Genomic DNA, 63589 nt, shown 5'->3' with positions numbered 1-63589 from the left:
TAAGTGCTGAGAAGCTTCTTACACCTCTCGATTGGAATCTTTGCCCATTCTTCACATGCAAAAGCCTCTAACTCAGTGATGTTTGACGGCTTCCATGCTGCAACTGCCTTCTTCAAATCCCACCAAAGATTTTCAATTGGATTTAAATCTGGTGACTGAAAAGGCCACTAGAGGACACTCCAGCATCTTTTCCCCAACCAAGCTTTGGTTGATTTGGAGGTGTGCTTGGGCTCATTGTCTTGTTGGAAGATCCAATGATTACCAAGGTTTAGTTTGTCAACAGAAGGCATCACGTTCTTCTTCAAAATGACCTGGTATTTCTGGGAATCCATGATGCCAGGTACACAATCAAGATTGCCAGTTCCTGCCGCAGAAAAACAGACCCACATCATTATTGACCCACCTTCGTGCTTGACCGTGGGGATGGTATTCTTCTGGTCATAAGCCTGACCTTAGAACTGTTTCCCAGAACTTTGTAGTTTTATCCAAATTCCTCCTGGCATATTCTAGTCGACTCCTGATGTTCCTTGAGGTCAAGAGTGAAGTGCAACTTGGGGTCCGGCCATGAAGTCCCTGATTATTCATTGCACGTCTTATAGTTGCCACTGAAGCACCAGCCTTCATCATGTCATCCTGTAGCTGTCTTGCAGTCACACAGGGTTTTTTCTTAGCTGTCCTGACTAAGTTGCTAAGAGCCCTTGATGAAATTGTGAGCTTTCTTCCACAACCAGGCAGGTTTGCAGCTGTTCCATAGGTTTTAAACTTCCTTATAATGCTCCCAATGGTGTCTCTTGGAATGTTAAATCTTTTGGTAATCTTCTTATACCCAAGGCCCTTCAGATAATCTCCTCTCTCAGCTTTTGTGGAAGCTCCTTTGTCTTTCCCATGATTGCAACTCACCTTGAACACCTTCATGGTCAGGGTTTATATATGCATCACAGCTGAAGCAAATGAATGATCGTTATAGAGTTCCCAAAGGATTATTAATGTTTCAGCTCCACTTCAGGCCATAAAAACTGTCAGAAAGCTTTAAAAACAACAATATTATATAGGGGTTGAATAATTGTGACATAGAGATCTTAACAAAATATACTGTTACACACAAATACATCCTACATTTTCTGTGTTGATTTTATGTATCACTAAACTCATTAAGAAGCCATCCAGCGCAGAATCCTGCACTTTGAAAATATTTTTATTTATAAATCCTTCAAACTCTTTAGGGTTGAATATTTCTGATTGCAAGTATATATATATATATATATATATATATATATATATATATATATATATATATATATATATATATATATACACACACACACACCTTTGTGTCTAGATTTACTACATGTAATATATATATATATATATATATATATATATATATATATATATATATATATATATTAGATGAAATAAATCTAGTAAATCTTCTTAATAGTACTTCCTGCTACCATCCCTTCTTTCTCCTCTTTTTTTCCACTCTATACGTTATTTTATTTAATCAGGCACCAATACAGTAAAATCTGAAAAATTGATACCTTGAGTTTGTGTGTGTGCTCCTGAGCAGTGGCGCCCTCAAGTGTTGCTTCCTGCAGTACAAATGCCTTCTGACACTGTGATCTTGAAATACATCATGGTCTCTGTGACTCAACTATTCAAACTGTTCTGAGAACATGAGGAAGATCTTACAATGTGGATCCATTGTAACTGTTATTACAGAAACAAAAATGGGAGGAAAAAAAACAGATAAATTAAATATTTTAGATGAGGTTCCTGATCAGGTCATGAGCCTTATGAATGATGATGATGATGATGATGATGATGATGGATCAGAAAGTTGTCAGGTTATACACAAAAGCCAAAATATTGACCCCCTGATTCCTGTGGTGATGAATCAGTTTTGATTAAACACTGATGCACCTGTACACATGGATTCCTCAACACTACAAGGTCACGGAATCTCGACAACATTCTCTAATTTTGCTGCAACAAATCAACAGGATCACACAGAACAACCACACATCATACAATCATGTGGACGTTAAGGTATGTGATGTGTATCTACAATAAACTTCTTCACCAGTATACTGCTTTAGAACAGATATGAACAACATTAAACTTACTAAGTAATTTTAGCAATTCATGTAAATGCAAAGGAAATATTTACCAAAGTGTAAAAACATGATGTAAACGTTGTGACTCACAGACAGCGTTTTTCTTTTCATAATTATTTACATTTTTTTGCTCGGTCTCAAATGAGATGACGTCTTCAACAGGCTACATTACATCAACATTCAAATATTCACAGAGTTCACTCTAATGGGTTTGAGTGCAAAGACTAAAAAAAGCCCAGAAATGTGAATTTCCAGTGCAGGTATGTGTGTGTGTGTGTTTGTTTGTTTGCTGATTCATGAAAGAAGGCTTCATTTGGTAAATATCCATCGTAGCATGACTTTTTCCCCACATACTCCAGCATGTTCAGAAATTGAGGTCAGAACACAGGGCCTGACAAAATACACCACAGAGGTCAGCAGGTCTCGAGAAATTTCATTCGTATAAATGAGTGGAACACCACTGGTGCATTGGCGAGGCCAAATGGCATGATCCAGTACTCATAGTGGAATGCTTACCAAGTTCTAGGCACTTTCCAGTTTTGTAAAATAATGTGCCTCCCAGATCTGTTCGAGGGGGAAGGTACCAAGTGGAGTGCCAGGAGGTCCAACTTGTTCCCAAAGATTGGGACATTTAGAGCAAATAGAGAATTACAAGTAGGATTAAAAAAATATTTAAGAACCTTACGAATGGAAACTGACTACGCCACCCTGGGGCCAATTACCAGGATCACCCTTTATAAAGAAATATTTACGGCACCCAGGTTCGACTACAGCTGAGTCAGGACATGAGACAGAAGTTAAACGACAACACTTTATTAATAACTATTAAAAGCACATAAAATCAACATATACCAACACCCAAGCTTGCTCGAACTCCAGGGCTGGGGACCTCACTCTACTGATCTCCTATCCAAAATCACAGTATTGTCAAGCTAATTTACCTGCAACAAATCAACAGGATCACACAGAACAACCACACATCATACAATCATGTGGACGTTAAGGTATGTGATGTGTATCTACAATAAACTTCTTCACCAGTATACTGCTTTAGAACAGATATGAACAACATTAAACTTACTAAGTAATTTTAGCAATTCATGTAAATGCAAAGGAAATATTTACCAAAGTGTAAAAACATGATGTAAACGTTGTGACTCACAGACAGCGTTTTTCTTTTCATAATTATTTACATTTTTTTGCTCGGTCTCAAATGAGATGACGTCTTCAACAGGCTACATTACATCAACATTCAAATATTCACAGAGTTCACTCTAATGGGTTTGAGTGCAAAGACTAAAAAAAGCCCAGAAATGTGAATTTCCAGTGCAGGTATGTGTGTGTGTGTTTGTTTGTTTGCTGATTCATGAAAGAAGGCTTCATTTGGTAAATATCCATCGTAGCATGACTTTTTCCCCACATACTCCAGCATGTTCAGAAATTGAGGTCAGAACACAGGGCCTGACAAAATACACCACAGAGGTCAGCAGGTCTCGAGAAATTTCATTCGTAAATGAGTGGAACACCACTGGTGCATTGGCGAGGCCAAATGGCATGATCCAGTACTCATAGTGGAATGCTTACCAAGTTCTAGGCACTTTCCAGTTTTGTAAAATAATGTGCCTCCCAGATCTGTTCGAGGGGGAAGGTACCAAGTGGAGTGCCAGGAGGTCCAACTTGTTCCCAAAGATTGGGACATTTAGAGCAAATAGAGAATTACAAGTAGGATTAAAAAAATATTTAAGAACCTTACGAATGGAAACTGACTACGCCACCCCTGGGGCCAATTACCAGGGATCACCCTTTATAAAGAAATATTTACGGCACCCAGGTTCGACTACAGCTGAGTCAGGACATGAGACAGAAGTTAAACGACAACACTTTATTAATAACTATTAAAAGCACATAAAATCAACATATACCAACACCCAAGCTTGCTCGAACTCCAGGGCTGGGGACCTCACTCTACTGATCTCCTATCCAAAATCACAGTATTGTCAAGCTAATTTACCTGTTTACACACACACACACACACACACACACACACACACACACACACAATAAACAAAACCACAACAAGAGAAAACAAAAATACAAGCGCACAATGATGGCTGGGAAAGCACAACAAAAGAAAATACAAACAAAATAATAAAAACGATCAGTCCCATTTAATACACCTCACATAGAAACACATGACCTTTTAGCACTCTTTTGACTGTTGAGTAATCATCTGGATCTTGCAACCCCTCCGAAAAGCGAAAATATATGGCAGCAGTTTATCAGGCCACCTACCAGCTAATTATCAGAGTGTCGAACACTGAAAGAGACACACTAACGGAAATATATAATGCGTGTAGTCCGTTAAAATGCTAGCATTCGGCTCCTTAGCTAATCCGGTAATCTGTTAGCTACAGCACTGTATGGCCTAGACATGCGTCCCAAGCAAATAAAAGAAATAGAAGAAAAATGCCTGTACAAAAATGCAACACCGCCAGCACTTAGGGGACTCACAGACAACGCATTACAACCGCTCTCAGTTCTCAGTTCCTCACTTCCTAATTATGAAAAAATAAACATAGTTAAACATAGTTACTATTTTTAGCATAAAATGAACAATACCCGACAGTTGACCAACTTACCGGTTTAAACAGTTCACAGTGTGCCAAAAAACTCAAAACAAGGAAGTGGGCTAGTTTTAACCTGATAATGGCTGGATTCCTCAGTCCACACTAAAAAAACCCACACCCTTAAAACCCAATCTACACAATCAGGATACAAATCAGGCATGGGTAAGGGGTCAAGGGGTCACCAGGTATCCGGTGATGTCACCAGTAATCATGGAAAACGCACTTCAAAAAGACACCTATGACTTCCTTTATAGACCCAGTAATTCAGTAAAGTGAAACGCCCATCATTCCGATTGCTCCGCCCAACTATGTGACTGCCACCACTACCACATACGGATATTGGACTGTAATAGAGTTTAAACAGCATCTCAGCCCACCGTCTTTCCTTTGCACAAAGAAAAAATCATTCCACAGTGGGTGATGTTGAGGCACAAATAAAACCCACCGCCTCCCCGATGAATTCAGCCATGGCCTTGATTTCTGGTGCTGATTGGAGTATACCTGACACTGAGGGGGCACCATATTCGAAAGCCATTTGATGCTGGTGGTAGCCTCATGTTCCTTTCTTTACTCTCCCTCAGGTCATCATATTGTTTAGGACCATGAACTGATGCTTCGACTCGGGACTTTCAATGTAGGTAGAGTGACAGGGCACAATAACCAGATTCTAGACCAGATATAGTTTTTTATGCAGTCTGAGGACCACTGACATAATTCTTTCTGGTGCCACAATATCACTGGATCCTGTGCCTGGAGACACAGAAATTCTATGATGATAGGTTTGGTAGGGAAAGAGACGATAAACAATAGAAGTGTTTTCATATGAAAAAGTCGCACTCGTAATGTTACTGGAACAGTTTGATGAGTGATGTGGCCATCACCTATTGGGAGATTATCCATTGCGGTCATTTTTAATGGCATGGCAAAGGGAACGAGAGGGATCTTGAAGTCCTCCACTACCCAGCAGTGGACTCGGTTGACTGCAGACCCTGAATCTATGAGGGGTGAGAAACAGCCATTTGGTCAGAACATTGAAGTTGTGGTAAGTAAAAGATTGGAAAGGGCACTGGCTCAGGCCCAACTTAGTGTTATGAGAATTTGGTTTTATGGGGCAGGTGGTGGAACAATGACCTTCTTGACCGCAGTAAAAGCATAGGTGGAGCCAGAGGCATTTATGACATTCCGTTGATGGTATCAGTGTTTTTCCCAGATTTTCCCAGAGTATTGTGATTACATATTGTGAGTACCTGCTTGTCGCTATTCCATACTGCTGAGGTGCAGTCTAACAGCTTGCTGCAAGTCTCTGATTGGTGCCCAAAGTACATGTCACACTGGTCTGTTAATGATTGTCCAGTCAATATAACTTTAATTTTGAGTCTCAGCACCAAGATGTTGCTGTATAAATTTATCAGAACGAGCACATTAATTCAGTATAAACCTGCACTACAGTCAGAGCTGCTGTTCTACAGAATTAATCAACACCTGGCAACCAATCAGGAAATACATTGTGGTTTTTGTGGCTTAGCTATTCAGGCTCTGCTGAGAACATGAGGATGTTCTTACAATAAGGATTTGTTTAAAATCCCCACTGAAATGTTATTATAGAAACAATAATGTTTTAGAAGTTTAAAAACTAAATATTTAAGCATTATATAAACCTGTGAACCCCCTTCAGCTAGTGCCATCAGCCTCTTGCAGAAGATTGGCTTCATGGGCCTCCTAGTCAGCTGTGTTTGGAAGGCAGCCTAACTGGACTCAAACTGAAGCACTGCACGGTTGGTCAGTTTATGACCCTGAATTAGAAGTCTTTGTGATCACTCTTCACACATCACTCTTGAGGGATCTATTCAGGGAAGGTTGACCTCAGGTATGGTCTTGAGGAGGCCTCCTTTTTGGCCTCAGGCATAAACAGGTCATGTGAGGCCCAATGGTCAGCCTTAGGTATGATCTTGGCTCGGTAGGTTGTCATGTCATCCATAGGCTGGGGATCTTTGTAAGAGCCAAAATTTTGACCCCCTGATTCCATAGCTTTCCTGCTTTCCATAGCTGTTATTGTCAATCATTTTATAATTTACTATCATGTTTTTGGGATTGATCTCTGATTTAAGGATGCCACCAGCACACACTCACAGGCAGATTATCTCTTCGGTTCTCCGTGGTCTTTCCCTGAAAAATTCCTAACTCTCTTGGTACTTTAGCCAAATGTAAGTTCTAAAGATGACACTTATCTAGAGTGTAAAACATGACGTAACGGGTGAACGTTGTCACTCAGTCTCACAGGCAGAGTTTTATATCTGCATAATTATTTAAACTTTTTTGCTTAAGCACAAATGAGATGACATCAGCTTGCTCCATTAGATACATAATGACATATCAGAAGATACAAATTTAGTACAAGTGTTTGTGTAGGAGGTGCAAACGACAGCTTAGGACCAAATAAGGTCGCTTTCCAAGACCTGGTCTTGACCCTCCCACAACACCCCACCCCCACCCGGGGAATTCCCCTCAACGATTTCCTACTCGAGCAAACATGAGTTGAAACTCTTAGAAAGTAAATCTTATTAATGAAGAAAGTAATTGATGGTCAGCAAATACAGACAAACATTGTTCTCTCCTACCCTTTTATTGCTATTTTTAGAGACAAGCAGTATCGACGGATGCAGGACACTCACATAAAAGAGGTGGTTGATGATCCCAAAGAACTACAGAAAATTGTTGTGTCTGGCTGACTGTAATCTGATTACATGGAATTTGGTTGATAAAATAAACACTAGACCCCCGAACATCTCATTTCTAAAGGTGCAGGCTATTTGTTGGTACCTCAAATAATGAAGACTACAGCAGGGGGCAGATGTTTCTCTTATAAACCCCACAGTTATGGAACAACCTTCCAATTAGTGTTCGGGACTCAGACACAGTCTCAGTGTTCAAGTCGAGGCTGAACACATATTTATTTAGTGGAGTCTTTAGTCAGTAGGTGTTTGTGAGGTAAAGGAGCAGATCTGGAGGGATCATGGATATGGAGTGTTTGGTGAACTGGGATATTTGTATGCTTTCGTCTCCTCACTCTCAAATGTTCACTCAGGTTTGTTGATGGTGGTGTGGTGCAGCTCTTATTCCAAAGATTTCTCAAGTCTGTGTTTCCTTCTGGTTCTCCAGAGTAACACAGGAGCTTTAAGGATGGATTTGAACTTCAGTTAATGTCAAAAGTCACCATCACAGCACCTCAACATCATTTATCTGTAATAAATAGACATTGGCAGTGGTGTGTGTAGATGTTGTGTGAGATCATTTTGATTAAACTTTCAGGTCTTTCTAATTTTAGATGAAACCTGCAGATGAGTTTCCTGTGATATATTTGATCTCTTACTCAAAGTGGAACTTTCTATCACACACACACACACACACACACACACACACACACACACACACACACACTCACTCACACACACACACACTCACTCACTCACTCACTCACTCACTCACTCACTCACACACACACACACACACACACACACACACACACACACACACCCTCCTGAAACAGCTATATAAACTGAACGGGATGTTCATTAATATCATTCTGCTCACATCGTGACCATCATCATTATCATCATCATCATCATCACCATCATCAGGCATGATCTCTCGTGGTCTCCTGCTGGTTCTGCTGGTTCTCACCTGCCTTCAGTCTTTTACAACGGCCCAGAGTAAGAAAACTTGACTTTTGTAATTATTATTATTATTAATAATAGTATTTGCTGTAGTAATAATAGCAGCAGTAACAGGTTATAAAAATATTCAGTGTTTACAGTAAAATACTGAGTGATGAAGCAGTGTGATGAAGACAAGTTACTGTTACAGTCTGAAGATGATTATTTTCCCAAGACTTTTTTATTTTATCGAAACCACAGCATTTTTTTAGATTTTTTAATATTTGACATTCTCTTCCATTTACAACCCCCCCCAAAATAAACAAACAAAACAAAAAAACAGTATTGATACTGGTGACTTCTTCCATCCTTTTTACATAAAAATCTCTTTAGTGAAAACGTCACCATATCAACAATTACACGTTTGTTATTTATAAACATGAACTACAGCAACAGATACATCAGACCTGCATTTTATACTGAATATAAAAGTGTTTCATATCTTATTATTGAACATTTAATCACAGAACTGAATGTGAAAATGTTTTCTTACAGGTGTAAATGAACCAGCAACATGCTGTTTCAGTTACCATAGAAGTCCAATCCCTATAGGAAACATTACAGAGTATAAAGTAACAGACCGTCACTGTACAAAACCTGGAGTCATGTAAGTTTTCACCTCCTCATTGTTCTTTTAATTCATTGTAATGAATAATAAAAAAAGTGATCATTTTCATGTGCATTATTATTGTATAATTGTGTGTAATATAATATAACTGTATATAATGGTGGAGGTTTGGAGTGTGTGAGTGTGAGATTTTCTGAGATTTTTCTCTCTGTTCTGCAGCTTTACCCTGAAGAAGAGCAGCCGTCAGGTGTGTGTAGATCCTGAACTCAAGTGGGTGCAGAGACACATGGAAAGACTTTACCAGATCCTGAATGAAAGACTGAACAAACCTTAATAAAGTGTTTAAATCCTGATTTGAGTTTTCTAATCAGACACGATACAGTAAAAGACTTCAATAAATAATGACTGAAATATAAGATGTTATTGTGTATTGTTTATTTCTGTGTATTAATGTAGACACAGTAAAGGTTGTGTAAGTGGACGTCTATATAATATATATAAAATAAATCACACATATAAAGTCACATGTGGTGTTTTGGGGAGATTCATTCAAGCTTAATTTGAGAGTCAATAAAATAATAAATAATGTCCATCTGAAACACAGATCAGTTCCCCACTATACTCCCTTACAACCAGGAAGTAGTTACTCAGTGGTTGGACTTTTGTTCAAAAGGATTTGAGTTCAAATCCCAGCCCCACCAATCAGCAATTGCTGGCCCACATTTACTCAATTGTATAAATGAGAGATAAGTGACTCTTAAATAAGTGAATTTTAGAAAGAATCAAACAGAAGTGTGTGAAATCATAATGTAGAATAAGAGTTTATAAAACAGCCACAGAAAAATGGGATAAAAAATTAATTGGGATCTAAAATAATCTACAAATTAGTGATCTGCATGAGTCATATTTACTGTTTCACTACAAACAGACTGAATTTACATCACCTAAAGTTCCCCTCTCAGGAACTACAGCTGCATCAAAGCGCTTTGGAAATGCCTCCGCATTGTTCATGCTCTGAATCATGTGTAAAATCTGGCCAATATGCAGTTGTAACGTCATTGGTGGGCTACATCGTGCAAACCAGGAAGCTACAAAATGGGAGCGCGATTGGAGCGACATCAGCTTTTGTTGTTCCGGTAAGCGCTTTGTGTGTAATTCTGTGCAACATGGCTAAAGCAAGCTTCCGAATGTGTGTTGCTTCTTGCCCCTGTTTCATTATGAGGAGACATGCAAGAACTGAGTGTAGTTTGCTTGGAAGTGGAGCATGCCCAGTAAGTTCTGTAGCCGCATAGCTATTCACACAATCTGCTCCTGGAGATCACTCTTCGAGGAGAGTGATCTTCAACACGCCTCAGGTCCGGCTCTCGTTGAGGCGAAGCAGCGCCGAAGGTCATGGGGCTCGGATGAGTCCTTTACAGCCTCCTCTGCTGGGCCGATCCCCTGTACACCGGGGTGGAGCTCCCGCTGAGGCGGGCCTTTCTTCTGTTGTGCGTGACGCGGTGCTCTGAATCTCTTTCTCTGAGGAGGGAGATTTGTCGGATGCTAGGCCAGACTGTTAGCTCTTCAACAGTGTGCAGTCCCCCTCCACAGGGTGCTCCTCCCGTCCCCACTGGGGAAGGGGGGACCCGGGCCTGCTTGGGAAGCAAATACAGCTGCAGGGGATCTCCCTAGCTGTTCTGAAAGGGTCAGTAGCCAGCCTAGGTGGGCTGGCTCCATGATCAGACTTCCTGGGCAGAGGAGGAGACCAGGCTTCCCTCCCACAGGCTCCCTCCATTCATGTGGAAATTTCACTGGAAATTCACCACGGATGGAGGAGATCTGCTGCCTCTCAGGAGGCTCCAATGGCTGCCAGGCACTGCTCCAGCCGCTCTGGGAGGGTTGGTCAGAGGCCAGCCTCGAAAGGCTGGTTCCGCTAAGAGATTTCCTGGCAGCTTGGGAAGGCCTGCTAGACGTATCTTGTGGGTCCTGCACATAGAGAGATGCTACTCGATTCAGTTCGGGTCGTGTCCCGCCATGCTTCTGGAACAGGCTCTGGTCCTGTAACAGGAAGTGCGCACCCTCCTAAGGAAAGGGACCATCAGGGTGCTTCCTTCCTTATTCAGAGAGTCAGGCTGCTACAGCCAGTAATTCGTTGTTCCTATAACTTATAATCTTTTTGAGCAATATCAACTTTGAATAATAGACAATGAAGCTCAAAGTGTCTTCTTTTTAAATATATTTAAATTGTGTATGTAGCCCAGGAACTGTTTATCAGGAACTGTTAACATTTAAATTTAGGTAGAGCAAATTAGCTGTAAGTCCCAGAATTTGTGCCGAAGGCTAAGAGGTTAAGTTCAGAGCTCTGATAGTACTACATGTTTATTCAAGGTTTTTACAAACTACTGAACTATTTATTAAGTGTGTGTGCAAATTCTTTACTGCCCCTGTGGTGGTGGTCAGCATGTTCTGCTGCAGTTTGTTCTCTGCACCAGTGCACTCGAGCTGTACATGCTGTAGGTGAAAGACACATATGAGTTTCCTGTGTGATAAAACTATTTCCTCTTGACCACTTGTATCCTCAACAGCCCTCATCCTTTCATTTACTTTTCCACCATTACCATCAGCTATGTTCCCCAACAGTCATTTGGTTCTGCTGGTTCTACTGGTGCTTTTATTCCAGAACAACGGCCAAAGGTAAGTGTTACAAAATCTGCTCACTTTGTCCAGTTTTAACACAGAGACTGAAGTGATTTTCGATTGAAAAAGTTTTTTTTCCCTTTTTTCTATCACAGATGAACTCATGAATCAGTTTTGTCTAAACACGGATGCACCTGAACACATGGATTCCTCAACAGTACAAGGTCACGGAATCTCGACTTTTACTGATTTTGCTGCAACAAAACAACAGAATCACCCAGAACAAACACACATCATAAAATCATGTGAATATTCAGGTATGTGAAACTTCTTCACCAGCTTACTGCTTTAGAACATATATAAACAACCTTAAACTTACTAAGTAATTTTAGCACTTGTTGTAAATGCAAAGGAAACATTTACCAGAGTGTAAAAACATGATGTAATGTGTAAACGTTGTGACTCACAGACAGGTTTTTTCTTTTTATAATTATTTTTTATTTTTTGCTTGAACAAAAATGAGATTACATCTTCAGCAGGCTCCATTGGATCAGAATTCAAATGTTCAAAAAGACTAAAAATAAATCCAGAAACATCAATTTCCATTGGGGGTATGTGTGTGTGTTTGCTGAGTCATTATAGAAGGCTTTATTTGTCAAATATCCAGCATGAAATTACTTTTTTCACATGTATATATATATATATATATATATATATATATATATATATATATATATATATATATATATATATATATATATATAGTACATGTGTGTGTGTAGGAGGTGTAAAAGGCAGCTCAAGACCAATAAGGTTGCTTTCCAAGACCTGTTCTTGACCCCCAAAACACCCCACCTCTATCCGCCCATGCAAGGGAATTCCCCTCAATGATTTCCTACTTAAACAGACATGAGATGAAACCCTCTGTAACATTTTAGACCTTCTTCTTCTTCTTTCGGCTGCTACCATTAGGGGTCGCCACAGCGGATCATCTGTCTCCATACCACCCTGTCCTCTACATCTGCCTCTTTCACACCAACTACCTGCATGTCTTCCCTCACCACATCCATGAACCTCCTCCTTGGCCTTCCTCTTTTCCTCCTACCTGGTGGCTCCATCTTCAGCATTCTTCTACCAATATAATTCATGTCCCTCCTCTGCACATGTCCAAACCATCTCAATCTCGCCTCCCTCACCTTGTCACCAAAACATCCTACATGCGCTGTCCCTCTAATAAACTCATTTCTAATCTTGTCCATCCTCGTCACTCCCAACGAAAACCTTAACATCTTCAGCTCTGCTACCTCCAGCTCCACCTCCTGTCTTTTACTCAATGCCACTGTCTCTAATCCATACAACATTGCTAAACTTTCCCTTTCATTCTTGCAGATACCCTACTATCACAAATCACTCCTGTCACTCTTCTCCACCCACTCCACCCTGCCTGCACTCTTTTCTTTACTTCTAACACACTCTCCATTACTTTGCACTGTTGACCCCAGGTACCTGAACCTCCACCTTCTCCACCTCTTCTCCCTGCAACCGCATCACCCACTGCCCTCCCTCTCATTCACACACATGTACTCTGTCTTACTCCTACTGACTTTCATTCCCCTTCTCTCCAGCGCATATCTCCACTCCTCCCGGCTCTTCTCAACCTGCTCTCTACTCTCACCACAAATCACAATATCATCTGCAAACATCATAGTCCAGGGAGACTCCTGTCTGACCTCGTCCGTCAACCTGTCCATCACCACTGCAAACAGGAAAGGGCTCAGGGCCGATCCTTGATGCAGTCCAACCTTCACCCTGAACCAGTCTGTCGTACCTACTGCACACTTCACTGCCGTCACACTGTACTCATACATGTCCTGCACCACCCTCACATACTTCTCTGACACACCTGACTTCCTCATACAATACCACAACTCCTCTCTTGGCACTCTGTCGACGCTTTCTAAATCCACAAATACACAATGCAATTCCTTCTGTCCTTCTCTATACTTCTCCATCAAAATCCTCAAAGCAAATAAGGCATCTGTGGTGCTCTTCCTCGGCATGAAACCATACTGTTGCTCAGAGATGGTCATCTCTTCTCTCAGCCTGGCTTCCACTACTCTTTCCCATAACTTCATGGTGTGACTGATCAACTTAATTCCCCTGTAGTTACTACAGGTCTGCACATCTCCTTTATGCTTAAAGATCGGTACCAACACTCTCCTTCTCCATTCCTCAGGCATCCTCTCCCCTTCCAGAATCCTGTTAAACAATCTGGTTAAAAACTCCACTGCCATCTCTCCTAAACATCTCCACGCTTCTCCCGGTATGTCATCTGGTCCAAGCGACTTTCCATTCTTCATCCTCTTAATCGCTGCTCTCACTTCCTCCTTACTAATCCTATCTACATCCTGCTTCACCAACTCCACATCCTCCAACCTTCTCTCTGTGATTTTCCTCATTCATCAGCTGCTCAAAATACTCCTCCACCTTCTCAACACACTCTCCTCACTAGTCAACACATTTCCTCTCCATCCTTTATTGCTCTAACTTGCAGGACATCCTTCCCAGCTCGGTCCCTCTGCCTGGACAATCGGTATAAATCCTTTTCTCCTTCCTTAGTGTCCAACCTTTTATACAGCTCCTCATATGCCTTTTCCTTGGCTTTCGCCACATCCCTTTTACCTGCTGCCGCATCTCCTTGTACTCCTGCCTACTTTTCTCATCACTCTGTCGATCTCACTTCTGTTTTGCCAAACTCTTTCCCCTAATGCTCTCCTGCACTTTCTCATTCCACCACCACATCTCCTTGTCTTGCTTTCTATTTCCAGATGTCACACCAAGTACTTTTCTAGCTGCCTCCCTCATCACTCCTGCAGTAGTTGCCCAATCATCCGGCACCTCTTCACCACCACCAAGCCCCTGTCTGACCTCTTCCCTGAACCTCACACTACACTCTTCCTCCTTCAGTTTCCACCATCTTATTCTTCTTTCAGTCCTTACTTTCCTCCTCTTCTTCTTCGCCTCCAAAACCATCCTACAGACCACCATCCGATGCTGTCTAGCTACACTGTCCCCGCCAACACCTTACAGTCTCCAATCTCCTTCAGGTTGCATCTCCTGCATAGCACATAGTCCACCTGTGTGCACCTTCCTCCACTCTTATCGTCACCCTATGATCCTCCTTCTTCTTAAAATACGTGTTCACCACTGCCATTTCCATCCTTTTAGCAAAATCTACCACCATCTGCCCTTCCACATTCCTCTCCTTAAAACCATACCTACCCATCACCTCCTCATCACCTCTGTTCCTTCACCTACATGCCCATTAAAGTCTGCCCCAATCACCAATCGTTCTTTCTTAGGTACACCATCTACCACTTCATCTAATTTACTCCAGAATCTTTCCTTTTCCTCCATCTCACAGCCAACTTGTGGAGCATAAGCACTGATGACATTTATCATCATCCCTTCAACTTCCACCTTCACGTTCATCACCCTATCAGAAACTCTCTTCACCTCTACTACACTCTTACTGTACTCTTCCTTTAGAATCACCCCTACACCATTTCTCTTCCCATCCACACCATGATAAAACAGTTTAAACCCACCTCCAATGTTCCTGGCCTTACTCCCTTTCCACTTGGTCTCCTGAACACACAGCATATCTACCTTTCTCCTCTCCATCATATCAGCTACTTCTCTCCCTTTACCCGTCATAGTACCGACATTTAAAGTACCAACCCGAACCTCTACTCTCCTACACTCCTCCTTTTCCTGCTGTCTCTGTAGACGTCTTCCTCCTCTCCTTCTCCTCCTTCGGCCAACAGTAGCCCAATTTCCACCGGTACCCTGTCGGCTAATGATACCTGTGGCGGTCGTTGTTAACCCGGGCCTGGACCGATCCGGTATGACATTCTCATTTGTGATCCGCATATTTGATTTGGCACATGTTTTACGCTGGATGCCCTTCCTAACGCAACCCTCCCCATTTACCCAGGCTTGGGGCCGGCACTAAGAGTGCACTGGCTTGTGCCCCCCTAATGACTGGGTTCTGTAACATTTTAGACCAAGACCCCTTTATTGGTATTTTTAGAGACAACAGTATCGAGGGATGCACGACACTCACACAAAAGAGGAGACGACCCAGTCAATGGTCCCAAAGAACTACAGGACATTGTTGTGTCCAGTTCAACATATAAATAAACACCAGACCCCCTAAAATCCTGTTTCTAAAGGTGCAGGCTATTTGTTCGTACCTCAAATAATGAAGACTACAGCAGGGGGCAGATATTTCTTGTATAAAGACCACAGTTATGGAACAACATTCCAATCAGTGATCGGGACTCAGACTCAGTCTCAGTGTTCAAGTCGAGGCTGAAAACATATACATTTAGTGGAGTCTTAAATCAGTAGGTGTTTGTGAGGTAAAGAAGCAGATCTGGAGGGATCATGGATATCAAGTGTTTGGTGAACTGGGATATTTGGAAGCTGTCATCTCCTCACTCTCACACGTTCACTCAGGTTTGTTGACAGTGGTTTGGTGGAGTCTTTATCCCAGAGGTCCCTCATTTCTGTGTTACCTTCTGGTTTTCTAAATTAAGGAGCTTTATAGATGGATTTGGACTGTAGTTAATATCAACAGTCTGCTACACTGACTCAGGACGACAGGTTGCATTTGATCACCATCACTGGACCTCATCATCGTTTATCTGTAATAAATGGACATTCGGTGCCACCCATATAAGGATGAGGTTCCCTTTTGAGTCTGGTTACTTTTAATGTTTCATCTTATGCCATCCCAGGCTGCTTTGAGACAATGTCCACTGTTAAAAGCACTAAACAAAAAATAAATTGAATTGAATTATTGGCCAGAAATTCTCATTGATGTGTAAATGTTGTGTGAGATCATCCTGATTAAACTTTCAGTTCTTTCTTATTTTAGATGAGCTTCCTGTGATATATTTGGTTTCCTACTCAAAGTGAAAATTTCTATGACACACTCACACACACACCCTCCTAAAACAGCTATATAAACTGAAGGGGATCTCTGCATTAATATAATTTTGTTCATATACTGTCATTTAAATATAATTATTATTTATAGTTTTTGCTGTAGTAAACCAGCCATTATGGTTATTACTACTTTTATGAGTCTAAAGTTGATTAGTTTCCCCCAAATGTTTTTATTTTATATAAACCACAGCATATTTTTACCATTACAAAATTTTATGTTCTCTTTGATTAACACCACCCCCTCCCCTCCAAAAAAACAAAAAATATTGACACTGGTGACTCCTTCCATAATTTTTACATAAAAATCTCTTTAGAGAAAACATTACATCAACAATTACACGTTTCTAATATGTTTCTGCTTTAGACACGTATTAAAACAAGCACACTAATTCAGTATAAACATGAACTAAAGAAACAGATACATCAGACCTGCATTTTATACTGAATATAAAAGTGTTTCATATCTTATTATTTGTCACAGACAGATGAAGCATCAGAAACCAGGAGTAACACAGAATGTCTTTTATTGTCTAAATGTACACACATAAGAGAGATGACTGAAGCAAATGGTACACTTAACTGAGGGCTTCCAGTGAAACGTAGCCAGGAGCATGGAAGCACAGGGAACCGAGCAGTAGGTAGTCCGGAGTGATCTATGAAAGTAACCTGTAGATCGGACCATGAGTGAAGGAGAATAGGGACCTTATAAAGGGGATGGGTAAATGGAGGACAGGTGTAGGTGATTTGTAGGAAGGAGAGGCTGAGTGAGAGTGTGAACATTGGAGAAAGGCATGACTGGTGGCTCACTGACATGACCCCCTCCTCCCGGGGCAGCTCCTGATGCACCAATCCCACCTTTGCCAGGTGGGCCAGGGAACTCCAAGGAAGGCCTTGCAACCCATCCAGGGTGGGTGGATGAGGTCTGTAGTAGGGAAGTGTTGGACAGGCACGCATGAGGAAGGTGGGGTGCCAGCGGCAGACACCGCGAAATTTGCTGCAAACTGCCACTGATTGGAACACCTTTGAGGCCAGATAAGGTCTGAGGTGGAGCGGGCACCCTTGGTGGGACTCTTGAGCATGGTTGCACCCTTGGCAGGACTCTGGAGCCTTGTCCGTGCTTCGGGGCGGATCGACTGCCTCGTCCGGCCTCGGGGGTGGAGCGACGGCCTCGTTTGGGCTTGGGGGCAGAGCAACATCCCCAGTGGAATTCAAGAACTGAGCGGTACCCCCAGCGAGGAACTATGGCTCGGCGATGCCCCCAGTGGGGCTTGGAGACTGGGTGATGTACTCAGTGAGGCTTGGAGACTGGGGAATTGGTAGGCTGCCATACTGGAACCCGGGCTCCTTGCAAAAATCAGGATAGCCTGCGCATAAGGTACTGTGGCGCCCCCAAACCTCTGCAGTCCAGTACGTGGCCTTCCCCAAGCGGTGGAGGCTGTAGTGGTGGTTGGCAGTCGTAACACCAAACACCTCAGTGATGTGCCTGGTGAAACAGGAGTATGCGCTGATGATGTCCCGACTGATGTTCCACATCGCACTGGCCCATGATAGAGCCTTCCAGTCTGTAGCGAGATTAGGAACACGACCTTGGAGCATTCGGTGGGACATCTGGCAGGTTGCATCGCGACGTAGAGACTGAAGTGTTGCAGGAAGCCGCTGCAATCGGCCAATTTGCCAGAGTAGGAAGCTGGAAGTGGCATTGGGCTGAGAGGTGTAGCCACGCTAGCATGCTCTGGAGCCAGGGTGAAGGCCTTCCGGAGAGCGGCATTAAGGTAGGTTTTTAGGTCCGATCTTCTAAGGAAGAGGATTAATGAGACTGTGAGTATTGGAGGGAGGCGTGGCTGGTGGCTCGCTGACATTATTAAACATTTAATCACAGAACTAAATGTGGAAATGTTTTCTAACAGCTGCATTTGGACCAGCAACATGCTGTTTCTGTTACCAGAGAATTCCAATCCCTATCAGACTCATTACAGAATATAAAGTAACAGACCGTCAATGTGCAAAACCTGTAACCTGTAAGTTTTCACCTCCTAATTGTTCTTTTTATTTATTTTAATGAACCCTAACCCATGTGCATTATTTTTGTATAATTGTGTGTAATATAATATAACTGTATATAATAGTGGAGGTTTGGAGTGTGTGTGTGTGAGATTTTCTGATTTTATTGTAGTTCTACACTGATGTACATCTTCTCTCTAATCTGCAGCTTTACCCTGAGGAACAACTGTCATATGTGTGTAGATCCTAAACTCAAGTGGGTGCAGAACCACAGGAACATAATTGACCAGATCCTGAATGAAAGACAGATCAAACCTCAATAAAGTGTTTAAATCCTGATTTGAGTTTTCTAATGAGACACCAATACAGTAAAATAATTTGATTATATTCAACAAAAACCTGTAAAAGAATTAAAATCAATAAATAATGACTGTATTATAAGATGTTATTGTGTATTGTTTATTTCGGTGTAGTAATGTAGACACAGTAAAGGTTGTGTAAGTGGACGTCTATATAATATATATTAAATAAATCACATATAAAGTCACATGTGGTGTTTAGGGGGGATTCATTCAAGCTTCATTTGAGAGTCAATAAAATAATAAATAATGTCCATCTGCAACACAAATCAGTTCCCCACCATCCCCCCTTCACAACCAGAAAGTAGTAACTCATGGTTGGACTTTTGGTCAGAAGGTTTTGAGTTCAAATCCCAGCCCCACCAATCAGCAACTGCTGGCTCACATTAACTCAATTGGAGGAATGAGAAATAAGTGACTCTTAAATAAGTGAATTTTAGAAAAAATTAAACAGAAGTGTAGAATCATAATGTGGAATAAGAGTTTAGAAAACAGCCCCAGAAAAATGGCCACAAATAATTTGGGATCTGAAATAATCGACACATTAGTGATCTGCATGAGTCATATTTACTGATTCACTACAATCAGACTGAATTTACATCACCTAGAGTTTGTGTGTGTGTGTGTGTGTGTGTGTGTGTGTGTGTGTGTGTGTGTGTGTGTGTGTCTGCTCTCTGTCAGTGTCGCCCTCAAGTGGTGCTTTCTGCACTTCTGACACTTTGCTCTTGAAATGCATTGTGGTCTCTGTGACTCAACCATTCAGCACAGAACATGAGGAAGATACAATGTGGATCCATTATAACTGTTTTTATAGAAACAAAAAATGGAACAAAATGATAAATGAAATCTTTTAGGAGAGAATCCTGGTCAGGTCATGTGAGGCCCTGCAATCAGCTTTAGGCATGATCTTGGCTCGAAAGATCCTCAGATCATACACAAAAAAAGGAAAATTTTGATAGGGTTCAAAAAGTGAAATGATACAAGTAGAACCTTATCCAATGCTGTTTTCAGGTTTGGAGATCCATAGGCTTTCCATAGCTGTCATTGTCAATCCTTTTATACTTTGCATGTTTTTGGAATTGACCACAGTAGAACCCTGTCTAGGAAAGACAAGAAGAACATTAGTGGAGTGAAATAAATGCCTTTTAGTATGTGAAATAGATATAGATCTCAGCTCTCTACAAAAGGCATCGCTCCACCTTCAAGCCTCGCAGAGGCAGTCACTCCGACGCAGAGCCACGTTCTTTCCTGTCAAGATGTCTGGACGATCCAAATTTTTGCCAGAACCTGCTTCTGCAGGCCATCAGCTGGAGACTTGCCTTACATTTAATTACACCTTTCCCAACCTTCAAGATGGTCCGCCTCAAGCCCTTCAGAGTCCTCCGCTGTCACTCACCCTTCCTCGTCACCTCGTCACCGTTCCTTCCCATCTCAAGGGTGTCTCAAGGGTGTTTACCTGCTGATGTTTTGCGTTTATAGACTATATTGTTGGACTTGTGTTGCCTGCTTTATATTGCTCCTTAGCAAATGCTAATCATTTTTCAGAAGGTCTTTGTGCTCATTAAAGACTCATTAACTGCTCTTCCACTTGCGTCCTGCATTTGGGTCCTACCAGTCGTCTCACTGACATTACCTGCGTCTCCTGATGCCCGACCACGCCCTGACTGACAGATACAGAAAACACAAAACTCAGCATGTTCTCCAACAGTCATTTGGTTTTGCTGGTTCTACTGGTGATCACCTGCTTTCATTCCAGAACAACAGCCAAGGGAAAGTTTTACAAAATCTGCTCACTTTGTCCAGTTTTAACACAGAGACTGAAGTGATTTTCAATTGAAAAAGTTTTTTCTCCCTTTTTTCTATCACAGATGAAATCATGAATCAGTTTTGCGTAAACACGGGATTCCTCAACAATACAAGGTCACAGAATCTCAACAACTTTCACTAATTTAACTACAACAAATCAACAGGATCACACAGAACAACCACACACCATACAATCACATGGACGTTCGGGTATGTGATGTGTATCTACAATAAACTTCTTTACCAGCATACTACTTTAGAACAAATATCTGAGCAGGTTTACAGACAGACTGATTTAAACAACCTTAAGTTACTTTAGCATGTAAATTGAAAGAAAACATTTACCAGAGTGTAAAAACATGCTGTAATGTGTAAACATTGTGATTCACAGACAGGTTTTTTTTTGTTTTTATAACCTTTTTAAATGTTTTTGCTCGAACAAATATGAGAACGTCTTCAGCATGCTTTATTACATCAGTATTCAAATGTTAAGAGTTCACTCAGAGTCCAAAAGACTAAAAATAAACCCAGAAATGTCAATTTTCAGTGCAGGCGTGTTTGTGTGTGTGTGTGTGTGTGTGTGTGTGTGTGTGTGTGTGTGTGTGTTTGCTGATTCATGAAAGAAGGCTTTGTTTGTCAAATATCCACCGTGGCAGCATGAAATTACTTTTTCCTCCACATACTCCAGCTTGTTTAGAAGTTCAGGTCAGAGCACAGGGTTTGCCGTAATACACCACAGAGTTCAGCAGGTCTCAAGAAATTTATTTTATAAATGAGTGGAACACCACTGGCGTGATGGTGAGGCCAAAGAGCATGATCCAGTACTCATAGTGTCCCCTTGTGGTGTGGAATGCAGTTTTCCATTCATGTTTCCATTCGTGTTTAATCTTTAACATGTAGGTGCTGCTAACGTCCAGTTTTGTAAAATAGGAGGGCAAAAGTTACCAAGGATATCGGACAGTAATAGAGTTTAAACAGCCCCTCAGCCCACCGTCCTTCCTTTCCACAAAGATTAATCCTGCTGCAGCTGGTAATGTGGAGGCACAAATAAAACCCGCTGCCTCCTCGATGTATTCATCCATGGCCCTGATTTCTGGTGCTGATTGGAGTATACCCGACACTGAGGGGGCGCCATATTGGGAAGCAATTTGATGCTACAGTACCATGGTCATTAAGGGGTAGTATCATAGTCTTTCCTCTACTCTCCCTCAGGTCGTCAAATTCTTTAGAAACATGAACCGATGATTAAACTTGGGCTTTCGATGTAGGTAGAGTGGCATGGCACAATAACCTGATTCTACATATAGTTTTTTATGCAGTCTGAGGACCATTGACATAATTCTTTCTGGTCCCCCGAAATCACTGGATCCTGTGCCTGAAGCCACAGAAATTCTATAATGATAGGTTTGGTAGGCGAGGAGGTCACAAACAATACTAATGTTTCCACATGTAATAGTTCCACTCGTAATGTTACTGGAACAGTTTGATGAGTGATGTGGCCATCACTTATTTGGCGGTTGTCCACTGCAGTGATTTTTAATGGCATGGCACAGGGAACGAGAGGGATCTTGAAGTCCTTCACTACCCGGCAGTGGACTGGGTTGACTGCAGACCCTGAATCTATGAGGGGTGAGAAAACAGGCATTTGGTCAGAACATTGAAGTTGTGGTAAATAAAAGACTGGAAGAGCACTGGCTCAGGCCCAACTTAGTGGTGGAACAATGGCCTTCTTGACCGCAGTAAAAGTGTAGGTGAAGCCAGAGGCATCTATGACATTCAGGTTGTATAAACCTGCACTACTGTCAAAGCTGCTGTTCTACAGCAGCTTTGGCCCAATGGTCAGCCTTAGGTATGATCTTTGCTCAGTAGGTCGTCATGTCATGCATAGGCTGTGGATCTTTGTGAGAACCAAAATATTGACCCCCTGATTTCTGTGGTGACCTGGAATTCAGTCCAATGTCAAGTTCAAACATTAAACTGGCACAACACGAACTTTATTCAGTGCTGTTTGTCGTCAAGACTCTCCCACACAGGGGAGTATTTACCGATGCTGTTATCACTATTATCTCTTGGGTTTTTCTTGGGTTTGCCTGGAGAAATTCCTGCCCTAACTCTTGTTACTTTCGACTTTACTTTTGATCTCCCAGTCTTGAGTCTCTCAGCAGATTCCTCACCCTAACTCCCGTTACTTTCGGTTTGGATCTCTCAGTCTTAGAGGTCCCCGGACCTGCGATCTCACCTGATTTCTTTGAGTCAGGTTGTTTCTTTTTTTGTTTTTTGATCAAACACATAAGATGATGTCTTCAGCTGGCACCATTAGATCAGCATTCACATATTGACATACCAGAAGACAGAGTTCACTCTTATGGGTTGATTAAATAAATTAAATAATTCCAACTCCCACTGTAGGTTTGTGTGGTTGCTGATTCATAAAAGTAGGTTTGTCAAATACACACTGTAGCATTATTGATGTATTTTTTTCCACGGACACCAGATGGATAGGAATTTAAAGTCAGGGCCCAGATACCAAAATCCTGAGGCCCAGATCAGACATTTTCGTCTGGCCCACACACCGCATGGAATGATGACACTTGGATGGTCTCCTCCTGTTTGGCTGATTTGGGTCACATGTAGGACAAAGGACAACCAACAGTCAGCCAACAATAAAACAAACCAACCAGAACTGGCCCAAATCTGGCCCAGATCCAACACCTTGTTCTGGCTCACCTATCGTACTGGATGAATCTATTTGCCAAATTTGGGCCACAAGTAACACCAAAGGACTGCAGACCATCATCTATGAAGCAAATGAAATGTTAGAACTGGTACACCAGAAATATTTTGAAAATATATACGTTTGTAATTTATAAATGTATTAATATTGGCATAAAATAGGTTCCCTGGTGATGTAGTGGTTAGGATGCGGCGCTCTCAGCGCTGCGGCCCGGGTTCAATCCCCGGTCAGGGAATCAACCCCAGCCATTAGGGTTGCACAAGCCTTAGTGAGCCTCCCAAGCCCGGGTAAATGGGGAGGGTTACGTAAGGAAGGGCATCCAGCGTAAAAACTTGCCAAATCAAACATGCGGATGGTCCGCTGTGGCGACCCCTAACAGGAGAAGCTAAAAGAAAGTTTATTAATATTGGCATAGAATATCCAGTACTTTATAACATTTACAAAACATAACTTTATTGGGGAGGTGGTAGCTCAGTGGTTAAGGCATTGGGCTTTGGATCAGAAGATTACAGGTTCAAATCCCACCACCACCAAGCTGCCACTGCTGGGCCCTTGAGCAAAAGCCCTAAAACCCTTCCCTGCTCAGTTGTAAGTCGCTCTGTATAAGGGCGTCTGCTAAATGCCACAAACGTAAACATCACATTACCAATCCAACAACGGCAGCAAAACTCCCCCCCAAAAAACAGACCATATTTACTTTACAGTGCAAAGGTCCAAAAAACCCACCCCTAACAAAGTGAAGACTACAACAACCTTGTCAACAGGAACCAAATGAACATTGACTGGGCCCATCAATGCCATGGCCATTCTACACATCTTTTTAAATGATTCCTTTATATAATCAATAATCAATAATCAATCCCTACCACCCTTTTAGTCTCTTTATTTGTTTACAATTTGTGCACTGTATTGCCACAGGAAGTGACAGTAATGTTTACATAAAAGAAATAAATGCTTGCTAATTTAAAACAATATATAATGTTCAATTCTCTTCTGCTTTGGGTTTTGTGTATTTGCTTACAGACATTGTGCTTTATTTTGGGACTTGTGCATGTGTGTACTGTTGTTTCAAGCATTGTAATTTTGAAATTGAAATGGATTTGCCTCTAATTTCCCCGTTTTTGTTTTGACAGACATATCACAGTGTACTGTATTATACACGGATAAATCATGGTTAGCTGTACATTAAACAATTTTATTTTCTCAATTGCAGCGTGTATGCTAGCTCGCTAATCTGCTAAATTATCACTAACTCTAATATCACATAACGTGCAGATTCCAAATGAATATAACAAAGCGATAGCCAACATAAAACCACATTTAATCAGTTATATTTATTCAAACTTACCGTGAATTTACTCCTCCAGCTCTCCACCGTTAATCCTCCAGCCAACAACCTCTGACCTTTTTGACTCTCACGCTGATTTTGCCAAAAGTGGCCCACATTTGGTTGGCACTATTTGGGCAATATTTACTATTTTTAAGGGTCAAATTTACATTACACATTTGAAACCCAACATCACAGCCACTGAGAGACTTGGCAACTCGATGTTGAAACAAGTTTGGCGCGGTTACAGAAACTTCACCACATTGGCCTCATAGTTGATGTTTTTACTTAAACAGAATGTTTGTTTTATTTCTCACTGGGGAACTCGAAGTTGATGTAGGATTTTATGGCCAGGGTTCTTCCATAATAAAGTAAAGGTTAAAACCTTCTTAAGAAATGATCTCAAATCTGCCTAAAGTGCTGGAAACTTGAGATCGCAGTTATCCTGGATGTTAAACCATGACCAGGCTTGTGCATGTAGATTTGTGTATTAGAGCAAATATCATCCGTTTTTAAAGATGATTTAATAAAAAATAATAAAAAAATATTTTTCAGTGGAGTTTATTATTATGTATATATCTGAGTAAAGGAATGATGTCGAGAATAAATGTGCCATGTGTCGAGGGTTTTCATTTTGCATCTTTTATATAAATGTATTTATAATTTTTATAAAAATGGTCAAACACAAATGTGCGCCTAATTAATCTCACTTAAAGAAAATTATTGCCATTAAATTGAGTTTTGTAATTTTGACAGCCCTGATTAATATACATAGTGAAGTGAATCATCTCTTTCCTCTCTCCATTAATAGATCATTTATATTTCTTTTACAAAATGCACTTTATTAAAACAAAAAACTTTCATACCTAAACATACACTTGGCCTATACTTCTACACTTTAAACATGAATTCACTAAATACTGTTAATCATATTTTCCCATATAAAAAAACTGTCATTCAAACAAAACTCTCTCTCTCTCTCTCTCTCTCTCTCTCTCTCTCTCTCTCTCTCTCTCTCTCTCTCTCTCTCTCTCTCTCTCTCTCTCTCTCTCTCTCTCTCTCTCTCTCTCTAACCCTAACCCTAACCCATACCCATTAACCTAAACCTAACCCTAACACATAAACCTAAACCTAACCCATACCCATTAACCTAAACCTAACCCTAACACATAAACCCTAACCCTAACACATAAACATAAACCTAACTCTAACCCTAAACCCTAAACCCTGATTAATTCGATCTGCATGAGTATTTGTCTTCTGCAAATAAATGGCTTATTGAAGTGATTTTATTGAACCTTCAAAAATATTTGTATTCATTTTATTTAATTTAATTGACTTTAATTTAATTTTATACTACATTATAAGATTATTCTGTTATATTTTCAGTTCTTTCTAATTTTAGATCCACTGCTGTGAGTCTTATTTGTTTTTTTACTCAAAGTGGAATTTTTATTTCTCTCTCACACACAAACACACACACACACACACACACACACACACACACACACACACACACACACACCCACCTGAAACAGCTATATAAACTGAAGGGGATCTGCATTAATATCATTCTGTTCACATCATCATCATCATCATCATCATCATCAGTCATGATCTCTCGTGGTCTCCTGCTGGTTCTGCTGATTCTCACCTGCCTTTAGTCTTTTACAACGGCCCAGAGTAAGATAAAATATTCTTTTTGATATTCAATAATATCAAATAAAGTGATTATTATTATTAATATTTTTATTATTATTATTGTTGTTGTTATTACTGAATATTTTTATAACCTGTTACTGCTGCTATTATTACTACAGCAAAAACAGGTTATAAAAATATTCAGTGTTTACAGTAAAATGCTGAGTGATGAAGCAGTGTGATGAAGACTACACGTTTCTAATGCGTCTGCTGTACACGTCACTGTGACTGAACTGTTGCTATAGAAAGCGTATCAGAACGAGCATTAATACAGTATAAACCTGCACTACTGTCAGAGCTGCTGTTCTACAGAATTAATCAACACCTGGCAACCAATCAGGATCCAGGTGTAGCGTCTGGCACAGGTCATTTAGACTTCATGTCCCAGGCATTCCTTTTAACCTATGACATCTACATCTCAATCAAAAGGTGAAACTTTTATTGGGGTGGTGTATAAGTAAAGTGTCACACTCCCCCCCGGAAGACTGATAACACAAGCCAGTCTCTATACCACACACACACACACACACACACACACACACACACACCCACACACACACACACACACACACACATACACACCACCCCAAAAACCAGATAACCCCCCTGGCCTCTCTGGTTGAATTCACAGCGACCCTCAGACCATAAAACAATTCACTCTCGGAACTCGGCCCCAGTACGTCTGTTTGTGACACACACACATATGCAGACACACACACACCAAAAGGGAGCATTCTTTTATTAATTAAATAATAAATAGAATGTCCCATTTCACATGATACAAACATACATCTTGTTTGTATCTTCTACTATAAATAAAGCAAGTGTTTACCTCTACATCAATAATATTCAAACCTTAAAATGTTTAGTAATGTAACTCTGTGTTAAATGTTGTCTCTTCTCTTCTTAAGGCTTGATTGACTTAGAATTATCTGTTCTTTACTTTCCTGACAACGGTGCATTTTATTTATCAGAATACAACATTGTATTAACATCAGTTAATTACTGATCTCTGTAAGTTAATGTACCTCTGCCTTATACTGTCATTCCCTTTCATGTTTAGTATCCAAATGACCGCAAAATTATCTGTTTCTTTATTTTTCAAATAATGGTGCATTTTATCATGAAATGTACCATACCGTCTTAATTCACTTTGAATAAAACTTTAAAGTCCTCCAAAAGCAAGTATAGCAAGTAAACCATGCCCACAGATGCATGAACAAAGGAAGTTTTTCCCTCCAAAATTTCAGGCCATAGCATTGGCCATTCCCCCAAGGATGGGTGGGGTTCAGGACCTTTAAAATATCTTGAACCCAACTAATCATAGTCCAGTCAGAGTGCAGTCGGGTCCAGTCGGAGATCAGTCAAGAGAGCAACTCGCTCACTCGGCTCGACCGGAAAGGCTCGGACCCCCGGGGCAAACATCAGGTCTGAACTACATGCTCTATTTAATTCATTTAATTTACAGTATAAAGTAAAGGGGGTTACGTCTTTCTTGGCCAGGGAGATACCTCTTTTATAGAATTAATATAAAATTATACTGTCTGTTTGCCGGACGAACAGACAAATAAGTGTAATGTTAATTCCATTACCGTCAATTCAACTTAATTTCAATATTTAGGAGTAACTATAACCCGTTATAATTACTTATAAATATTCCCTTTTCTTTGCGAGCTAAATTCGCTACATATAATGGTGGAGAAAGCAGGCAGACTGTGCTTCCAACTATATACTCAATTTATCTGTATTATAAGTTTGTCCCTCTTATCCCTGAGTCGCTACACAGGATTCAGCAACAGTTTAACAGATACATCAGACCTGCATTTTATATTGAATATAAAAGTGTTTAATATCGAATTATTGACCATTTAATCACAGAACTGAATGTGGAAGTGTTTTCTTACAGACTCAATTGGACCAGCAACATGCTGCTTCAGATACCAGAGAACTCCAATCCCTATCAGAGTCATTACAGGGTATAAAGTAACAGACCCTCAGTGTCCAAAATCTGCAGTCATGTAAGTTTTCACCTCCTCATTGTTCTTTTAATTGATTGTAATGAATAATAATAAAAAGTGATCATTTTCATGTGCATTATTATTGTATAATTGTGTGTAATATAATATAACTGTATATAATGGTGGAGGTTTGGAGTGTGTGTGTGTGTGATTTTCTGATTTTATTGCAGTTCTACACTGATGTACATCTTCTCTCTAATCTGCAGCTTTACCCTGAAGAACAACCGTCAGGTGTGTGTAGATCCTGATCTCAAGTGGGTGCAGAGACACATGAGAAGAATTGACCAGATCCTGATCAATACTTATATGAGTACATTTTAATCTCCATCTCATCCATCTTCTCTCTTTAATGAGTAATTCATATTCATACAGAATTCACTTTTTCTGTAGTTCAGCAGGAACAATCTTTTTTACATTATATATTAAATCATAAATTGTGTCCAGGATCATTTATCTGATTTATTCTTAGACTCTGGTATATATATAGTTATATAGTTTATATAGTTTTCTAATCAGACACAATACAGTAAAAGACTTTGATTATATTCAATAAAAACCTGTAAAAGAATTAAAATCAATAAATAATGACTGTATTATAAGATGTTATTGTGTATTGTTTATTTCTGTGTATTAATGTAGACACAGTAAAGGTTGTGTAAGTGGACGTCTATATAATATATATAAAATAAATCACATATATAAAGTCACATGTTGTGTTTAGGGGGATTCATTCAAGCTTCATTTGAGAGTCAATACAATAATAAAGTAATAAATAAGTGTGTGTAAATATAATGTAGAGTAAGAGTTTATAAAACAGCCCCAGTCACAGTTAAAGTTGAAGATCTGACAGGCCGGGCGAGGAAAGAATTGATCCAAGAAGCAGCCAGAAGGCTGATGGTACCTCTGAAAGACCTGCAGAGATCCACAGCTCACGTGGGAAAGTATTTCCACAGGACCACTATTAGTCATGAACTCCAGAATCTGGATATTATGGAATAGTAGACAAACTCATGACCCATTTTAGTTTTAACACAGACACACCTGTACACACAGATTCCTCAACAATCACATCAAATCTCAACAACCTTCTCTAATTTACCTTCAGCATTTCCAAATCTACAGGATCTAACACAACATCTCCACACTGTACAATGACATGGATGTTCAGGGATGTGTTCAGGGAACATTTCCCAGAGTGTAAAACATGAGGTGACGGGTGAACGTTGTCACTCAGTCTCACAAGCAGGATTTTATATTTGCATAATCATTTTGCCTTTTTTTACACAAATAAGATGACATCATCAGATGGCTTCATTAGATCAGCATTCACATAATGACATATCAGAAGACAAAGTGTTATATATATTTATATAGTACATGTATGTATGATAAGGCAGCTCAAGACCAATAAAGTCCCTCCTAAGACCTGTTCTTCCCACCCCCCTTCCCAACCCTTTAGTGCTTTGTTAAGAGAGAAACAGTATCAAGGGACGCAGGACACTCACACAAAAAAGGAAACAACCCAGTTGATGATCCCGAAGAACTACAGGAAATTGTTCTGTCCAGCTCAACATAATCTGAGGACAGGAAACTTGGGTTACGAAAACAATCTAGACCTTTTAACATCCTGTTTCTATCAGCCAGGAATTCACAGTGATTTATATATAGATGTTTTTGTGAGATTTTCAACTTTCAGTTCTTTTTTATTTTAGAGGAGACGTGCAGACGAGCTTCCTGTGATTTATTTGGACTCTTAATCAAAGTAGGACATTTTTGTCCCTCACACACACACACACACACACACACACACACACACACACACACACACCTGAAACAGCTATATAAACTGAAGGGGATCTGCATTCATATCATTCTGTTCACATCATCATCAACATCATCATCATCATCATCATCATCATCACCATCATCAGTCATGATCTCTCGTGGTCTCCTGCTGGTTCTGCTGGTTCTCACCTGCCTTCAGTCTTTTACAACGGCCGAGAGTAAGATCAGATTTTCCATTTGTTCTTGAAATGTTTAAACAAACAAAAACAACAGAGTGTTGACACTCGAGACTCCATAAATTATTATTTAGAATCTCTTTAGAGAAAACGTCACCATATCAACAATTACACGTTTCTAATGCGTGTATGTGGAGCGTCTGCTGTACACGTCACTGTGACTGAACTGTTGCTATAGAAACGTATCAGAACCAGAGCATTAATACAGTATAAACCTGCACTACTGTCAGAGCTGCTGTTCTACAGAATTAATCAACACCTGGCAACCAATCAGGATCCAGGATTCAGAAAGAGTTTAACAGATACATCAGACCTGCATTTTATACTGAATATAAAAGTGTTTAATATCGAATTATTGAACATTTAATCACAGAACTGAATGTGGAAATGTTTTCTTACAGACCACAATGTACCAGACTCATGCTGTTTCAGATACCAGAGAACTCCAATCCCTATCAGAGTCATTACAGGGTATAAAGTAACGGACCCTCACTGTGCAAAACCTGCAGTCTTGTAAGTTTTCACCTCCTCATTGTTCTTTTAATTCATTGTAATGAATAATAATAAAAAGTGATCATTTTCATGTGCATTATTATTGTATAATTGTGTGTAATATAATATAACTGTATATAATGGTGGAGGTTTGGAGTGTGTGTGTGTGAGATTTTCTGATTTTATTGCAGTTCTACACTGATGTACATCTTCTCTCTAATCTGCAGCTTTACCCTGAAGAACAGCCGTCAGGTGTGTGTAGATCCTGAACTCGAGTGGGTGCAGAAACACATGAAAAGAATTGAACAGATCCTGAACAGTTCTGAATCGAGTGTTTAAAGCGTCTCTCTAATGAGTAATTCATATTCATACAGAATTCACTTTTTCTGTAGTTCAGCAGGAAGAATCTTTTTTACATTATATATTAAGTCATAAATTGAGCCCAGGATCATTTATCTGATTTATTCTTAGACTCAGCACACACAGGTGTGTGTATATATATATTCTGTATAAATATAGTTATATATTTTTTCTGATTAGACACAATACAATAAAGTACTCTGATTATATTCATCAAAAACCTGTAAAAGAATTAAAGTCAATAAATAATGACTGTATTATAAGATGTTATTGTGTATTGTTTATTTCTGTGTATTAATGTAGACACAGTAAAGGTTGTGTAAGTGGACGTCTATATAATATATATAAAATAAATCACATATATAAAGTCACATGTGGTGTTTAGGGGGATTCATTCAAGCTTCATTTGAGAGTCAATACAATAATAATTAATAAATAAGTGTGTGGAATTATAATGTAGAGTTTATAAAACAGCCCCAGTCACATTAAGACAAAGCTGGAAAAATGTCTGTAAATTATTTGGGATCTGAAATAATCGACACATTAGTGATCTGCATGAGTCATATTTACTAACAGACTGAATTGACATCACCTACATGTGTTTCTGCTCCGGAGCAGAGTGTCGCCCACAAGTGGTGCTTCCTACAATCAAAATTCCTGCACTTCTTCTTCTTTCACTTTCTCCCATTATGGGAAGCCACAGTGAATTATCCGTCTCCTTATCCCCATTTCCTCTACATCTGCCTTTTCAACCAAACCAGTGGGAAGTGATGAAGTACAAATACTTCATTTCTGTACTTAAGTATTTTTCTGGTATCAGTTTTTTACTCCACTATTTGTTTTTGGGCAACTTTTTACTTTCACTCATTACATTTTTACACAAATATCTGTACTTTCTACTTCTTACATTTTCAATCCAGTCTCGTTACTTTTAGTGTCATTTCTTCTCATTGAGCTCTGTTTTCCAGCCCTTCATCTCACGGCTTTTTCACCATATCACTGGTGTATTTTTCCTGCCTATCAGATGTAGACGTCGGCTAGCGGCGCTAACAATGAGCACGGCAACATTAAGAATGGTTCATGTGAATTCAGATGGAGTCGCCGATGTGAAAATAAATAAAGACATTCCTCAACACACATGGCCTTATACAGGGAGATGTTCGAAATGATCAGTGTAAAAAAGTGCTGGCTTTCAAGAATTCACCATCAAATCTGATAAAATACATACAGGTAATGTAACGTTTTATTGTTATATCTTTCTTGTCATGAGTCATTTTAATGTTTAAAGTGTTTTCCCTATAATTGTGTTTGTGTTTTATATAAGGGAGGCTGCCACATGTTGCTATTTCTTTAAATAAGGATGTTCTTAATGTTCTTCATTTCTGAAGTCGATAGCATTTGAAATCTGAGGTTTAGTCTGATAGTTTCTATTGGTTGTAGAAGTGCTGTACAGGTGAAGTATAAATGATAAACTTCCTGTTTAAACTTCAGTAAATGCACAGGAAACTCACCTTCAATTTATCATTATCATCATCATAATAACCTTGAGTTGTTTTCAAGAACAGCTGGAAGAACTCTACAATATATGGCCTGGCGATGGCAAATAAATTAACATATACATGTATATATATATATATATATATATATATATATATATATATATATATATATATATATATATATATATATACAAAAGTATTGGGTCACCTGACCTTTCCTGCTTTATGTGTTTCTTTTCCAAACTGTTATCACCTTTGGGATGAATGTGAACACTGACTGCACCCCAGGTCTCCTCACCTTCATCAGTACCTGCCTTTCATAAGACCCTTGTGGCTGATGAACACAAATATCCATAAGCACACTACAAAATCTAGTAAAACATCTTCCTAGAAGAGTGGAGGGAAATATAAGAGTAAATTGGGACTAAATGTGGAATTTAATTCTCAAAAATTACATACTGCACTTATGACCAGGTGACCCAATACATATATATATATATAATTTATTTTTCATGTCATCTTAGTCTTTTCTCTGCTTGTATTATATATGGTGGTTGTTCAGCGTGGATACACTCAGTTTTAGTATTAATACATGGATATAATGTGAGGTTCAGTTACGAGTGTGACACTAAAACAGGTGTAGTAACGGCTACTTTTTACTGAAGTAAATGTCAGAGCACAAACTTCTTTACTTGTAAATCGGCATTCAGGGACAGGCATTAAGCTGGTTTAAATCCTACCTGTCCGATCGTTACCATTTCGTAGATTTAAATGGAGAGCTATCCAGGCTAATGCAAGTAAATTATGGCGTGCCGCAAGGTTCAGTTCTAGGACCCCTGCTCTTCACAATATACATGCTTCCGTTAGGAAATATTATTAGAAGGCATGGAATTAGCTTCCATTGTTATGCTGATGATACTCAGCTATATATCTCATCTAAACCAGGCGATATAGCTCAATTAGCTCGGATATCTGAGTGTGTTAAGGAAATAAGAGATTGGATGACCCATAACTTTCTACTTCTAAATTCGGATAAGACTGAGATTTTGCTCATCGGCCCAAAAACTAGTATACAGAAGCTCCAGCATCTCAACCTGCATTTAGACGGATGTTCTGTAACCACTAGTTCAACGGTAAAAGACCTGGGAGTTATTTTAGACAGCGACTTGTCTTTCAAAAATCACATCAATCAAGTTACAAAAACAGCCTTCTTTCACCTTAGAAATATTTCTAAGTTAAGAAATATGTTGTCCATATCCGATGCAGAGAAGCTCGTCCATGCAGTCATGACCTCCACAATAGACTACTGTAATGCATTACTAGGTGGATGTCCTGCGTCATTAATAAACAAGCTTCAGTTAGTTCAGAATGCAGCAGCCAGAGTTCTTACAAGGTCAAGAAAATATGATCACATAACCCGATCTTATCGTCCCTGCACTGGCTTCCTGTTAAGTTTCGAATAGACTACAAACTATTACTTCTTACTTATAAAGCACTAAATGGTTTGGCTCCCATGTATCTATCCAGTCTTTTAACACGCTACAATCCGCCACGCTCCTGAGATCTCAAAACTCTGGGCTTCTAGTAGTTCCTAGAATAGCAAAGTCCACTAAAGGTGGTAGGGCATTTTCACATTTAGCTCCTAAACTCTGGAATAGTCTTCCTGACAGTGTTCGGGCTCAGACACACTCTCCCAGTTTAAGTGTAGATTAAAACATATCTTTTAGCAAAGCCTACACATAACACACATCACATCATAACCTTGTGCTCCAGAACATCTGATCACATGCACATTATCAACTTGTGCTGTTAATATCATGAACAGCAGCTACGCTAATTCCTCTCCACTGCTTCTCTTTCTCTCCCCATCCCGAGACACCCTGAGCTTTGGCCAGCTCCAGTCACCTCCCACCTCGTGATGATTACGGACCTTTGAAGAAGTAGATGCCGAACTCACAAACATCCCGAACCATCTAGAGACGTACCAGTGCCATTTGGATCCCGCTACATGTGTGGAGTTTGACATTGGACCTCCTGGAGTGTTTAAAGGCTCTGGCATGGAGAAGCTGATGCTGGATCTGTGGTGATCACAAATGCTGAGCTTATAAAATTAGGAGCTACTAACCATATAGACTGTATAAGACTGCAGAAAGAACATCACTTATAATCTTATACTCCAGTAATCATGTTAGTTCTCACTCTCCAGTGTTCTGTATTGTTGAAATATTTATGATCAAACTCTTGATGTCACCCAAATGAGGATGGGTTCCCCTTTTGAGTCTGGTTCCTCTCAAGGTTTCTTCCTCATAACATCTAAGGGAGTTTTTCCTTGCCACAGTCGACACGGCTGCTCATCAGGGACAAATTCACACCATTCACCTTCACTGTTGATTTGTGTAAAGCTGCTTTGAGACAATGTCTGTTGTGAAAAGCGCTATACAAATAAACTTGACTTGACTTGACTTGACTTTCCCTTGAGTAAAAAAGTGTAGTCGCTATTTCAACTTTTACTGGAGTCTTTTAAAACATGAGTATCTTTACTTCTACTTAAGAAACCGAGCAAACCACCTGCATGACTTCTCTCACCACATCCATAAACCTCCTCCTTGGTCGTCCTCTTTTCCTCCTTCCTGGGGTCTCCATCCTTAGCATTCTCCTACCGATATACCCCATGTCCCTCCTCTGAACATGTGACACTATGGTCTTGAAATAGATTGTAGTCTCTGTGACTCAATCATTCAAAATGTGCTGAGAAATCGAGGAAGATCTCACAATGTGGATCGGATTTAAATCCCCACTAAACTGTAACCAGATAATTATAAACTAAATCTTTTAACATTATATGAACCTCTGAGTCCCCCTCCAGCTAGTGCTACATTCCTCTATGGGTAATGTGACACAATTAGCTCTGCACAATAAACGCACACATGTTGTTAAACACATCTGGCAGAAGCAGATGTGAGTTGCATCACAATCACACCCACATGTAAAATAAATATATATTTCTATTGGCCCAGAATTCACAGTGAGATATATATGAGACATACACAGACGAGCTTCCTGTGATTTACTTGGTATCGTAATCAAAGTGGAACATTTTTGTCTCCCACACACACACACACACACACACACACACACCCCCTCCTGGAACAGCTATATAAACTGAAGGAGATCTCTCCATTCACATAATTTTGTTCACATCGTGACCATCATCAACATCATTATCATTACAATCATCATTATCATCATCATCATCATCAGTCATGATCTCTCGTGGTCTCCTGCTGGTTCTGCTGGTTCTCACCTGCCTTCAGTCTTTTAAAACGGCCCAAAGTAAGATCAAATTTTCCTTTTGTTATTGAAATATTTAAACGAACAAAAACATGTTCACACTCGAGACTCCTTAAATTATTATTTAGAATCTCTTTAGAGAAAACGTCACCATATCAACAATTACACGTTTCTAATGCGTGTATGTGGAGCGTCTGCTGTACACGTCACTGTGACTGAACTGTTGCTATAGAAACGTATCAGAACCAGAGCATTAATACAGTATAAACCTGCACTACTGTCAGAGCTGCTGTTCTACAGAATTAACCAACACCTGGCAACCAATCAGGATCCAGGATTCAGAAACAGTTTAACAGATACATCAGACCTGCATTTTATACTGAATATAAAAGTGTTTAATATCGAATTATTGAACATTTAATCACAGAACTGAATGTGGAAATGTTTTCTTACAGATGGAAATGGACCAGACTCATGCTGTTTCAGTTACCAGAGAACTCCAATCCCTATCAGAGTCATTACAGGGTATAAAGTAACAGACCCTCAGTGTCCAAAACCTGCAGTCATGTAAGTTTTCACCTCCTCATTGTTCTTTTAATTCATTGTAATGAATAATAATAAAAAGTGATCATTTTCATGTGCATTATTATTGTATAATTGTGTGTAATATAATATAACTGTATATAATGGTGGAGGTTTGGAGTGTGTGTGTGTGAGATTTTCTGATTTTATTGCAGTTCTACACTGATGTACATCTTCTCTCTAATCTGCAGCTTTACCCTGAAGAAGGACAACCGTCAGGTGTGTGTAGATCCTGATCTCAAGTGGGTGCAGAAACACATGAAAATAATTGACCAGATCCTAAACAAAACTTCTACGAGTACTTCTTCATCTCCATCCAACTTCTCTCTCCAATGATTAATTCATATTCATACAGAATTCACTTTTTCTGTATTTGAGCAGGAAGAATCTTTATATTTATATATGTTATATAGTTTTCTATTCAGGCACCAATACAGTAAAAGACTTTGATTATATTCAATAAAAACCTGTAAAAGAATTAAAATCAATAAATAATAACTGTATTATAAGATGTTATTGTGTATTGTTTATTTCTGTGTATTAATGTAGCCACAGTAAAGGTTGTGTAAGTGGACGTCTATATAATATATATAAAATATATCACATATATATATATAAAGTCACATGTGGTGTTTAGGGGGATTCATTCAAGCTTCATTTGGGAGTCAATACAATAATAAATGTGGAACATGTGGATAAACAGATCCAGCTGAAGCAGAATTCAGTAACTCACACTTTCACGTTTATTCTGATTGTGTAATTGAGTGTAGGTGAGTGCAATCAATGCTACATTCAAGGTGCTGAGGTGTAACAGGTTGTGGGATTCCATGCCATTGAACGTGGTGAATGTGAGGCCCTATGGTCAGTTTTAGGCAGGATCTTGGCGCAGGAGCTCGTCATGTTGTCCGTAGGCTTGGGTTCTTTGTGGAGACCTACACTATTGACCCCCTGATTACTGTGGTGACCTGGAGTTCAGACCACTGGTGAGTTCCAACAGTTACCTGGTACAACAAGAACTTCCAGTGCTGTTTGTCAGGTTTGGAGTTCCACAGGTTTTCCATAGCTGTTATTGTCAATCCTTTTAGAATTGATCATGTCTTTATCATGTGTCTTTGGAATTAATCTCAGTAGAACCCTGTCTAGAAAAAAACAAGAAGAACATTAGTGGAGTGAAATCAAGGTTTTTAGTTTTGTGTTATATATATATATATATCCCCAGACACAGGGGAGAACCATCTTGTTGCACACTCTCAACCCTCATGGCCAGATGATCTCTTTGGTTTTTCTTGGTTTTTCCCCGATATATTCCTGCTTTTATTCTCATGCTTTCGATTTGTATCTCTCAATCTTAGAGATCTCCAGACCTGCGATCTCACCTAGTTTTTTAAGACAGGTTGCTGCTTCTTGTAAATAAATTGTTCCAGGAGCTAACCTCGGCACTCACAATCAGCTCCGGCTGCTGCCCCCTGCCCAAGTCCACACTCCGAGCCAACTGCCTCTGGAGCCCCAGTGTTTTTCTGGAGACCCAGACCTCTGCAACCTGTTCCTCAAGCGGTGTGAGCTCACGTTCACGTATAATCCACACCAGTTAGCGCTCGATAAGATGAGGATTGCATGTTACTCTCAACCTTTAAAGTGAATGCATTGTTCCAGCTGCCTAGACTTTTGCAAAGAGCTTTGGTGCCGGTTTGGTCATTCCAGCAGCAAGCCCTTTTCCCAGCATCAGTTCCCTGCTGGAAGCATCACCAAGCCTCTATTTTCTGCTGAAGGCATTGCCCAGCCTTTGCTCCTTGCTCAGGACACTGCCTAGTCTACAAGTTTATCACACAATGTTAGTTTGCTTCTGAACCTGCGGATGACGTCTCAGAACTGCTGATGAGGTCTCTCCACTCCCAAGCCTGACTAAGGGCATCACTCTGCCTCAAATTTCCACATTGCGCATTGCTCCACTTCAGATCTCCGTAGAAGGTGTCGCTCCACCTCCAAGCCCTGCTCCTTCCTGTCACGTTGGCTGTACAATTAATCAGATTTTTCCCAACCTTCAAAAGTCCTCCAGGAGTTCCTCGTGCCTCGTCTCAAAGGCGTCTAAACTACTCCAGTAGTTCCCTTCAACCACCGTTTTCGGAATGTTATGCCCCGCCTTTTCTGTTCACCATCTGCTACATCCAGTCCACAGTCCACATTTGGATTTATGGACTGTGTTGTTAGACTTGTGTTTCCACTCAATAACACTGTTTAGCAGGTGTTCATGCTTTTTCAGATGATCTGTGTGCTGCGTGATGTCTTCATTAAAGACTCTTCAACGGGTGACTCAATTCTGTCATGCATTTGGGTCCTACCAGTGCAGTCACGGACACTTGTGTCTCCTGACACGCCCTGACTTACAGACATAGAAAACACAAAACTCAGCATATTTTGATGGTAAAATGATTTGGTTTATATGTAATTACATGTTTATTTGAATACATTATTTACACTTATTACTGTAAGTTTTAAACTCTGATACTACATGTTTATTTAAGGTTGATAGGGTGAAAGACACAAATGAGTTTCCTGTCTGATTAAACTCTTCATCACTCTTGACCACTTATCATTAACAATCATCTTCTTTTCATTTACTCGTTTATTTTCCACCATCACCATCAGCCATGTTCACCAAAACTCAGTCAGGTTCTGCAGTTTCTACTGGTCATCACCTGCTTATATTCCAACACAGTAGCCGAAGAAACGTTCAACAAAAGCCGCACAAATTTTTATCAATTTTTATCACATGGAGTGATTTTCAGTCAAACTATTTTTCTGGTTTCTCCTTGTGACACGTGAACACACGGATTCCTCAACGCTGCAAATCTCAACAACCTTCTTTAAATGACCTACAACAGATCCGTCTCAACAGGATCACACAGTACAACTACACACCATACAATCACCTGGAGGTTCAGGGATGTGACACGTGACCACAGTAAACATTTCCTTTCAGTTCACTACTTAAAAACAGATCTTTGAGTACATTCCTGGGCAGACTGATCTCAACAACCTTAAAGATCACCTCATGTTAAATACACAGGAAACAGTTACCAGAGCGTAAAACACGACGTGACGGGTGAATTTCGTGACCGTCTCACAGTCCGGGTTTTGTTTTGACGTCTTCAGCCGCCTGCATTAGATCAGCATTCACATATAGACTTATCAGGAGGACAGAGTTCACTCTCATTGGTTGATTAATTACAAATAAACCCAGAAAACTCCAACTCCCACTGTATGTTTGTGTGGTTGCTGATTCATAGACAAGGTTTTATTTGTTAAAAACACTGTAGTACTATTTATGAGGTTATTTTTTTTACAGATGCCAGATGGATAGGAATTTGAAGCCAGAGCGTTGGAGCGCTGGGATTTGAACAAACTTTCTATTCAAAATCCAACATCACAGACACTGAGAGACTCTGCAAATCGATGTTCAAACAAGTTTTCTGCGGTTAGAGAACCTGCACCACATTGCCCTCATAGCTGGTGTTTTTTTTTTTTTTTTACTTAAACAGAATGTTTGTTTATTTATCCCAGGGAAATTTGAAGTTGATGTAGGATTTTATGGCGGGGGTGAAGGAAAAACCTGCATAAGAAATGATCTCTGATCTGCCTAAAGTGCTGGAAACTTGAGATCTCAGTTATTTTAGATGTTAAACCCTGACCAGTCTTGTGCATGTTGATTTGTGTATTAGAGCAAATATCATCCGTTTTTAAGGCAGATTTAATTGTCGAGCGTGTGCATCATGGTTTGATTTCATTTGATGCGGATCAGTAAAACAAATGTTTACTGATTAAAAATTATTTTCAGTGGAGTTTATTATTATTTTTATATCTGAGGTTTTAATTTCGCATCTTTTATTTACATTTGTTTATATTATATTAAAGCTATGAAAATGAGTTTTGTCATTTCGACAGCCCTGATTAATATACATATTGAAGTGAATCATCTCGTTCCTCTCTCCATTAATAGATCAATCATTTTTATTTTACAAAATGCACTTTATTAAAACAAAAAAAATAAAAACATCATTCAAACCTAAACATACACTTGGCCTATACTTCTACACTTTAAACATGAATTCAATAAATACTGTAAATCATATTTTCCCATATACAAAAAAATCATGCTCATTTAAACAAATCTCTCTCTCTCTCTCTCTCTCTCTCTCTCTCTCTCTCTCTCATTTGTGGTGATGTGTGTAGATGATGTGCTTCATGCCATGATTGTGAGCTGGTAAATTTGCCGACTGTAACAAAAATCCATTGCACTCATTAGTGTTAATCAAATTCCCCTTCAGAATAATTAGTATGGACTTTGTTGGGTTATTAGAGCAGACTGCACAAGGGTGAGACTCAAAACCCTAACACTAACACATAAACCTAAACCCTAACACATACCCATTAACCTAAACCTAACCCTAACACATAAACCTAAACCCTAACACATACCCATTAACCTAAACCTAACCCTAACACATAAACCTAAACCCTAACCCATACCCATTAACCTAAACATAACCCTAACACATAAACCTAAACCTAACACATACCTATTAACCTAAACCTAACCCTAACACATAAACCTAAACCTAACCCATACCCATTAACCTAAACATAACCCTAACACATAAACCTAAACCCTAACACATACCCATTAACCTAAACATAACCCTTACACATAAACCTAAACCCTAACACATACCTATTAACCTAAACCTAACCCCAACACATAAACCTAAACCTAACCCATACCCATTAACCTATTAATAATAGGTATATATTAATTTATTAGTATATAAATGAGGTTTATATACCATTTTTTTATTATTTATTTTATTTTATTTGATTGACTTTAATTTAATTTTAATTTTTAACAGTTTGTACTTTATACTGCATTATAAGATTATTTTGTTATATTTTCAGGTTTGTTTTTTTTGGTCCACCGCTGTGAGTCTTATTTGGTTTCTTACTCAAAGTGGAAATTATATCACTCTCTCAAACACACACACACACACACACACACACACACACACACACACACACACACAAACAAACACACACCCCCTCCTGAAACAGCTATATAAACTGAAGGGGATCTGCATTAATATCATTCTGTTCACATTGTGACCATCATCATCATCATCATCATCATCATCATCATCATCAACATCATCAGTCATGATCTCTCGTGGTCTCCTGCTGGTTCTGCTGGTTCTCACCTGCCTTCAGTCTTTTACAACGGCCCAGAGTAAGATCAAATTTTTTTTATATGTATTAATAATAATATATTATTATTATTATTATTATTATTATTATTAGTAGTAGTAGTAGTATTAGTATTAGTATTATTATTATTGTTATTATTATTAATAGTATTTGCTGTAGTAATAATAGCAGCAGTAACAGATTATAAAAATATTCAGTGTTTACAGTAAAATACCGTAATATCCGGACTATTATACGCACCCAAATATAAGTCACACCCACTGAATTTTACAAATATTTTTATTTTGAACATAAATAAGCCACACCTGTCTATAAGCAGTGTCTACACTGAAACTAATGAACTTTACACAGGCTTTAACGAAAGACACATTACGAAATATGTTGTGCTTCCTTTAAGAGCAGAGCGGTATTTTGGGAATAGCCTGCCACTGAATTTCCGGTATTACTGCATGTGTGCAAGACAGAGGAATATGTCCTAATTATTTTCTGATGCTCATTTCTAAGTTTCTTTGACTAACCCGTAACGCTGTTGCCAAGAAAAATAAAAAAGCACGAGTTTAGGAAACCTGTCTGTGCTTATATGATTTTTGTTGTAACTGGAGTTAGCGAGCTCTCCCTTCACCCAGACTCAACACGCTACAACGGCTTGTATCTAAACAGTAGCCGACCAAGAAAGTCATTGTTCACTGTCTTCCTCCTTCCTTTCACAACTACAGTGGTACCTTGACCTACGAGTGCAATATGGTTGAGTTTCCTGAGGTACGAGCGGTCACTCTGTCTATTTTTTGCTTTGTTACGCGAGCAAAAACTTGAGGTACGAGCTCGAGACTCCGCTGCTAGATGGTGAAGCAAAGCCAGAAAGTGAAGATTGTGACGAAAATTAAGATAAGCAAAGAAGAAAAAGTAAAAATTTTAAAGTTTAGGGATACGTAGTGTACAGGAGTGATAGTAAAAAAACGAGTTTTCCCTCCTCCCCCGCTTATCGCCTCTAGCCCTCTGATTTGATGTGTGAGCAAATTGAGATACAAGCTCGTCCACAGAACGAATTAAACTCGTAGGTCAAGGTACCACTGTATTTCTCTCGGGAGTTTATCTTTTGGCATCGTCGTGCGCCACCGATGGAAGTTTTTCTCCCGATGCCGTGCAGCTCAGAACACAGGTGAAGTGCGTTTTTCCGTTTGGAAATTTCATTTGTCTAATGTTATGGGGTTCAGTTTTTTGGCTTGAAGTTTGTGAAACCGGGAAAAACCCAAGAAAAATCCATAAATTAGCCGCTTCGTTGTTGAAGCCACGGGGTTCAAAACGTGGGAAAAAAGTAGCGACTTATAGTCCGAAAAATACGGTACTGAGTGATGGAACAGTGTGATGAAGCCAAGTTACTCTTACACGCTGAAGTTGATTAGTTTCCTAAGATTTTTTATTTTATCTAAACCACAGCAAAATCAAAAAAAAAACTAGTGTTGACACTGGAGACTCCTTCCAACATTTTTTTTTACATGAACAAAAAATTCACCATATCAACAATTACACGTTTCTAATGCGTGTATGTGGAGCGTCTGCTGTACACGTCACTGTGACTGAACTGTTGCTATAGAAAGGTATCAGAACGAGAGCATTAATACAGTATAAACCTGCACTACTGTCAGAGCTGCTGTTCTACAGAATTAATCAACACCTGGCAACCAATCAGGATCCAGGATTCAGCAACAGTTTAACAGATACATCAGACCTGCATTTTTATATATAAGTCTTTAATAATTTTATAATTGAACATTTAGGCACAAACCTGAATGTGGAAATGTTTTCTTACAGATGGAAATGGACCAGACTCATGCTGCTTCAGTTACCAGAGAACTCCAATCCCTATCAGAGTCATTACAGGGTATAAAGTAACAGTCCAGTGTACAAATCCTGCAGTCATGTAAGTTTTCACCTCCTCATTGTTCTTTTAATTGATTGTAATGAATAATAATAAAAAGTGATCATTTTCATGTGCATTATTATTGTATAATTGTGTGTAATATAATATAACTGTATATAATGGTGGAGGTTTGGAGTGTGTGTGTGTGAGATTTTCTGATTTTATTGCAGTTCTACACTGAAGTACATCTTCTGTCTAATCTGCAGCTTTACCCTGAAGAACAGCCGTCGTATGTGTGCAGATCCTGAACTCGAGTGGGTGCAGAGACACATGAAAAGTATTGACCAGAACCAGAACAAAACTTCTTCATCTCCATCGCCACCTACATCAACATCTCCATCTCTACGTCCAACTCTATCTTCACCTCCTCCTCCAACTCCAACTCCATCTCCACCTCCATCTCCAACTACATCACCATCTCCACCTCCAACTCCATCTTCACCTCCATTTCCATCTCATCTCCATCTCCATCCATCTCCTCTCTCTAATGAGTAATTCATATTCATACAGAATTCACTTTTTCTGTAGTTCAGCAGGAAGAATCTTTTTTACATTATATATTAAATCATAAATGGAGCTCAGGATCATTTATCTGATTTATTCTTAGACTCTGCACACACAAGTGTGTGTGTATATATATAGTACTTCTAGCATCTTCTAAATCTTCTCAGTAGTACTTCCTGCTATCATCTCTTCTTTTTCCTCTTTTTCTCCATTCTATAATTAATGTGAGTTTCTAATCAGTCTTTGATTATATTCAATAAAAACCTGTAAAAGAATTAAAATCAATAAATAATGACTGTATCATAAGATGTTATTGTGTATTGTTTATTTCTCTGCATTAATGTAGACACAGTAAAGGTTGTGTAAGGCTGTTCAGTGCCGCGCTTTATCCTAGCGCACCTTGGACTTTACACAGACTACCTTTTGTTTTCAGTTCCAATCTCAGTGGACCGCGCTCCCGCTGTGCACCACCGGAATATTTACATTCAAGGCGAGTGTTGTGTTTGGCCCTGTTTCGCAATAAACTCTCTTTTGCTTTCACTCCGGCTTTCGCCTCCCATTTCATCGCATAACAGTCAGGCTGTAGTCTACACTTCAGCCAAAATTATTTTTTTTAACAAAGTAATGGGTAACGCACCATACGGTAACGGTAACGAGTTACAGTATTAGTTACTGTCAAAAGTAACGCATTCCCAGTAACGTGTTACTGCCCAACACTGCAATTGTGTATATAAGATTTTCCCATCAGAAGTATTTTATTAACATGAAAGTTGTCTTTTTATTGTTCATTACAAGTTTAAAGAGAATGTCCTTCACAGTGAAAGTTCTTAGATGAGGAACCTTTGTGTAAATCCAGTTCTGGAGATCAGACCATAAAGCGTGTGAAGTAACAGTGTGCAGCAGAAGAAAGTTGGAACGTCTGTGTAAAAGTGTAGAAACGAATCTTTATGTGATGATATTCTGCAGCATCTCCAACATCACTGCATATGAATGTTCTTCCTCAATGTAGCTCTGAATTCATTCCAGTTTCTCCCTGATTCTGTTTCCTTCTGTTATTTTCTTATATTTAAAGCTGCACTAATCCAAATAAAAATACTTTAACGTAAACAGAGAACTTTACACATGTACAAGAAACAAATATTTCATACTTCCTGAATATGTTGAATGACAGGTGTCTCGTCCAATCATCAGTAAGTGTTTCATTCACTAACTATACCTTCCTTTTTCTGCTTTGTCCAAATTGTCGTTGTGTTTCTGATGTTATTTTGTTTTCTTATTTGTTATTTTGTTTTGCACTTCTCGGCCACCGTAGTTGAGCCACTGCATGAGTGATCCAAACTACAAGAAATACGTCAATTAATTCAGACCTACAATCCATCAAATAAATATTTTTTTTTTAAATGTATTACGTTTTTTGTTTAATAGATTAATATTTGAATTGCATGACTAACACTGTGCAGTCCTGATAACACACACACAAACACACACTCAGGGCTCTGAAAATTGTGTTTCATCACAGTTTAGTAGTGAGGACTTTATGATTTTCTTCACTGAAAAAATAGATAACATTAGAAAAACAATTGTGGCAGTTCAACCTCTGACAGCATCTCCTGAGACAGTGTTACCTTCAACTCCACAACTCCACTATTTTACATGTATAGGACAGGAAGAGCTGTATAATGTTATTGCCAAAGCTAAATCGACAACATGTCAGTTAGATCCCATTCCTACTAAATTACTGAAGGAAGTGTTATATACAACTGGTGAACCTCTTCTAAATATTATTAACTCCTCACTATCTTTAGGTCACGTCCTAAATCCCTCAAGTTAGCAGTTATTAAGCCCCTCATTAAAAACCTAATCTGGATCCAAACACGTTATCAAATTACAGACCAATTTCAAATCTCCCATTTATGTCTAAGATTTTAGAAAAGATTGTCGCTGCACAGTTATGTTCCTACCTGCAAGAGAACAATATCTTTGAAGAATTTCAGTCAGGTTTTAGGCCCCATCATAGCACAGAAACTGCTCTAGTTAAAATAACTAATGACCTGTTTTTAGCTTCAGACCAAGGCTTCATCTCGCTGTTGGTTTTACTAGATCTTAGTGCTGCATTCGACACTATAGACCATGATCTCCTCCTAGATCGCTTACAAAATTACATCGGCATTCAGGGACAGGCATTAAGCTGGTTTAAATCCTACCTGTCCGATCGTTACCATTTCGTAGATTTGAATGGAGAGCTATCCAGGCTAATGCAAGTAAATTATGGCGTGCCGCAAGGTTCAGTTCTAGGACCCCTGCTCTTCACAATATACATGCTTCCGTTAGGAAATATTATTAGAAGGCATGGAATTAGCTTCCATTGTTATGCTGATGATACTCAGCTATATATCTCATCTAAACCAGGCGATACAGCTCAATTAACCCGGATGACTGAGTGTGTTAAGGAACTAAGAGATTGGATGACCCATAACTTTCTACTTTTAAATTCTGATAAGACTGAGATTTTGCTCATCGGCCCAAAAACTAGTATACAGACGCTCCAGCATCTCAACCTGCATTTAGACGGATGTTCTGTAACCACTAGTTCAACGGTAAAAGACCTGGGTGTTATTTTAGACAGCGACTTGTCTTTCAAAAATCACATCAATCAGGTTACAAAACAGCCTTCTTTCACCTTAGAAATATTTCTAAGCTAAGAAATATGTTGTCTATATCCGATGCAGAGAAGCTCGTCCATGCGTTATGACCTCCAGAATAGACTACTGTAATGCGTTACTAGGTGGATGTCCTGCATCATTAATAAACAAGCTTCAGTTAGTCCAGAATGCAGCAGCCAGAGTTCTTACAAGGTCAAAAAAATATGATCACATAACCCCGATCTTATCGTCCCTACATTGGCTTCCTGTTAAGTTTCGAATAGACTACAAACTATTACTTCTCACTTATAAAGCACTAAATGGTTTGGCTCCCATGTATCTATCCAGTCTTTTAACACGCTACAATCCGCCACGCTCCCTGAGATCTCAAAACTCTGGGCTTCTAGTAGTTCCTAGAATAGCAAAGTCCACTAAAGGTGGTAGAGCATTTTCACATTTAGCTCCTAAACTCTGGAATAGTCTTCCTGACGGTGTTCGGGGCTCAGACACACTCTCCCAGTTTAAGTGTAGATTAAAAACATATCTTTTTAGCAAAGCCTACACATAACACACATCACATCATAACCTTGTGCTCCAGAACATCTGATCACATGCACATTATCAACTTGTGCTGTTAATATCATGAACAGCAGCTACGCTAATTCCTCTCCACTGCTTCTCTTTCTCTCCCCATCCCGAGGCATCCTGAGGTTTGGCCAGCTCCAGTCACCTCCCACCTCGTGATGATTACGGACCTTTGAAGAAGTAGATGCGAACTCACAAACATCCTGAACCATCTAGAGACGTACCAGTGCCATTTGGATCCCGCTACATGTGTGGAGTTTTGACATTGGACCTCCTGGAGTGTTTAAAGGCTCTGGCATGGAGAAGCTGATGCTGGATCTGTGGTGATCACAAATGCTGAGCTTATAAAACTCGGAGCTACTAACCATATAGACTGTATAAGACTGCAGAAAGAACATCACTTATAATCTTATACTCCAGTAATCATGTTAGTTCTCACTGTCCAGTGTTCTGTATTGTTGAAAGATTTATGATCAAACTCTTGATGTCACCCAGATGAGGATGGGTTCCCCTTTGAGTCTGGTTCCTCTCAAGGTTTCTTCCTCATAACATCTAAGGAGTTTTCCTTGCCACAGTTGCCACGGCTTGCTCATCAGGGACAAATTCACACCATTCACCATCACTGTTGATTTGTGTAAAGCTGCTTTGAGACAATGTCTGTTGTGAAAAGCGCTATACAAATAAACTTGACTTGACTTGACTTGACACACACACACACACACACCCACACACACACACACACACCCACACACAAACAAACAATCAATGATGGAGACCAAAACAGCATCAGTGAGTCATCTGGGGGTCTAAAGTGTGTATTTGTATTGTTTAAATCATTCACTAAATAAATCGCACACACTCTCCCTACATTTCTATCATAAATATTTCATTGTAAATGAGCCCCAATTTAATTTCGCTGATTTCCTACAGGTCGCATGATTATGTTCAGCGTTACGTTTGAGGTGAACCTTTTGAAAAATTTGGAGTAAAAAAATATATATGTAAAGAAAAAAGAAAGTAAATCCAGAGGGACGAGAAAAGCATTTTTATATCTGACCAAAAAAGGGTGTCATGAATAAATGCATGTTGAGCTGAAGGATTTAATTTCATCTCTTTTATATTAATTTATTCAAACCCTAATCCATAAACCTAAACCTAAACAATTAACCTAACCATAACCTTAACCTATAAACCTAACCTTAACCGTAAAATCCTGCTGGAGGGGAGGAAGAGGGAAGAGAGAACTGGTTGCTAGTTAGCCTGGTTGCTAGTTGGCCTGTTAAACTAGCTCACCTGCTTGCTAGCTCACCTGTTTTGAGGTCTTCTTTACTCCGACTCTAGGTTACGAATGTAACCCTAGTTCCCCAAGGGAACGAGACCTTGCATCATAACGCTTTGGGAACGCCCCTGCGTTGTCCGCACTCTGAACCACGTGTGAAATCTGACCACTAGGCGAGTCATGACGTCATCAGTGTGCGACGCTGCGTAAACCAGGAAGCTACAAATGGCTGTGAGATGTTAGCGATGCCAGCTTCTGCACAGAGAGAAGGTAAGTGCCGCAGGGATGCAGGGAGTGTGGCACGTGTGTCAGGGCCTCGGCACCTGCACGTAGGACAGAGGAGCCTGGAGTGGCTCTGAGGCGTCACAGATGTCCTGGAGTGACACTCCAGATGTTACGTCCCATTGGATGTTTGTGTGTGTGTGTGGGTGTTTGTCTCTCTCTATTGGTTTACCTTCCTGTCAATTTCTCAAGGTTCCGCCCCCTTTGGACTGCAATTGGCTGGAGAGATAATCAACGTGTGTGACCTGACTGCACCTGTGGCCAATCCAGTAAACTGTTGGGGTTTAAAAGAGGACTGCAGGGACATTGGAGAGAGCACCATGAGCACCATTTGTTTTGCTGTGTTGTGTTTGGAGCATTGCTTGCTTATTGTTTGTATCACATTCGTTGAATGTTATCTTGTTTGTTTTGAGTAGTTTTATTCTAACAACAACCCTTGTGTTTTCCCCAGGAGTGTTGGGCAGGTAGTATGTCACGTGACTTACATCTTGCAACACGTAGGTGATACTATGTATAGAGACACTAGCTAGGAGTGTGCTACTTCTGTATTTTTGTTAGTTTAGAGTAGGTAAGCTAGGGCGTATAGAGGCGCGGAAGAATTCTGTTTAGTGTTAGGTTAGTGGTTTATTACTGAGGTAGTTGGTTTTGTTGTGTTCTTTTCTTTAGCGCCACTCTCCGCCTCTCTCTCCTGTGGGATTATTTATTATGCCTTGGTTTTCTGATTAGTGTAAATATTGTGTATATACTCCATTCCTCCTGTTCCTCCTTGTGTGAATAAATCCTTTTATATTATACTCGGTTTACGTGTCCTTTTCCCTGGCCTATTCACAGAATGGATCACAGTATGAATGTTACAGCTTCACCCTAGACATATAAAAGAAGACGTAACATTTAATGGGGCTCGTCCGGGATCATCTTCCCAAATAGTTCAAAATACTGTGGCCATTTTGTGAATGCTGGTGGAATATGACCGTGTTTGAGTTGGTATAACGAGGTGACTTGCGTGGAATTACGAAGTAGTGTCTGTTTGCTGGCTGTGCATCGTGACCATGTTTAGCTTGTCGAATTTCATTGTTTCTCCTTCATTAGAGCAGATTGATCTTTGTCGGAAGCCAGATTTATTCCTGATAGCTGACCACTACCAGATCGTTGTTAATAGACAAGGTCTTAAAAGAGACATAAAGAGTGAAATACTAGAGCGCTTGGTAGAGTTAAGAATTCTCCCCATGTCAGACACGGCTGAAGGCGTGGATACCGGTCAGGTTGGAAGCCGTAGTAGCGTTGTTGTTGGGCCTCTCACTGTTGGAGATGAGGATCCACAGAGTGGCATAGCTGATGCTGCAGTGGAGGGGCAGCCCGAAGCTAAGGCCGGCTTGCCGCCCTTTGATCCATTCTCTCCCAGCTCTGTTGACTCTAGAGGGATGCGCGACTGAAAGTCCGCCTGGCTCGGTTACAATCCGATGCCCAAGAGAGAGCTCAAACACGTCAGGCTGAGATAGCCATGCGTCTGGAGGTGCGCAGGCTTGAAATAGAGGCTGACACGCAGGTAAGGCTGCGACAGCTGGATCTGGAGGCGATGAAAGGGGCTGCTGCTGGGTCCGCTGCGCAGCCGACCCCGCAAGTCTAATTCTTCTCCTCCGGTTGATTCATCCTCGCCTCGTTTGGCGTCAGTAAGCATATTGCATTAGTACCCCAATTTAGAGAATCTGAAGTAGATTCTTATTTCAATGCTTTCGAGCGGTGCTACTTCCTTCGCTGGCCTAAAGATGTTTGGTCGCTTCTGTTACAATGTAAATTGTTTGGTAAAGCTCTGAAGTTTGCTCTAGCTTATCGCTAGAGGAGAGTTTAAACTATGAGACCGTAAAATCTGCTATCCTTCGTGCATATGAGCTAGTTCCAGAAGCATATAGGCAGAAATTTAGGGGCCATAAGAAGAATTCTACACAAACCTTTGTAGAGTTTGCTCGAGAAAAAGGAATACTGTTCGATAAGTGGTGCACTGCTAGCAAAGTGAAAGATTTTGATTCGATGCGAGAAATTGTCTTATTAGAAGAGTTTAAAAGTTGTCTGCCGGAACGTGTTGTAGTTTACCTGAACGAACAGAAAGTAACTTCTTTGTCACATGCAGCTGTGCATGAAGCTCAGGTATGACCGTAAAGCAGTTGCGCGTTCTTTTACGCCAGGGGATCAGGTACTAGTGTTTTTACCAGTTCCCGGATCTTCTTTGTCTGCTCGTTTTTATGGTCCTTACCTAGTGAAAAAGAAAATAAGCGAAACCGACTACATGATCAATACACCTGATAGAAAACGCCAAACTCGTGTTTGCCACATAAACATGTTAAAGGCTTACTATGCTAGGGAGAACGCAGGAGAAAAAGCTTCGGAAAAGACTGAAGAACCAGCCGTCTCTTCTGTTGTTGTAACGGTGGAGCAGATTTCATCTCCCGATGTGTCTGCTGCTAACGAAGATGCCGTAGGACTGCGTAATGCTGCTCAGCAATGCGCAAGGTTGACAAATTCTGAGATGTTAAGGAATTTAGATTCTTTTCTTCAGCACATGTCTATTGACCAGAAAGCGGACATTGTTAAATTAATCTCTGACTTTAACTGTTTGTTTAGTGATGTTCCTAAACTTACGAATGTTTTGCAGCATGACATTAAGGTAAACGATGCTCGCCCGATTAAACAGCACGCGTACCGCGTTAATTCAGTAAAGAGATCCATAATGCGTCAGGAGGTGAATTATTTACTAGAGACTGGTCTAGCCAAGCACAGTTATAGTCCATGGAGTTCGCCTTGTTTACTCGTTCCTAAGCCAGATGGTACGTTTAGGTTTTGTACGGATTTCCGTAAAGTAAATGCAGTAACGGTGCCAGACAGTTATCCATTACCCCGTATGGAGGACTGTGTCGATAATATAGGATCTGCCTGTTTTGTGAGTAAGCTTGATATGTTAAAGGGCTACTGGCAGGTTCCTTTGACTCCCCGAGCATCGGAAGTTTCTGCATTTGTAACCCCTGACAATTTTCTTCAGTATACTGCCATGGCTTTCGGTCTCGAAATGCGCCTGCGACTTTTCAACGTCTCGTGAACATAGTATTAGCAGGTGTACCAAATTGTAATGCATACCTTGATGATCTTGTTATTTACTCTGCAGATTGGACATCACACATGAGTTCATTGAGAACAGTGTTCGAGCGTCTTGCAAACGCTAATTTAACGCTTAACTTGGCTAAGTGTGAATTCGGCCAAGCTACGGTTACTTATCTTGGAAAAGAGGTGGGTCAGGGACAGGTGCGACCTGTAGAAGCCAAGGTCACGGCTATTTCGGAATTCCCTGTGCCTACAACTCGTAGGGAGTTGAGACGATTTTTGGGGATGGCTGGCTATTATAGAAATTTCTGTAAAAACTTCTCGGTTATTGTCAGCCCTCTTACTGCGTTGTTTAATCCATCTAAATCTTTTGATTGGTCCGTTAAGTGTCAGTATGCGATGGATTGTGTAAAGACTCTTTTATGTAATACCCCTGTTCTTCTGGCTCCAGATTTCTCTCAAGGTTTTAAACTAGAAATTGATGCAAGCGCTGCTGGAGCTGGCGCTGTTCTACTGCAAGAGGATGTACATGGTATAGATCACCCTGTTAGCTACTTTTCACGAAAGTTTAATAAACACCAGTTAAATTATTCCACCATTGAAAAGGAAACTCTTGCATTGTTGCTTTCTATACAACATTTCGAGGTATATATCGGATCCAGTAGTTTACCAATCGTTGTGTTTACTGACCATAACCCACTTGTGTTTCTATCCCGTATGTACAACCAGAATCAGCGTTTGATGCGGTGGTCTCTAATAGTCCAGAATTATAATCTGGAAATTAGACATAAAAAGGGATCTGAGAACGTTTTTGCAGATGCTCTTTCGAGAGTTTAGAGATGTCACCAAGCTGGTTGGTTCTTAAAGGGTGGGAGTGTTACGTCCCATTGGATGTTTGTGTGTGTGTGTGGGTGTTTGTCTCTCTCTATTGGTTTACCTTCCTGTCAATTTCTCAAGGTTCCGCCCCTTTGGACTGCAATTGGCTGGAGAGATAATCAACGTGTGTGACCTGACTGCACCTGTGGCCAATCCAGTAAACTGTTGGGGTTTAAAAAGAGGACTGCAGGGACATTGGAGAGAGCACCATGAGCACCATTTGTTTTTGCTGTGTTGTGTTTGGAGCATTGCTTGCTTATTGTTTGTATCACATTCGTTGAATGTTATCTTGTTTGTTTTGAGTAGTTTTATTCTAACAACAACCCTTGTGTTTTCCCCAGGAGTGTTGGGCAGGTAGTAGACGTAACACCAGAGGACCAGGCCGTAGAGGCCGCCACACTCCGGGTGGAGTGAGCTCTGACTCCGAGTGGTGCGGGGAGGCCAGAGGACTTGTAAGCCGACATGATAGCATCCACTACCCACCTGATAAACGTCTGCTTACTGGCCAGGAAACCTTTCCTATTAGGGCCATAGCAGACAAACAGCTGCTCCGACTTCCTCCATGGACTCATCCTGTGGAGGTAAGTGTCCAGTGCTCACACTGGACACAGTCAGTTCAGTTGCTCCTGGTCGGGGGCTATAAATGAAGGAGGGCAGAATGCCTGTAACATGACAGGTCATGTGGGAGCCGTAGACACCTTAGGTATGTACCCAGGTTTTGTGTATAGAAACACTATATCCCCAGCCGGGATGGGGCCAAGGACAGAGCCTGCAGAAGCCCCTCAGGGGCCACAGCCACAGCTTCCATTACTCCGTGCGTGGGTGAACCAGGGTTCCGCCCGCCTGCAAAAGGAGATCCCTCCTGGGAGGAATTTCCCACAAAAGGCCCTCGAGTAGGGATACCAGATCCGCAAACCATGGCTTGCCCGGCCATCGAGGTGCTACCACGAGGAGATGGACTCCTTCCCGGCGAACTCTCTCCAGAACTCCCAAGAGCAGTGCGATCGGGGGAAAGGTGTACAAACGTAGCCTCGGCCATGAACCATGACATTCAGCCCTAACGGGGCTGGGTAAGAGAGAAAGAAACAGAGGGGGCAGTGTGAAGTCTCCTGGGTTGCAAAAAGATCCACCTGGGCTCTGTAGAACCTCTGCCATACCTGCTCCACTACCTCGGGGTGGAGTCGCCATTCCTCAGGCCTCAGGCTTTGTCTCGACAGGGCGTCTGCTCTGAAATTCAACCATCCCAGGATGTAAACGGCTCTCAATGAGAGGAGTTTGCCCTGGGACCACAAGAGGACCTCTCACACCAGTTTGTACAAGGGGCGAGACCTAAGGCCCACCGGTGGTTGATGTACGAGACCATCGCAGTATTGTCCGTATGAACCAACACATGGTGGTCCCTTAGGTCTCGGTGAGGAAGTGTTTCAACCCCAAAAACACTGCCATCATCTCCAGGCAATTTATGTGCCACGAGAGACGTGGGCCGCTCCACAGACCCTGGGCGGAGTAGCCACACATGACCGTTTCCCACCCCATGAGGGAAGCGTCTGTCATTAGCGTTAAGTGACGACAAGGAGTCCCTAAAACGGGGCCTAGGGACAGAAACATTGGGTCCTTCCACACATCCAAGGCTTGAAGGGCACTCCTTGAGACCTTGATGGTACGATATTCCCTCTGGGGAATAACCCTCTGCCCCGGAGCCACCACTGGAGGGGCCTCATGTGGAGGAGGCCAAGTGGAATTACACTGAACGCTGCCACCATGAGACCCAGCAGCCTCTCAAACTGCTTCACAGTGAGTGTTTGGCCTTCTCTTACCCTCCTGACTGCGGTGAGGATAGTCCTGGAAGTGATCATTTTCATGTGCATTATTATTGTATAATTGTGTGTAATATAACTGTATATAATGGTGGAGGTTTGGAGTGTGTGAGTGTGAGATTTTATCTAATTTTATTGCAGTTCTACACTGATGTACATCTTCTCTCTAATCTGCAGCTTTACCCTGAAGAACAGCTGTCAGGTGTGTGTAGATTCTGAACTCAAGTGGGTGCAGAAACGCATGAAAAGAATTGACCAGAACCAGAACAAAACTTCTACAAGTACCGCTTCATCTCCATCCATCCCCTCTCTCCAATAAGTAATTCATATTCATACAGAATTCACTTTTTCTGTAGTTGAGCAGGAAGAATCTTTTTTACATTATATATTAAATCATAAATTGAGCCCAGGATGATTTATCTGATTTATTCTTCGACTCTGCAGACACACAGGTGTGTATATATATATATATATATATATATATATATATATATATATATATATATATATATATATATATGAGTTATATAGAGTTATATAGTTATAAAGTTATAAAGTAATAAAGTTTTCTAATCAGGCACCAATACAATTGTTATGCAGCAGGGAATGGAGGCGGAAGCCGAAGTGCAAAGAAAAACAGTTTATTTCTTACACACGCATTTAATCAGAGTAAATCCCAGCGAAAGTAAGAATACAGTCCGAACTCCGAGAATCCGTATATGGTGAGGAGTAATCCGAACAGCGGTATTCCGGGAGAGTATATTCGTGAAAGGAAGCATCCAAATACGAACAAACACAAAACATGAACAAACAGTACCAGAGGAGCGGGGTGATCCGGGGTACGCTTAGGAAGGAGTAGTGAGTAGTCCGAGACGAACAGGTACGTAGCGGGAACGCGCATACACAACGAAAATGACACTGACATAAACCAAACAGAACCTACACATATGTACATCGACAAACAATAACGGACTGGGAGTGTGGGTTAATGTGGGGTATATATTGGAGCTGGGGATGAGTGAGTGAATGAGCCTCAGGTGTTCTCAATGAAGCCCGATCGTGAGCAGCTCCGTGCGGGCGGGGCATGCACGGGAGAAGAAGCAGGGCATTCCCCGAAGCACCGAAGCTTGACAGCTGCCGAAGGGGGCGTGGCAGGGGGATTCCTGACAACAGTTAAAGACTTTGATTATATTCAATAAAAATTCGTAAAAGAATTAAAATCAATAAATAATCACTGATTATAAGATGTTATTGTGTATTGTTTATTTCTGTGTATTAATGTAGACACAGTAAAGGTTGTGTAATTGGACGTCTATATAATATATATAAAATGAATCACACATATAAAGTCACGTGGTGTTTAGGGAGGATTCATTCAAGCCTTCATTTGAGAATCAATACAATAATTCATTATGTGGTATTGTAATACAACGTGGTCTTTGAGACCAGAGGAAGTTCTGACAATACATTGAACATGGTGATTGTGAGGCCCTATGGTCAGTTTTAGGCAGGATCTTGGCGCAGGAGGTAATCATGTTGTCCATAGGCTGGGGCTCCTTTTGAAAACCCACACTATTGACCCCCTGATTTCTGTGGTGACCTGGAGCTCAGCACACTGGTGAGTTCAAACAGTGAACTGGTGAACTTCCAGTGCTGTTTGTCAGGTTTGGAGTTCCCCAGGCTTTCAATAACTGTTATTGTCATTCCTTTTATAATTGATCATGTCTTTATCATGTGTCTTTGGATTTGATCTCAGTAGAACCCTGTCTAGAAAAAAAAAAAAAAAAACATTATTGGGGTGAAATCAAGGTTTTTAGTTTTGTGTAATAGATATATATTGTTTAACAGCTTTTACCTTGTGCCTGTGTGTCTGTCTGTGTGTGTGTGTGTGTGTGTGTGTGTGTGATAGCTCAGCATAAAGAGAACATAAGTAAACTTGCCTCTTAAGACACAGGGGAGAATCATCTTGGTTCTCTTGCTGCTCCCCCTGCCCAAGTCCACACTCCGAGCCAACTGCCTCTGGAGCCCCAGTGTTTTTCTGGAGACCCAGACCTCTACAACCTGTTCCTCAAGTTGTGTGAGCTCACGTATAATCCACACCAGTTAGCGCTCGATAAGATGAGGATTGCATGTTTCCCTTTAACCTTTAAAGCAAATGCATTGCTCCAGCTTCCTAGACTTTTGCAAAGAGTTTCGGTGTCGGTTTGGTCATTCCAGCAGCAAGCCCTCTCTCTATCCTCAGAATCTGTCTGGGGTGCCACCCATCCTCTATTTTCTGCTGATAGCATTGCCCAGCCTTTGCTTCTTGCTCAGGACACTGCCTAGTCTACAGGTATATCACACAATGTTACTTTGCTTCTGAACCTGCAGATGACGTCTCAGCCCTGCTGATGAGGTCTCTCCACCTCCAAGCCTGGCTAAGGGCATTGCTCCGTCTCAAATTCCTACATTGCACATTGCTCCAATTTAGATCTCCGTAGAGGGAGCTCCACCTCCAAGCTGCTACATCCTGTTTTGGATTTATGGGCTGTATTGTTAGACTTGTGTTTCCGCTCAATAACACTGTTTAGCAGGTGTTCAAACATTTTCAGATGATCTGTGTGCTGTGTGCTGCCTTCAATAAAGACTCTTCAACTGCTGACTCAATTCTGTCATGCATTTGGGTACTACTCACGGACATTACTTGTGTCTCCTGACACGCCCTGACTTACAGACATAGAAAACAAAAAAACTCAGCGTATTTTGATGGTAAAATGCTGCAAAATGATTTGGTTTATATGAAATTACATGTTCATTTGAATTATTTATTTACACTTATTACTGTAAGTTTTAAACTCTGATACTACGTTTGTTCAAGGTTGAAAGGGTGAAAGACACATATGAGTTTCCTGTCTGATTAAACTCTTCATCACTCTTGACCAATTATCATTAACAATCATCTTCCTATCATTTACTCGTTCATTTTCCACCATCACCATCAGCCATGTTCACCAAAACTCATTCGGTTCTGCTGGTTCTACTGGACATCACCTGCTTATATTCCAACACAGTAGCCGAAGAAACGTTCAACAAAAGCCGTTCACATTTTTCTTTAAACGACCCACAACAGATCCGTCTCAACAGGATCACACAGTACAACTACACACCATACAATCACCTGGAGGTTCAGGTATGTGACACGTGACTACAGTAAACATTTCCTTTCAGTTCACTACTTAAAAACAGATCTTTGGGTACATTCATGTGCAGACTGATCTCAACAACCTTAAAGATCACCTCATGTTAAATACACAGGAAACAGTTACCAGAGCGTTAAAACACGACGTGACGGGTGAATTTCGTGACCGGCTCACAGTCCGGGTTTTGTTTTCATAATTATTTGTACTTAATGACGTCTTCAGCCGCCTGCATTAGATCAGCATTCACATATAGACTATATAGGAGACAGAGTTCACTCTCATTGGTTGATTAAATTACAAATAAACACAACTCCCACTGTAGGCTTGTGTGTTTGCTGATTAATAGAAGAAGGTTTTATTTGTCAAATACACGCTGTAGCACAGTTTCTGTATTTTTTACAGATGCCAGAATTCAGCACCCCTGGGACAGATTAGAGACCCTGGGATTTGAAGAAACTTCCTATTCAAAATCCAACATCACAGCCACTGAGAGATTCGGCAACAGAAACCGCGGTTACAGAAACTGCACCACATTGCCCTCATAGCTGGTGTTTTTTTTTTGTTTTTTTTTTTTTATTAAAAAGAATATTTGTTTATTTCTCACAGGGGAATTCGAAGTTGATGTAGGATTTTATGGCGGGGTGAAGGTAAAACCTGCGTAAGAAATGCCGATTTAATTGCCAAGCGTGTGCTTCATAGCGGATTTCGGTGTTTGGTTTCATTTATTTAAATAAATGTATATAAAAGATGTGAAATCAAAATGAGGACTAAAACTAAAACTAAAACAAGCTAAACTGAAACTAAAAAGAGGAACGTATATTTGCGTTCCTCTCTCCATTAATAGATCAATTATTATTTTTTTTTTTACAAAATGCTACTTTTTAATACAAAAAAAATTAAAACATCATTCAAACCTAAACATACACTTGGCCTATACTTCTACACTTTAAACATGAATTCACTAAATACTGTAAATCATATTTTCCCATATAAAAAAATCATGCTCATTTAAACAAATCTCTCTCTCTCTCTCTCTCTCTCTCTCTCTTATTTGTGGTGATGTGTGTAGATGATGTGCTTCATGCCATGAATGTGAGCTGGTAAATCTGCCGACTGTAACAAAAGATCCATTGCACTCATTAGTGTTAATCAAATTCCCCTTCAGAATAATTAGTATGGACTTTGTTTGATCATTAGAGCAGACTGCACAAGCGCGAGACTCAAAACCCTAACACTTAAACCTAAACCCTAACCCATACCAATTAACCTAAACTCAAACCTAACACATAAACCTAAACCTAACCCATACCCATTAAACTAAGTCTAACCCTAACACATAAACCTAAACCCTAACACATACCAATTAACCTAAACTCAAACCTAACACATAAACCTAAACCTAACCCATACCCATTAAACTAAGTCTAACCCTAACACATAAACCTAAACCTAACCCATACCCATACCCATACCCATTAACCTAAACCTAACCCTAACACATAAACCTAAACCTAACCCATACCCATTAAACTAAACCTAACACTACCACATAAACATAAACGTAACCCTAACACATAAACCTAAACCTAACCCTAAAACATAAACCTAAACCTAACCCATACCCATTAACCTAAGCCTAACCCTAACACATAAACCTAAACCTAACCCATACCCATTAACCTAACCTAACCCTAACACATAAACCTAAACCCTAACACATACCCATTAACCTAAACCTAACCCTAACACATAAACCTAAACCTAACCCATACCCATTAACCTAACCCTAACCCTAACACATAAACCTAAACCTAACCCACACCCATTAACCTAACCCTAACCCTAACACATAAACCTAACACAAAACTAGTATACAGACGCTCCAGCATCTCAACCTGCATTTAGGCGGATGTTCTGTAACCACTAGTTCAACGGTAAAAGACCTGGGTGTTATTTTAGACAGCGATCACATCAATCAAGTTACAAAAACAGCCTTCTTTCACCTTAGAAATATTTCTAAGCTAAGAAATATGTTGCCCATATCCGATGCAGAGAAGCTCGTCCATGCGTTCATGACCTCCAGAATAGACTACTGTAATGCATTACTAGGTGGATGTCCTGCATCATTAATAAACAAGCTTCAGTTAGTCCAGAATGCAGCAGCAAGAGTTCTTACAAGGTCAAAAAAATATGATCACATAACCCCGATCTTATCGTCCCTACATTGGCTTCCTGTTAAGTTTCGAATAGACTACAAACTATTACTTCTCACTTATAAAGCACTAAATGGTTTGGCTCCCATGTATCTATCCAGTCTTTTAACACGCTACAATCCATACGCTCCTGAGATCTCAAAACTCTGGGCTTCTAGTAGTTCCTAGAATAGCAAAGTCCACTAAAGGTGGTAGAGCATTTTCACATTTAGCTCTAAACTCTGGAATAGTCTTCCTGACGGTGTTCGGGGCTCAGACACACTCTCCCAGTTTAAGTGTAGATTAAAAACATATCTTTTTAGCAAAGCCTACACATAACACACATCACATCATAACCTTGTGCTCCAGAACATCTGATCACATGCACATTATCAACTTGTGCTGTTAATATCATGAACAGCAGCTACGCTAATTCCTCTCCACTGCTTCTCTTTCTCTCCCCATCCCGAGACACCCTGAGGTTTGGCCAGCTCCAGTCACCTCCCACCTCGTGATGATTACGGACCTTTGAAGAAGTAGATGCCGAACTCACAAACATCCCGAACCATCTAGAGGCGTACCAGTGCCATTTGGATCCCGCTACATGTGTGGAGTTTTGACATTGGACCTCCTGGAGTGTTTAAAGGCTCTGGCATGGAGACGCTGATGCTGGATCTGTGGTGATCACAAATGCTGAGCTCATAAAACTCGGAGCTACTAACCATATAGACTGTATAAGACTGCAGAAAGAACATCACTTATAATCTTATACTCCAGTAATCATGTTAGTTCTCACTGTCCAGTGTTCTGTACTGTTGAAAGATTTATGATCAAACTCTTGATGTCACCCAAATGAGGATGGGTTCCCTTTTTGAGTCTGGTTCCTCTCAAGGTTTCTTCCTCATAACATCTAAGGAGTTTTCCTTGCCACAGTCGCCACGGCTGCTCATCAGGGACAAATTCACACCATTCACCATCACTGTTGATTTGTGTAAAGCTGCTTTGAGACAATGTCTGTTGTGAAAAGCGCTATACAAATAAACCTGACTTGACTTGACTTGACACATAACACATCTGGCTTAAACAATGAAGCGGCTGATATATACAGTTGTGTTCAAAATTATTCAACCCCCAATGCTGTAAATGGTTTTAGGGAATTTAGTGTACATTTGTAATTGTATTCAGAATGAAATCCTACAAGGACTTCTTAAAGAACCATATGCAACTAAAATGACATCAATTAGTTTTGTAATACAGTAGTAAATGTTTCTTTTGTGAATTCTTCATTGACATAATTATTCAACCCCTTAAAGACTACCACTCTGAAGAACAGAGGTTCAATGAAGTGTTTTCAATCAGGTATTGAAAACACCTGTGGATATCAGGGAGCAGCAATAAAGCCTAATAAGCACCAATTAGGCAGCTTTAAAATGACTGTGATACTCAGCTCCTTCTAGACATTTACTGGTGTGGTTACAAACATGGTGAGGTCAAGAGAATGGTCCAGGAAGACAAGAGAACAGGTGATTACTCTTCACAGGAAGGGCAATGGCTATAAGAAGATTGCAAAGATGTTAAACATACCAAGAGACACCATAGGAAGCATCATTCGCAAATTCAAGGCAAAGGGCACTGTTGAAACGCTACCTGGTCGTGGCAGAAAGAAGATGCTGACTTCGACTGCTGTGCGCTACCTGAAGCGTAGAGTGGAGAAAAGTCCCCGTGTGACTGCTGAGGAACTGAGAAAAGATTTGTCAGATGTGGGTACTGAAGTTTCTGCTCAGACAATACGGCGCACCCTGCGTAATGAAGGCCTCCATGCCAGAACTCCCAGGCGCACCCCCTTGCTGTCCCCAAAGAATAAGAAGAGTCGACTGCAGTATGCCAAAAGTCATGTGGACAAACCACAGAAGTTTTGGGATAGTGTTCTGTGGACTGATGAAACAAAATTAGAACTGTTTGGGCCCATGGATCAACGCTATGTTTGGAGGAGGAAGAACAAGGCCTATGAAGAAAAGAACACCTTGCCTACTGTGAAGCATGGCGGGGGGTCAATCATGCTTTGGGGCTGTTTTGCTTCTGCAGGTACTGGGAAGCTTCAGCGTGTGCAAGGTACCATGAATTCTCTTCAGTACCAGGAGATATTGGATGACAATGTGATGCAGTCCGTCACAAACCTGAGGCTTGGAAGACGTTGGACCTTTCAACAGGACAATGATCCCAAGCATACCTCCAAGTCCACTAGAGCATGGTTGCAGATTAAAGGCTGGAACATTTTGAAGTGGCCATCGCAGTCACCAGACTTAAATCCGATTGAGAACCTCTGGTGGGACTTAAAGAAAGCAGTTGCAGTGCGCAAGCCTAAGAATGTGACTGAACTGGAGGCTTTTGCCCACGATGAATGGGCGAAGATACCCGTAGATCGCTGCAAGACACTTGTGTCAAGCTATGCTTCACGTTTAAAAGCTGTTATAACTGTAAAAGGATGTTGTACTAAGTACTAAGATTGAATGTCACTTGGGGGTTGAATAAAACTGATAATGATGTGAGCTCAGAAAAGACATTTGTGGTTATTTCATTATAAATGTTATGTTATATTTGTCTGACCTACACGTGCCTCTTTGATTTAATTGTAAGCAGGATGACTGAATGATCATAATCAATGTCAAACCGACCAAAACAATCAATTTCAGTGGGGGTTGAATAATTTTGAACACAACTGTAGATTTTTCCTGGGTTTTTCCCAGTTTCACAAACTTCAAGACAAAAAACGGAGCCCCATAACATTAGACCAATGAAATTGCCGAACAGGTTCAGGTGAACCAATGAAACTATTAAATCAGATGCGCTCCCACTGAATCGGGAAATGTTCCTCTGACGTTTGACCTGTCGCTCACTCGGACTGTCTACAGGAAATGTGAATCATTCGTCACGCTGAAAACAACTGTGAAAGGAAGGAGGAAGACAGTGAACAGTGACTTTCTTGGTAGGCTACTGTTTAGATACAAGCCATGTAACAGACACTGTCTTTAGTTAAAGCCTGTGTAAAGGTCATTAGTTTAAGTGTAGACACCTGCGGCTTATTTATGTTCAAAATAAAAATATTTGTCAAATTCAGTGG

The 63589-nt window shown here is 40.3% G+C and overlaps 4 protein-coding genes across 5 annotated transcripts; all 4 read left to right on the top strand.

Annotated features, from left to right (window-relative positions):
• The first annotated feature begins 8269 nt into the window (after positions 1-8269).
• Positions 8270-9441, top strand: LOC124387977 (C-C motif chemokine 3-like). The gene is made up of 3 exons (XM_046852607.1): positions 8270-8454; positions 8953-9064; positions 9245-9441. Exons 1-3 carry the CDS (start codon positions 8385-8387, stop codon positions 9357-9359), a joined length of 297 nt encoding a protein of 98 aa, XP_046708563.1. The 5' UTR covers positions 8270-8384; the 3' UTR covers positions 9360-9441.
• An 8940-nt stretch (positions 9442-18381) lies between these two features.
• On the top strand, positions 18382-29183 carry LOC124387559 (C-C motif chemokine 8-like). The gene is made up of 5 exons (XM_046851971.1): positions 18382-18426; positions 18562-18638; positions 27910-28010; positions 28489-28600; positions 28807-29183. Exons 1-5 carry the CDS (start codon positions 18382-18384, stop codon positions 28919-28921), a joined length of 450 nt encoding a protein of 149 aa, XP_046707927.1. The 3' UTR covers positions 28922-29183.
• Positions 29184-30352: 1169 nt separating this feature from the next.
• Positions 30353-31738, top strand: LOC124387980 (C-C motif chemokine 3-like). Its single transcript, XM_046852610.1, has 3 exons — positions 30353-30603; positions 31023-31134; positions 31341-31738. Exons 1-3 carry the CDS (start codon positions 30534-30536, stop codon positions 31450-31452), a joined length of 294 nt encoding a protein of 97 aa, XP_046708566.1. The 5' UTR covers positions 30353-30533; the 3' UTR covers positions 31453-31738.
• Positions 31739-36172: 4434 nt separating this feature from the next.
• LOC124387972 (C-C motif chemokine 18-like) lies at positions 36173-44250 on the top strand. Of its 2 annotated transcripts, none has more exons than XR_006926295.1 (3): positions 36173-36305; positions 36719-36830; positions 44226-44250. XR_006926295.1 is itself a non-coding variant. In XM_046852594.1 (3 exons), the coding sequence occupies exons 1-3, from the start codon at positions 36236-36238 to the stop codon at positions 37179-37181; spliced, it is 327 nt and encodes a 108-aa protein (XP_046708550.1). In that variant the 5' UTR covers positions 36173-36235; the 3' UTR covers positions 37182-37312. The 2 variants fall into 2 exon arrangements, 1 of the variants encoding a protein (XP_046708550.1); XM_046852594.1 differs by lacking the exon at positions 44226-44250 and adding an exon at positions 37037-37312.
• Positions 44251-63589: the final 19339 nt, after the last annotated feature.

This window comes from Silurus meridionalis, chromosome 6 (assembly GCF_014805685.1).
Source record: "Silurus meridionalis isolate SWU-2019-XX chromosome 6, ASM1480568v1, whole genome shotgun sequence".
Classification (NCBI taxonomy): Eukaryota; Metazoa; Chordata; class Actinopteri; order Siluriformes; family Siluridae; genus Silurus; species Silurus meridionalis.
The sequence above is the reverse complement of the archived record's forward strand: the minus strand, read 5'-3'. Positions and strand labels throughout refer to the sequence as shown.

What these genes read in the sequence shown, in the direction of transcription:
- LOC124387977 (XM_046852607.1), top strand. Translation starts at nt 8,385, where the DNA reads ATGATCTCTCGTGGTCTCCTGCTGGTTCTGCTGGTTCTCACCTGCCTT. An exon ending in GTCTTTTACAACGGCCCAGA is followed by an intron (nt 8,455 to 8,952) that starts GTAAGAAAACTT and finishes GTTTTCTTACAG; the next exon opens with GTGTAAATGAACCAGCAACA. An exon ending in TGTACAAAACCTGGAGTCAT is followed by an intron (nt 9,065 to 9,244) that starts GTAAGTTTTCAC and finishes TCTGTTCTGCAG; the next exon opens with CTTTACCCTGAAGAAGAGCA.
- LOC124387559 (XM_046851971.1), top strand. Translation starts at nt 18,382, where the DNA reads ATGCTCTGGAGCCAGGGTGAAGGCCTTCCGGAGAGCGGCATTAAG. An exon ending in TTCCGGAGAGCGGCATTAAG is followed by an intron (nt 18,427 to 18,561) that starts GTAGGTTTTTAG and finishes GTTTTCTAACAG; the next exon opens with CTGCATTTGGACCAGCAACA. An exon ending in TGTCCAAAATCTGCAGTCAT is followed by an intron (nt 28,601 to 28,806) that starts GTAAGTTTTCAC and finishes TCTAATCTGCAG; the next exon opens with CTTTACCCTGAAGAACAACC.
- LOC124387980 (XM_046852610.1), top strand. Translation starts at nt 30,534, where the DNA reads ATGATCTCTCGTGGTCTCCTGCTGGTTCTGCTGGTTCTCACCTGCCTT. An exon ending in GTCTTTTACAACGGCCGAGA is followed by an intron (nt 30,604 to 31,022) that starts GTAAGATCAGAT and finishes GTTTTCTTACAG; the next exon opens with ACCACAATGTACCAGACTCA. An exon ending in TGTGCAAAACCTGCAGTCTT is followed by an intron (nt 31,135 to 31,340) that starts GTAAGTTTTCAC and finishes TCTAATCTGCAG; the next exon opens with CTTTACCCTGAAGAACAGCC.
- LOC124387972 (XM_046852594.1), top strand. Translation starts at nt 36,236, where the DNA reads ATGATCTCTCGTGGTCTCCTGCTGGTTCTGCTGGTTCTCACCTGCCTT. An exon ending in GTCTTTTAAAACGGCCCAAA is followed by an intron (nt 36,306 to 36,718) that starts GTAAGATCAAAT and finishes GTTTTCTTACAG; the next exon opens with ATGGAAATGGACCAGACTCA. An exon ending in TGTCCAAAACCTGCAGTCAT is followed by an intron (nt 36,831 to 37,036) that starts GTAAGTTTTCAC and finishes TCTAATCTGCAG; the next exon opens with CTTTACCCTGAAGAAGGACA.